This window comes from Gobius niger (assembly GCF_951799975.1).
Source record: "Gobius niger genome assembly, chromosome: 10".
Classification (NCBI taxonomy): domain Eukaryota; kingdom Metazoa; phylum Chordata; class Actinopteri; order Gobiiformes; family Gobiidae; genus Gobius; species Gobius niger.
Genome location: NC_136861.1, coordinates 18795026 through 18866178, shown reverse-complemented (window position 1 = coordinate 18866178; position 71153 = coordinate 18795026). Strand labels below are relative to the sequence as shown.

The window sequence follows — 71153 nt, the reverse complement described above, 5'->3', positions numbered from 1 at the left end:
AGCCAACGTCAAGTACGTTTACGCATGGAAGTGGAGCAGTGGTCCATTTACGCACGGATTCGGTGTGCCATAGCTGGATAAACACACAGACAGGATGCGCGTGGCTGAGCTCCTGCTCTTGTACTTTTTGGTCAAAGTCATGGTGTGCGATGCAGAGGGCGAACAGGGTCACATCGAAGATGACTTTATGGTCGGGTATAACGACTCCGCGGAGATCGAGGTGTCGGAGAGCCCACACACTGAGGACAAATGCCGCGGGTACTACGATGTGATGGGTCAATGGGACCCACCGTTTGTCTGCAGGACGGGAAACTACTTGTACTGCTGCGGCACCTGTGGATTCCGCTTCTGCTGCGCGTTCAAAAGCTCAAGACTGGACCAAACCACTTGCAAAAACTACGACACTCCGCCGTGGATGATGACAGGACGGCCACCGCCGAAGATAGATGTGGCCCTGGACGCTTCCAAGGATAAAACTAACCTGATCGTGTATGTGATCTGCGGAGTGGTAGCCATCATGGCACTCATTGGGATCTTTACCAAACTCGGTCTGGAGAAGACGCACCGGCCGAACCGAGACAACATGTCCAGGTATGTGCGCACGTTTGACATTTTTACGCACACAGACTTCATGCGTAAAGTTAAATAGCCTTACTTATACACATAGCTGGAATTATAAAGCCTATTTTATTTTCAGTATGGCTTAATACAATGTGGATAGGCTATGTTAATAAGAGTTTTATTGCCATCCATCCATCCATTCATAAGAATTTTATTGCATTCAACCAAATCACTGATTCAATAGCCTATACTGACAGCAATTGGTCAGCACTGAGGCCTTGGGAATAGTGGCAGTTATCAGTATCAAGGATTGAAAGTGCCATTGATTGAAAGGGAGCTGTTTGTCGCTTACAAAATGTTTCAAATTCAAATTTGGTTGAATTAAGATTAAAGTTTATATCTGTTTCCCTCTTTGACCCAGCAGCTGCATGAGTGGTCAGCATAGTGCCTTTACTTTCCATCATGGTGGTCTCTACAACGCTCCAGGATCAATTATTTTGTAGGTTTTCTCGTCCACAGTGAAAACCTTCCCAACAGTTGATCCTGGAGCATCCTGTGATGGAAAGTATAGGCGCCATACTGACCAGTCATACAGCCTCTGGGTCACTACAAGGTCAAAGCGCACAAATGTCAACTTTTTTTTCCACATAAAAAGTTGCGTAGTGCACCTTTAAGTTCACAACAAATACATAAAAGACACTAAAGTATGACAGAAAGTCCTGCGACATCATGCAGGTTTTCTGTCACTTCACGAGCTGGCCAATTTAGTGTATGCACATAGCCTATGTGTCGGTCACTTTCTGCTTAATGTTTCTAGGGCACTGGCAAATGTGATCCACAACTCTGAAAACGATGGTGCAGCTGGGCAGCACTATGAGAATCTTCAAAGCAGAGTAAACAGCCTTCGTAAGTCTGAATGTATCTAATTGTGTTTACATACTTGTAATATTCACTCAGTTTGGGGCTTAAAACATGAATGAGCCATAGTTTTGGAGCTCCTTAGCCCACATTGGCCATAGCTATATGTTGTTTTTATCTTTTGTATATCTCCCTTGTAAAAATAACCTCTTGTATTCAGCATCTGGGTATCTATTATGACCACACTTATGAATCTTCTTCTGCTTATCCGGAGCTTGGGGAACAGTGACAGTCCCAGGCTACACCCCTGGCATTTTCTACACCTTAACTGGAACCATCAGAGAGACATTGTCCCTCAAGTGTGTCCTCGGGGCCTCCTCCTGGTGGGACATGCCCTGAAACATCTCCCCAGGGAGGCGAACAGGCACCGTCCGTAACAGATACCTAAGCCATCTCAGCTGGTTCCTCTTGACTTGGAGGGGCAGCAGCTCTACTCCAAGCTCTTCCTGAATGACTTGAGCTCCTTACGAGTTACTCAGCAGCAGAAACTCACAAACCGCTTGTATCTGGAATCTTTATCGGTCATTACAGAATTACAGATTACAGAGTATACACATTCATTATGATCACGTGGAGGTCTAAATAGAATGAGAAACTCGCTCTTCTTCCTGCGACAACCGCAGCGTACTATGAACTCCTCTAATGGCCCACACGGCTCTTTGTTTAGATGACATAACAGCCCTATACAAGCCACACACCACACCACAGCAGCTTCTATTGAACCAGTCAAAGCATGACAGTTTGTCAGAGAAGACGTCCCTGTAGCATCTCTCTGATAAGCAGATGGCGATAAGCAGATAACAAGCCTCTCAGAAAAACAATACCATATTTGTGGTAATTATTCATGGATAAAAAAACTGATGGATGACAGGGACCTTTGCGTAATTCACTGCATTCAACAAGTCTGATTGTTTCTTCCATCGACAATCAAAATCAGAGAAATGCTTTAATCCATGAAACTTGTGAAGATGATGATTGCACTGATTGTATCTTAAAGCATAATTCACCTGCAGATTACATTGGTTCACTCTTCCAATACAAAACGAGCAGGAGCACCATAATGTTTCTCTTCTTTACTTTACCTTGCTTTACTTAACATTTTATTACCAAACATAGTTTACCCTGTTAGTTAATCGGTGATGGTGACTGTTGTCATGGTAACACAGGTGTAATGAAGCCTTGATTCACAGACTCCTCAGGTGGTCCGAGTTTCTGAGTAAGCAAGCTGTTTTTTCTGACTTCTGTAATTAAGTGACTTTAACTCTTGTAAAGAAATAAGATGCCAAAATCTAAGGCTATAATTAATATTCAGAGGTACTGCAGGCTAAGTTCTAACACAACTTGTATTTTCTGTTTCGGCAAGTATAAATTAATTGGCGAATGTTGTCCATGTTATAATATTCAACCCTGCTCTAATGTGCAAAGTGTGTAAAAATTAGTTAAAAAAAACATGTGGACTGCCATAGCTGTAACCAGGGCCGATGTTTGCAGATAAAGAGATGGTGTTATTTTTATTCTGAAGTAGCCAAGCTCTCAGTAAAGTCTGCTGACCTGAAGTACAATGGGTGACTGGGCGTATCATGTTTTTTTGTTTGTTGTAAATCCTTTACTCTAACACATGTGGATATCACACACCATCTTATACGTTACACTGGTTAGCTACATGAATTGTGATAAGCAACAGGTGAAACTCCTGGACCATAGCTTCCTGGAAGGGGTCGTGAGGTGAGCTGGTGGCGGCTGCAACAGAATTTCAAGAAAAATTAAGTGTTATGAGACTTAATCCAATAATTTAACTTTCACTTAAAATGTGGTGTTATTCAAAACTGTGGTAAACTGAAATATACCTGTTCAAAAAGTTATTTTTAACTTTAAAACAGTAACTTGTTTACCTTAATAAATCCTTTTCGTACTCCCTCTGGGTGTAATACAAGTGTTAATGGGATGATTGGGGGGTCTCGGGTGTCCCCTGGTGTCTCTGGCCAGAAAACCACACTTGCAGCTTTCCTTGCTCCGACCAGGAGCCCCCAATACACACTAATGGAATCACGAAGAAGCTAACAGGCTAACGGGCAAATCAAACTGCGGGCTAGCGCCACTTAAACAGTATTTACGTAGTATTTACTCTCATGGACAATTAATGAGTAAAAAAACGCTACATGCTACGACACCTGCAGTGGCGCTTATGGCCTCTAGGGGCATGAGTTACTTAGTACTGCTTTAAGAGGATGTAGCTTATCTTGATATTTTGTGGGACCCAGGCTGAAAAATGAGGGAATCTCAGCACTAGTCCTGCACTGGCTTTGTTCTGCAGCAAATAACTGTTGCATTCGAACTACCCGATAATTGCTTTGTTCGAATCTAAACCAAGATTTATACTGGAGGCACTTGACAGTACGACTCTCAATTTAAAAGAGTGGAATGCACCCTTACTGTGGACTTTTGAATACTGAATTGGACAGCAAAACCTCTCCTCCATTCATTTCAGGCAGAAAGTCCTCACGATCCAATCCTCAGCAGTGAAGCACATGCATTTCAGCTGAATACAGTCTGACAGCTCACCAGCTCAGCGCAGACAAACTAGACTTCTACCTGTCACAAACACAGCTACACTTCATTAATAGCTCATTACAGTTTAGACAAATATACCGCAAACTCATTCATACTGGCCGAAAAACAAATTATCTGCTTTTTAGCTGGTTTAATTGCCTAATTGGATTGTTAATTTGTTTAAAACTTGTAAAAAAAAAGTGTTGAGATTTGAAAGGAAACATATTCTGTTGGGTATCCATGGACAAAAAAAATCAGAAGAAATCTCAAACTGAGTAATAATGCCTCAATGTCAGCCATAACAGCCCAATATCCTGAGAGTGCTTTAACAGCTTTAACAATTTTTAGCCTGCAAAATGACCTAATTCTACAAACTAGGTATTCTTCAAAACAATCTATACTGCCCTAAAAGTGGCATGAAAACCAAAGCACTGCTATTATTTCAGATCTTTACAACATCTGACGTCTGACAGGAGAACAATTGTTTTTGACAGGTGGAATATTAATAGCTTAAAAGTAGGCTGTCTGTAAATAATATTAGCTTTATCTTTGTACCTTTTTCGGAGCAAACTAATCCCAAAATACACTTTAAAATCTTTTATGAGTGTCTGGAGCATTGACTCGCTGAAGTCTTTAACCTTACCAGTGTGCAGACATGGCCTAGTTTTTCTTTCCCCGACTTTGACAACAATAAAGAACAAGTGAAATGTATCTCCATAGAGGTCGGTGACAGATGACTTCAGAGGCACAGCGTTCAGCGCGGTGTAAAGGCGCTGACAATAAATGTGACCTTTTAAACAGATCACATGCGTCAAAGTGGATGTCCTTGTGCCCTACTTATCAATCTTCAAACTGGAGCAGAGGACTGTACCAACTAGCCACAGTTGGGTTGGGGCTTGTTTTAGAAAATACAACCCAGCGCTTGAGCCCCAAAAGCGCCCCACTCGCACCAACTGTTAACCTAATATCTGATACAGTGAAATCATCTTGATCGGACATACAGTAATGGATTCTCATATCATATATCTTTGCAAAAAAAACCTGTTAAAATCGGACAAAGAGACAGAAACGTGATTGCTGTGACTGCCCTCCTCCGCATTGTTTCATCGTTGACAGTTTGAGACTTTCCAAACTAATTAGCAGTGGGATAAAGTTTGCAACTGACCAGTGGGGAATAAGTCCTTAATTAACCTAGTTTCTCACTAAACTGTGCTATGTTTTTTACCAGAAACAGTTTAGAGCAAATACTTATTATAGACCTAATGCATCTCTTGAAACTGTGTTATCCTTTCCATACAGCAGCTCGCTCGGTGTAGCGCCTGCAGACTGGTGCTGCTCTCCATGGACACAGCGAACAGTGAACATCTGTGTGCTCTGTCATGCCAGTGCGGTAGGCAGGGGGCCAGTCTTCTCCATACAAACCCTTTAATTTAGCAGATGTCTCCTGTAGGATTACCACTCTCTCACAAAGAACAGCCCTGGCCTCCCATCTGGGATCCAAGCAAGGTCCACTTTAGTGAGAGTGGCACTGGAGGCAGATTATCCCTCACCCATCATTGTGTTTACCAGCGAAATGTGTCTTGTGTTAAAACATTTTGAAGCTTTTTCGACACAACTGTTGTGGTGGTGGTGGTCATGTTAAAACAACCAGTGCGATCTTTAAAACACAACAGCCAAACCAGCCCGATGAAGTGCTTTTCCTGTTCTTTACAAAGATGTAGGAACTCAACCTTTTACCCAAAGTTAGGATGGATTAGCCAATATGAAAAACAGGTGGGAAAAAACCTATGGGTACCTAAACAAACATGAAAATTAAAATGCAAAGACATCTGCTGAATCAACTGGCCAAGCACTAAACGATCTTAAAGCAGTACTAAGTAACTCATGCCCCTAGAGGCCATAAGCGCCACAGCAGGTGTTGTAGCAAGCTGCAGTTTTTTACTCATTAATTGTATGTGACAGTAAGAACTAAGCTGACAGAAAAGACAAAGGGGGATATTGCACATCCAATTACACAATGGTGATACATTTTTTCACTCAAATTTGGCTGTAAATACTGTTTAAGTGGCGCTAGCCCGCAGTTAGCTTTGCCAATTAGCCTGTTAGCTTCTTCTTCGTGATTCCATTAGTGTGTATTGGGGCTGCAAGGAAAGCTTGCAGGGAAAGCTGCAAGTGTGGTTTTCTGGCCAGATACACCAGGGCGAGATGAAAGACACCCCCAATCATCCCATTAACACTTACCTCCAGAGGGACTACGGAAAGCATTTTTTAAGGTAAACAAGTTACTTAGTACTGCTTTAATCAAAAATGAGAGAAGCTACAAGCTTATTCTAAATTAGCCATTCACAATCTCTATATTGTCAAAGCCCCCAAATAATAAGCATAATTACCTAAATCAATGATTCTCAACTGGTGGGCCGTTTTCAGTGGGTTGCAAGCCTTTCCCAGAAAACACTTCTTTTAATATTTATGTAAAGCAGGGGAAAGCAACGTCAGGCGCGGGGACCAAAACTATTTTTAGGAATATTATCACACAAATCATGTATTAAATGCCCGTTAAAGGGACAAGACAGAGTTCAAAAATGTTAATATTATGTATTTTCCTCCCCCTACATGTTACAGCAGTGTCCTAATGTGTAGAATGAGTTCAGACCTTTTCACCACAACGGCCTCTAAAATCCTGCGCTGTCACTCAAAAAGGTGTTAATTCGGGTCCAAAAGCTTAATATAGAATCTGCAGTTACGCACAAGACCTGAGGTGGCAGTAGTGAGTATAAAAATGACCAACTAGCATCTAGTCCCTTTAAAGTACTCTAGAAATGTGAAAAATCAGTAAATTCTATTATAATTTCTCAGCAGAACACCCATTTAGGCCATATATGATGAACAACACTGGCATTTGAAGAAAGTGATGCTTTACTTCTGCCTAAAATTGGAGTGTCCAGAGGCAGCCCTTAGTCTTTTGACGATGAAGAAAATTGTCCCTCCACCAATCAAACTTGCCTACCCCTAATGTATAGGAATAACAATTATAAATGATAAATAATTGTTCATGTCCTGAGACCTTCATCGGGCAAATACAGAAAAAGTCGAGAATCCCTACTTGAGTCTGTTAAAATGACTGTTATCGGGTTTTCAGCCTTTCAGTTCTCTTTGGGTCAATCAGATGGATACATTCTGTCAAAACCAGTATAAAGCTTTCAGCAATTTAAAATCTGAAGCCTTTACGCCTCCCATGCATGACCTGTGTCGCTGATTCACCACTAACTGCCACTAACTGCATCATGTTTTAATACAGGCCACTGCAGAGCTGCTTTGTCAAACCTGCTCAGCACATTTTCTTATTACGCATTATTCCTTTTTTTTTTTTTTTTTTTTTACAGACAATGATCAATTGAACAACTCAAGCCAAGCCTCCTCAATAATCACCCAGCCTTACCCAGTTCCAGACCTCACCAGCCCCTATGACCACCATCTGCAGCTCAAAGACATCAACACGTACGCCACGCTCAAAGCTGTAGGTAAGAAGTCGATGGGAGTCCAAACGTTAATAAACACAGACAGATGGATGAAATCTTCCAAAATCTGCACGAGTTAATCCTGCTACTATTGTGACACGAGGAGAATATTTATAGAAGTAAGTTTTTCCTCATAATGATTTAAAAAAGCTTTGGCAGAGGCTTGTGATGTGAGTAATAATAGCGGTGATGAAAGAAAATCAGTGCTGAGAGGCTTTGCAGTGAGAAGAAAAGTGAGAGTAAAAATATTTTGTCAGAAGCTATCTTTGGAGCGTGGAAGTTTAGTGTTTAGCGGTGCATGTAACACCTTGTGTGGGGGAAAAAACAATCAAGAAAGTTACAGAATAAACTATTTTGAAGGCGAAAGTACAGTATCTGTGGAAATTCTTAGTCATCCATGTGAATGTAAAATGTATCAGATATACTTTTAATGATAAGAAAATAAACGGAAGTAATTTTGTCTATTTAATGTATCACTAAAATACATGAAACTATGATTGAGTCACATCATTCAAACATCTGAACAAAAGATGTGAAGCAGAAGGTGTAAATTAAAGAGCACCAAAGGTCATCAGGAAGAAGTGTCACGTTATATAATGCACAGTCACTGAAGCTGAAGCCATCATTAGTGTTTTGTACAGACCACTGTAGCTGTGCTCATTATGATCAGATGACCTGACATGGATTCAGCAGGCTCTCAATGTATTGTACTCTGCAGAGGTGACAAAAAGTTTTCTTTGATTTTGTTGATTTTGTTTTTTAAAGATCTTTTAAATATATTTTATTATAATTACACACTTTCATATATCGTGGACAAAAAGTGTCAAATGGAGAGGAACCTAATCATGCTTTTCAGTCATGTGACTTTTGTTGTTATGGCGGCCATTTTGAATACCGAAGTAGAATTATGCAGTACAACAACATGTAACAATATCTCTACTCTACTGGATGAAAACTGATTGACAGTGGCATTTTTATTTACTCGTAATCATTGCTCATGAAGAAAACAGTAAAAACACGGCCCCGTGACCACGTTTATGTGAAGAAGCCAGTAAGTCAGTGTTTAAGCTGCTCGAGATGTTAGCATGCTACCGGTTAACATATAGTGTACATATAGTGAACAGCTCAGCTCTGACATCTCCAAGAGAAAGCCCTGAACCAAAGCAACCAACCAGCATGCTAACGTCTTGAGCAGCTTAAAGACTGACTCAGACTGAGACTCTGTAGACATGACAAACTGCAATCAGTTGTCTATCATTATTATCTTGAGTAGAGATATTGTTACATGTTGTAGTACTGCATAATGCTACTTCGGTATTCAAAATGGCCGCCGGAACTATGTGTGATGTCGCTGGAAACACATGTATACAAGACAAATGACGGCTGGTGGTGAAATGGTGAAAATCATGATATAAAAGCTGTTGATGAAAAATTCCAATCACTAAAAAATCATAAGAAAAAATGCAATAAACAATCTAGGAAGCTAAAGTAATGCTCTAAAGCGTTTGAATTATTGCATGTTTTCAGCGGAGAAAGTGAACTTCTACAACTGCAGGCAGCAGTCGATGGAGATCTCCCCTAAAGGCGGCCTGCCCATGGAGCCTCTGGAAGAGCTCAGTAACCCGTACAGCCCGCCCCGACACCCCTCACTGAAGCAAAGCCGACACAAGCACCGTCCGCCTCGCAGTCACAGCTCACAGTCCCTCTACTACAGCAGCAACAGCCCTGCCCTGCTGCGCTCCTGGGACAGCCGAGAAACACTGGGGCTGAGACCGGTCTACACTCCACAGAAACTCTGTATGATAGAGAAGGAGCTGCACACCACGCGCTACATGCCCCCGCAGCCGTACTTTGTCACTAACAGTAAGACAGAGGTGACTGTGTGAGGGGCTGGAGTGGACAGCAGAGCCCTACTGAGGCCGCAGACAGCACAGGCAGACAGCGGACCCTTCGCCTCCACCAAGCAGGACAGAAGAGTTTGGGACCAACATTAGAGGAGTGTTGTTTGTGCACTTTATATTGTCCTCTGAACATGAAGCAGGCACATGTTTCATTTTTGCATTGAACTTGGTCTCTTGTTTTGGTAAATTGTTGTTGACATAAGATCAGTGCAGTAGAATGTGATGTTTTTGTATTAAGCTCCAGTCAAGTGAGAAACAAAGTGAACTGCTGTAGCGTTATGTGCTGGAGCGGGGAAGGATCCTGTTAATAGTCAATACAACAACTATTATCAGCCAAGAGACAAGACATATTCTATACTTTACTATATCACCACTCACTGGTAACAATACTGTACTATAGCAACAGAACATACTACATGCACTTCATATTATTACTTGAGTAAAGGTATAGAACCGGGGGGAAATGCTACTTGAGTGCTATGAGTACTGAGTCTGATTTACAATTCAGTAGTGAAACAAAACATGAAATGATGTAAAAATCCTAGTATTTCCAAGGAATATGCCAGAAAGATTTTTGTACATTACAATAGGCTGAAGAATAAAGTACATGCAACAAAAACGACATCTATTTTATGTGTCTACATGACGCTTTTGCCACTTAAAGGTTTACTCACTTCCGAATGAGTAACTTTTTTTTTTTACTCATGTAAGAACACAGATACTTTGTTTTATAGCATTACTCAAGTTGAGGTAAAAAGTACCATGTTTTAAACTACGCTAAGAGAATGCCAGACATGGCTAGATGGCTCTAAACATCATTTGAATGAAGATTTTTACAAGTTGTTATCATATTATTTTCATTATGTATCCAGGTGAATTGTACAGTAAGTGTCTGTAAGTATTAAAATTAATAGTTACAGCACTGTTGTCAGGGATGCAGAAATGAAGGATAAGTTCTGAAGTACAGATTTTATGGGGGTGGAGGGTTTAAGGCAGAGGGCATCGGGGCAGTTGTAGCTAGTAGCTTATCACAACCAAGTATGATGTGAATGGCGAGTGGCCATTTGAGAAACTTGGTAACACAAGCTTGCAAAGTGCAATACATGTATAAGCCATTAATATAATCATTATTATTATTATTATTATTATTATTATTATTATTATTATTATTATTATTATTATTATTATTATTATTATTATTATCATTATTATTATCATTATTATTATTATTAATCTAGGAATCACATCAATTACATGTTTGTAGCAGGTTTTATACGGTAGACTCAATAGAGCGGGAACATTGTGGTTGTGAAGGTTTTACAATAAGCTCAAACAAAACAATAATGTCCGAGAGGATAGATTAGAGATAGATTAGGCACAAGTCTGGCAATTTATTTACCATCAGTGCGGGACCCAAAGACCTCAGTGCTATGCTTCCACATGAAGAGGGATACATAACCTCTGTTGTGCATCACACTGATAAGCAAGCCAAAACATACAGAGTCTGAGGGCAGGGGCCTGAAAGCCAAAGCTTTGGCAATACGACAGAGATTGTACGACTGTAGAGCAAGACCCAATATGATAATAACGATTGAATCTTATTCTCTAACAGTTTTGACTGCAATTAACCTTGGGGCTCTGGAAAGCTGCTGCACATGGCTGGGAATGAACCATATATCTGACTGAACAAAGTCATCTTACTGTTTACAGAGCTTTCCATTGGAAGTACAGATTTCGATGAACCTCTGGGAGTGCTGTCATTCTGCTGCAGACACCAGGAGACTTTCTTGTTAATTAGCCAGTGATGTTGTTCCTCATACCGGGATGGCTCCCTCTGGAATTTAAATCAGCACAATAACCTATTTCCGTCACATACAGAGTCATTACTGTCAAGTCCAAAACACTCAGAGGACACTAACTATAGAAAAAGGAATTTGTGACAAAGGCATTTAAGTAAAGCAAGTTCTCAAAAGACACATTTCATTAAAGGGATATTTCAGGATTTTTGACATAGGGCCTCATTTCCTAGTTATCCAGAGTGTTGCTGATTTCTGGAGATATTTTTTTTTGTAATTCATGCAGTTCTTATATATAAAGAGTTTCGTGGCGCTAGGCTAGTGCATTTTTACGGTGTCAGCGAGCCTGCATCAAAAAACAGTCTGACCCGCTCCACCGTGCACCTGAGGCAAATCACTTATAACGCCAGACTAACGATACAAATGTTTGTGTCGATAGGATAATTTTTGGAATATAATTGACATTGCATCACATGAATGATCGCATTTTGAGAGACTATTTTCCAGTCGATCACTCCGCCGCCGCGTAGCTTATACAACCACGAAGCGGGTGATCTGCCTCAGGTGCACTGTGGAGCGGGTCAGACTGTTTTTAATGCAGGCTAGCTGATATCGTAGAAATGCGCAAGCCTTGCACTAGCCTAGCGCCACGAAACTCTTCAAACATAAGAACTGCATGAATTACAAAAAAAATATCCCAAGAAATTAGCAACACTCTGGATAACTAGGAAATGAGGCCCTATGTCAAAAATCCTGAACTATCCCTTTAAAACCTGAGAGCAACATTAGCAGTAGCACAATTCATCCAAATGTATTTTATTTGCAAATGTAGTATTGTAATTTATTTCTCATTTTATTTGAGTTTGCAGCGCTGTATGTGCTGTAGTAGTCTCTACAATATTTCTTGCAACATGTATTCACTGTTAAATGTTATTAAAATAGTGTTTCTCAAGCGCAAAATTGTGTTTTTCAATCGCAAGATTTAGATGATACAGGAAAAGTCAAAACAGTAAAAACTTAATTTTGTCCCATTTGCAAAACACCCAAAAACACAGAACAAAGTTTAACTTATTTATATATCAGTAAAGCACTTATGTAGAAAGGTTTCATAGCATAATATTTCAGTCATGATACACCTGAGGTAAACTGGTGTGTTCAATTTTGCATCAGCATGGACAAGACTAGACATAGCTTTCAGAGACACTATGACAGCCATAAAAATGAAAAATAATTGGTTGTACTTGGTTGAGATGATAGAAGATGGTCCAAGGGGCTGTTGGTGATGGCTATTGGCAACAATTAGCAGCTCACCAGCACCAGAGGGAGTGTGTACAGAGGGAATGAACACCGCAATGCAAAGCAACTCCTGGGAAAATGACAAGTGATGTCCAGAGTAGAGAGAAGTTAAACAATAATACACTGGTCACTCTTCAATCAAACACATACAGGCTGAGAATGCAAAAGCAGACATAACATGTATGATATTTAACGGGCTTAACGCCTACAAATTATTAAGACAAACATTTTAACAGCACACCAGCATATTGTGGATCCTTCGTCCACACTCCAGTTACATCGAGGCAGACTGATCCACAAAAACAGTGTTACTAATCCAGCCTCTTCAGTGCGCTCTAACACGTCCCTCATCACAGCGGACCACAAAGACATGAGACACAGCCCAGATCTGAGTCTGGAGCTGCCGAAAGGACAGATTAGGAGAGTCAGAGCCTACAGAGATGAACCACTCACACACCAAAGGGTTAGCACAGAGCAAATCAGACTGTTGAAACCCTTGCAGCCTCAAACACACTCTGTGGTGATACTTGCATATTTTTGTTCTGATCTGCTCTTTGAAAACAGTGTTTTACTGCATTTAGGCAAGGCTAGTTTATTTAATGAGTAGAGTAAAAACTTTAGAAATCATTATTATATAAAATGAATGGTATTTGGAGATGTAATTTACCAAGCGTTTGCTCACGTGCAAAACGAGTAGCGCGTGCAAAAGTGGATCAGCAGCCGAGTCATTTGAGGATTTTTCACTCCGACCACTATAAGCTGCATAAAACTGAAACACAACCTCACAAGCTTTCTGGATGTACTGCAGCTGTCTTTCAGCTTGTTTAGGCCTGTGACCAAGCTGTTCCAGTAGGATGCTGGAGACAAACAAACAAGTCTCTCTAAATCTGGTCTAGACACTGTACCTTTGATTCTGGCTCTGCCTTTTTGATGGTGAAATAGTGAATTATTCATACAGGTAATTCTGAAGAACAATCAATATTCCATGCAGTCATTAGTACTTTTCCCATTCTGGTATGGATCTGCTGCTGTTGATTACATTTACATATGTCTCAGTGGTGACACGAGCCTCTGTCGGTATAAGGACCTCAGGGACCACCTGCTGCATGTGGGAACAATAGGTCTAACACAATCACATAAATGGTGCCTGATTGTGGTATAGTTAAAAAAAAAAAAAAAAAAAAAGACTACAAACAAAACAAAAATAATAGTAATAATTCAGATCCTTTAGCCCAAGTCAAAATATTCATTGTTATTATTAATCACATTTCTTTCTTGTCATTCAGCTTTACATGATTTCATATGTGTTCATCTAGTCTTTTTTCTAGTCTATTTTTCTGTGGAGCTACAGAGTTTGTGCTGAAAATCAACTTTTGTCTCGTAGTTTTTGAATCACAGGCACTGAAGACAGGCACCAGCTGTTATGTTAATCGCAAGCAAAACAACTAACAAATATCAACAAGTCCAGATATTTGGAGATGCATTCAAAGCCTTTGAAGTCTTGATGCCGTCTGTAGCCATAAACATTTCCAAATTCTACACTTAGAAACACAAATCTTGCTAAATTATAGCAGACTTTTGCATCATCATGTAATAAAGTTGTATCAGTTGTGGCAAAACTATGGTACTCAACTGGTGGGTCGGGGCCTAAAAGTGGGTAGCGGAACCCTTCTCACCCTTAGGGAATATTTCTTCAATAACAGAAAAGTACAAAAACTGTTACATTGATCACTGGGAATGTGTGTTGGAATAAATTTGGGTCAGGGCTTGTCTTCCTATGGTGATGTCCCTAAGCCATGTCTGTTAAAAAAAAAACAACATTATTTTGCCTGTACAAGTAGACCTAGTTTTAATCCTATAGAGCAGCCGTTTTTGGAACATGTTAGAGTAATGAACTGCTCTATGAACAGAAGCAGGGTGGAAAATGAAAGCTTATCATTATCATTATTAATACCATACAAAAGAAGCAGAATTCAATCTCTCTTGAAACACAACAATAGGTCTATTCAGCATTCAGCGAGAGCCAGAATGAAGCTGCCACTGGACTAATGGACACTGGAATACTAATACATTCGTCTTCTGTTATTACTTCACCAGAATAAAAAGTGGTAATCATTTCTAAGCAGATACTCTAGTCATATTCGGGAAAGCTTTGAAATGTTGCTCTGCTCTGAAACATGACTTGGAGCTTTGTGTACATGAGATGCTTCCAGTCTCAGCATGGGACATTTGTGAATAAATTCCACCTTTCCTTCCAGAATTGGTAAAAAAGCAAAAACAGAACCTTCACTAGTTGTTCTCCAATATCTGAGAGAAGAAGCAAAAAAAGGGTAGAAGGTAGTTTCTTGTCAACAATATGATGACCGGTCCATTTTCAAATCGTAAAATGATTTACTTTTAGGCATTCTTTGCCCCTAAAGCCCCATTTTGACAGGACCAGACCCGAATGGACCGGAGCAGTTCAGCCAAAAGTGAACCGCTCCAGTCCTAGACCACTTCAGCCATGGGGTCTGGAGTGGTTTGCAAACTAGACCGGTTTGGGGGAAAGGGGAGGGGGGCTTGTCACCACTCTGATTGGTCAGGCCAATAGTCAGCTTGCATATTCAAAGTTTTTTTTCTCTTCACAAGGCTTTATTATGACTGGTTCACAGAAAATATAGGCATTTTTTCCCTCTCTACTCACAGCCTATGCATGATTTTGATGTGAAATCATTCAATTCAATTTTATATTTTCCCTCATATTTATGTCAGTAATCTACTGCTCAAGTTTTCAAGTTTGATTTGCACAGTTTTCCCATACATTCTTTCTTATTGCCCAAATGAGAGGAGCGAGGCCTCATACATCCCTCTTTTATTTTAGAATTCACTGTCAAACTAAAAATAATAGGTGTAATCGTTTTGGGCATTGTTGTGGTTTCTTTTCTTTTTTCTCAATAACTGTTCCTCTGGCGCTTGAAAACTGTTCAAACACTAGAGCGCTCTGCCCCTCCTAATGGCCACATGTAGCATATACTAAGGTGTTGTGATGCAGGACAAAAGTTCAGTGATATCAAGCTGTGGTTGTTGCCTATCACCTACATATGAATTACCTTGGCCACTCCCATAATGACCAAGGCCACTTTACTCTTGCGGGCGCTGCCCCTCCCTAAATGAACTGGTGTCAAGTGAACCGAACCGGTCTAGTGCTGTCAAAATGGGCCTTAATTGTCATCATCATACATTTCAGCAGCACAGTACAGACTACCAACTGTCACACTGAAATGATTTGGAATGACGCCCTCAGCTGCCATATTTTACTTTGGACACAACTGTCACATTGAATTCTGAAACAATTTCTGAGATCCAACAGCTTTCAGACGTCCACACAGAGACAATCATGTCCTGCATCACACGTCCCACAAGTCACTGTCTGAAGCCATTATTAGAGTCAATCACTGCTTCGTGTTGCCAAAGACATCAGTGAGTTTAACTGTCCAAAGTGAACAAATCCATTAGAAAAAATAACTGAGCTTTCAGTGAGCACGCAGCAGTAGCATCTGTGGGATTCTGTCGGAACTATGGGCCTTGGGTACTTGTTTTTTTTTTTTTTTTTAAGTCGCACCAGCCAAAAAATGTATAATGAAGAATAAACATCTGTAAGTCGCTGCGGAGTATAAGTCGCATCAGCCTTGGCAACTGCCTGGGCACGGAGGCGTAACCGTTGACAAGCCTCTCCCGGCAGCACGTAGCTCCCATTTGCGAACTCTTTCCTCTGACTGTGGCCATTGAGCTTTTAGCCCGTGTTAATTTTTTTTGTTTTCTTCATTGCAGTAAGAGTAACCTACACTTTTTCCCAGTCCCTCACAAGTTTCTCTCTCACTCCACAATTTGTTCTGGTGCTGGATGACATTTTCAGTGGTTCAAGAGCAGCAGATACTGGTCCGCAAACCTAAAGCACCCTCTAGCGGCTGCCAGTGTGCAAATAACAAACATGTGAAATTATATATTTTGATATAAATCGCACCTAAGTATAAAACGCACCCCCAGCCAAACTATGAAAAAAGTGTGAAAATATGGTTCTTTTAATTTTTTGCAATACATCATTTCTCTTTATGAGAGTCTTGGTACCAAAAGGAATCCAAATATACCTATTTTTTGTGGTACGGGGAATTTAACCCAGGACCTTCTTGCTATGAGGCAGGAGGGCTAACTCTCAGATACTGACCAAGGGCAATTTTGAGCCATCAAAAGCATAATACATACTGTAGGCTCTAATATATTTGCTGGATTGTCTTGACCCAGTGTTATTTTTTTAGAACCATCTCTGAATTTAAGATTTGTATTTATTTTTTTTACTAATTGTCCAAATCATGACAATCATTTTGAAGACTTTTGGAAACTAATTAAAAAATGTACCAGTATCAGAGCTCTGGAACTTTAAACTATTAGTTTTATTTACTTTGGCATTTTCTGTGCAGGTCAACACGCCAACGCGTTTGTGTTGTCTGATAAATAAACCTGTTTCTTCATCTTTTAGAGCTCACCACTGTGTTGACTTATTATGAGTCCCACGGGTTTAAGAAATGTAAAAAAAATGTTTTTTAAATGTGGGAAAATAGAAAGGTCAAAGAGTTACTCACTCGGTGTTCTTCATACAGCAGAGACAACACATTTTTACCTGTAAAAGAGGATTAAAAGAGCCAATTAAGCCCTGTCTAAATAATAAAAACAACAGTCATCGTTGTAGTAGTAGTAGTAGTAGTAGTAGTAGTAGTAGTAGTAGTAGTAGTAGTAGTAGGCGTAGTAGTAAGCGTACAAAAACAGGCACTTCAATATAAATACAAAGACACAAATAAATAATCATAGTATACTTTTTGTGTTTTCATAACAACAGTGCCATCTAGTGGCAAAGGTTGTAGATGCCGTTTTGGGACAGACAAATGAAAACAGTAATATAGTGTGAACTTGGTGTGGTATGATTTCACAATGTAAGTTCAGAAGTGTCTGATCTATAAATCTAACATATGTGTTGTCTTTAATGGAGTTTAATGCTGGCCTGATGTTATCTGAATGTGCTTGCACTTTAGAGCTTGGCAGGTTCACGGTTGGCTTAAAAGAACCCAGATACCAAGTACAGAGTAAACATTAAGTTAGTCATTACAGTCATACATGTGATTAGGAACAGACCTCTAGCACTGACCATATCCTCCACAGTGTCACTGATCAATAAAACACAAATTATGCATGAAATGTGCACTGCACAACCTGTCTATTCTATACACACAAAACTTGTGAAAATGTTTGAGAGCTAGCGTGTGCAAAAAAAAAAGTTTAATAGTGTAGCTATGTGTTGAATTAAACCAAATATAAGCAATATAGTAGGGTTTCCTTATCTCCATGCTACTGTATCGGTTCAGAACTACAGTAAGTGCACTCAATGACTGAGCTTCGGTAAACAGCAAAGGGCATGCACATTTAACATAAGATGAATACATTATAATTTATTTTATTGGATTTGCAGGAGAATATTAAATCATGTGATAAAAATGTAATTTTACTCATTCTAAAACTAATTAAAACCAATAAAAATAATATTGTGAAAACTTTGTTTGCAATTATCATACTGCCATCAGTGCACCAGCTATTGGGATATCAGATCAGCAGAAATAAAGATAATATTGTTTGAAGCAATGGTTGAATGAGGGAAATGAAAGGGTTAATAGTTTCCGTTCATTGACTCACCAGAAGCATTGAACAGGGTTGTGGAGGTGGCAGGCTTCTGCATACAAACACACGCACAAGGGTCAGTCATCAGTGTTTGAGTCTGTCAACACAGAATCAAGATCAGGAGCTTTGAGGTAAGGCACAAAACTCAAAATGTAATGTATAATGAGTTAGTTGGGAATTAACTGCAAATTGTTTTATGATGTTTTTAGTATGAAAGCTATCGTCCTGCTGGTGTTGTTGGCTCAGGGGGTGCTATTTGTACAGTCCACTCCGGAGACTTCTACAGAGAGTGGCACAGAGGAACCCATCCCCTGTTCAAAGTCATGCACCTGTCTTTATGATGACTACAGCCTGGAGCTCAATGTCTACTGCAGCTCTAGAAACTTGACCCAGGTTCCGAACGACATGCCAACGTCCACGCATTCACTGTGGCTAGATGGAAACCTATTCACTTCACTCCCAGCTAACTCTTTCAAGGACCTCTCCAATTTGGATTTTCTAAACCTGCAAAGTGGACAGCTGGGAACCATTGACCCTCAGGCCTTTCGGGGATTGCGATCATTAGCTCATGTTCATCTTGAGAGAAACCGACTGAGAACATTACCAGGTACAGTTTTCCAGAGTACCCCAAATCTCGCCTCACTAAGTCTACACAATAACCAGCTTCGCATCGAGGAGAGACTATTTGCTGGACTGTCCAACATGTGGCTCCTAAATCTGGGGTGGAACTCAATATCGTTGCTTCCCGAGATGGCCTTCCAGGACCTCCATGGCCTTCGAGAGCTGATACTGGCAGGGAACAGGCTGGCTTACTTGCAACCCCAGCTTTTCCAAAACCTGGTGGAGCTAAAAGAGCTAGATCTGACGGGAAACTTTATAAAGGTGATCAAAGCAAATGTGTTTGTCAAACTCACCAAACTGCAAAAGCTGTACCTGGCCCAGAACCAGATTGCATCAGTGGTGCCCAGAGCTTTTATGGGCATGAAGTCTCTCAGATGGCTTGACCTTACTAATAACAAATTAACCACTATGCATGATGACACATTCTTGGGTCTCCCTAGTCTACATGTGTTACGGCTGTCTAATAACACCATCACTGGAATACGGCCACGAACTTTCCGTGATCTGCAGTATCTGGAAGAGCTGCGCCTCAGCTACAACAGAATCCGTTCTTTGGGAGACAGGATCTTTGAGGGACTTGGCCACCTGGAGGTCCTTGAACTAGACCACAACCAAGTCCAGGAGGCACAAATTAATAGTTTTGCAGGCCTGTCCCACGTAGCGGTCATTAATCTTTCTGGCAGTTGTTTTATCACACTTCCAGACCACGTTTTCAGAGGCTTACCAAAGCTCCATAGCCTCCATTTGGACAATGGCTGTCTAACCAAGATCACAAGTCAAGCATTCAGTGGACTTTCTGGTCTGTGCCGGATATTTTTACAACATAACAACATCTCAGAGGTGGAGAGCGATAGCTTTGCAGACATGGCTGGCTTATCAGGTCTAGATTTGCGTTCAAACAAGTTGGAGACATTGAGCATCCAAGCATTCTCCGGTCTGAAAAGTTTAGAGTACTTGCTTCTGTCTAACAATAAATGCCAACAGTTTTTGCTCAATGGCACAATGCAGATTCTCCCCAAGCTCCACTATATTGACCTAAGAGACAATGCCCTGTCTTACTTGATACCAGATTTCCCAGTGACCATGGAAAAACTCCTTCTGTCCGGAAACCCCTGGAAATGTGACTGCAATTCTGTCCCACTGAAAGAATATAGCCAGAGAAATCCACTGATTGTTCCAAGACAACTTGAGACCCATGCAGAGGGTGAAGAGCCAGACACCACCATTACAATATACAACAATATCACATGTACTAGCCCACCTCGCTTGGCTGGACAAGATCTACGGGACACAGACAGTGAACATTTTCAGAGCTGCCAGCCTTTGTAATGTCAAAACAGCAAAATAATGAATATAGTAGCCTAGAGACTTACATTTCACCCAAAGGAGTTTAAAATGGGTTGGAACACTGCACTTTTATAGATCAAAACCAATGCCGAAATAAATGAACTTGATTTGTACAGATCTACTGGTCATTCATTTGCTATTTGTTTACTCAATAAAAAACATTTTAAGGATTAGCAATAATATGTAGATTTCATATTCAGGTGATTTTGTAATTTTATGTTTGCTTCTGGCATTAGTTTGCACTGTTGTTCAATGATGTTGAGCAATAAACATAAAAATGTACAAAGAAGTTCAAAGACGAAAAATATGTCTATTATAAGAGAAAAGCCAGCATGCAGATGAACGATTCTCACATGAACTACAGCTATAACACAGAGAAATCAGCTGACTTTAAACATGAACAGAGCATAATCCACAACAAGCTAACACGCTGGCTAACTTCACAACAAGATACTTGTAAATAAACTTCAGGTATGGGGTTTTATTTAAATAACTACTTACTTAGTTGTTAAGTTTTCTTATTAGCACTGTTGATGCGCACTCCACATTCATATGTTTGGCAAACATGATCTTCAGAAACGCTACGTTCTGGCAGCGTAAATAAGGTTTAAAAACGTCGGGGGAAATGGTCACAGCGGTAAGTCTTTGAACGCCAGGCGGTGACACGCGGTTTAAAACCCCGCCACCACAAAGTGACGTTGTCAAACGCAGAACACGTGCAGAGGTGGAGCTTCCGTTGTCATGGTACCCCTATGAGTTTTGCCTTTTACAGCATGTTAGTTGCTAAAGTTACCACAACAGCTGAACGTTAGCATTGTAACAGATATTTGCTTTTTTGTGATTAAAAACAATGGACAAGAGCATTTGGAGGTCAATTGTGGACCAAGTAAAGCCGCTGATACCCTCGATTGATGCAACTTCTTCGGTATGTACGCAACTTTCTTTGGTTACTTAGCAACAACCGAGCTAGCGCGTAACACTTTCTTGTAGCTATGATTATTTTAACGTTTGCATGTCGAGCCTTTGTGGAAATATTACATTAATGCAGTATTATTATTATTATTATTATTATTATTATTATTATTGTCATTATTATTATTATTATTATTATTATTATTATTATTATTAGTAGTAGTATTAGTATTATTGTCATTATTATTATTATTATTATTATTATTATTATTATTATTATTATTATTGTCAGTATTATTATTATTATTATTATTATTATTGTCATTATTATTGTCATTATTATTTTTATTATTGTTATTATTATTATTATTATTATTATTATTATTATTATTATTATTATTGTCATTATTATTATTATTATTATTATTATTATTATTATTATTATTATTATTATTATTACGATTAATACTTACTGCAGTCTGAGGATGAAGCCAATATTGAAATATTTCAAAGACCACCCGGACTTTCTCTCAAACTTCCTGATGATGGGAGCATAACAGCAGAAAACACTGACATGCCGGTATTTAATCAATCTAACATAATTATTTGTTTAATAAAGCGAAATCAGTCTTTCACTGGCAATCTGGTTATAATTTAGGGTCCACTGAAATGTACTGAACCTGAAAAGAGTTTACATAAACAGAAACCAGCCACCTCAGATGAGAGGAGCAGTAAATCCAGCCACAGCAATGGTGTTGTCCTCTCATTCGCTGTAAGTACAGTCTATTACAGTGTTTAGATGTGTTTTTATTGTTTATATATTAAACTAGATAGTATTATCTAATTGCTTGTGACAGAGACTTGAACATGTGGATTTAGATGCCCTTCAATGCACCATACAGGATGAGAATATCAAGCCACAGTATGTGCTGCCTGAAATAAGAGATATTACATATGGAGGCAAGTCCTAGAGTCTGTCCAAGTCACAAACATTGACACTACCTGTGTTCACATTGTCTACATTGTCATTTTCTTTTTCTATAGCTGGAGACGAAGAAGATTACTACAAAAGTATTTTGGAAAAAATAACATATTTCTGTGAGAAGCAGTCGACAAACTGCCCCAAAAATGTCAAGTAGGTGAATTTACTTTAGAGGATGATTATTTTTATTGCAGTATTTTATCATTGTACTACACAGGGAAAGCTACATGGGAAACGCACTAGAGGAAAATATGTTGGAAGAGAAACATATTTCTCCAACTGTATTTATTGATTTGAGATGTCAAAATCAAACATGTTCAACCCCAATAAGGTCCCTGGATCTTTGCTCATTTCATAAAGAAGCAAAAGAAGTTAACAAACCCTATGAGATCAATACTGGAAGTCAGACAAACTGCTGGTAAGTTTGCTACAATCTGGTATTTTTATGCTTATTTTGTGATGAGTGTTTTTTTTTTGTAGGAAAGAAACTGGCAAAAGCATGTTACTTCGTAAAATAAGAGAGAACAATGAAATAAATAAATGTATAAATAAAGAAGCAGTCGGTGTGGCGACAAATAAATGTAACTTGGAAAACCAACCAAAGGGTAGACACCTCTCATGTAGCGAGTCTGAGCACATCAAGCCTAAAACAGGAGGTCAGAAAAGTAATCAAGACATAGTATCTGAGAAACCAAGGTATGTTGCTGCTTTAACCTTTCATAATAAATGAAGTAAAAACATTGCATTCTGCTCCTAATTACTCATTCATCAGAGATCACTTCAACCATTATCAAACCATTGTAAAAGAACTGGAGAAATGTCGACCAACAAAGTCTGTTGGACAGAAGCAGCCAGCTGCTGAAAAGACTGATCTTCTTTATGATATAGTAAGTGCATATGCAATTAAGGGAAACTAATTTATAGTCGACTAAAGGTAATCAGCTTTGGCAACTTCTTTCAGGAAGCCTCTTCTCTTGAACCAGTTCGAACATTGCCCACAGATATTGGGAATGCTGCACACATGCTACTGATAGTCAATCTCTCAAGTCCTGGGATGGTTACTGAGAGAGGACAAAGAAAAAGACAAAAACTAGATTCAACCTTAACTAAGTCACACATTTATAACATATTAGTGGCTTGGTTTCTTTCTTTGGTCAGTATTTATCAGTTATATTATGCATTTACAATCAAGTCCTCATTTTGTTTTTTCTTTGTTGCAAATTAGGTGGGCTCTAATCCAAACTGCATCGATGAAGCTAATGCTACAGCACCATTCTGGGTCGCTGGCCTTCAACAGCTTTGGTCAGAGAATGGTCTGGCTTTGCATGTCTTTGTTGTTGCCAAACACACCTATACACAGAGGGTAGAAGTGAAAAATGTGTAACTGTTTCATATATTGTATACAAACTTAAAAACTCTTAATTTCTTTTAGAAAAAGGACTCTGACATCTATGCTCCTTTCTTCAATCACATCAATACATTTCTGTCTGAGACTTCGCTTTCCACCATTGCTTATTGGCTTCCTCAGTTTAATGTCTTCATGGGCGAAGACACCAACAACCCAACCGTTTGTCTTCCATCTTACCATTTAAGCTCATTCATTACTGCTACATCGAACAAAAAAGTGAGTATTACATTTATTTTATTGAAAGTATCCTCAAGATATGTGCCTAGTATTGCCTGGGTGTCATTTTAGGTGATAAGCAGGATATTTAGTGTCAGCCCAGGGTTTTACTGGCACACTTTGGAAACCTCAGGCCATGAATGTAAAGGAAGAGAAACCACACAAGAGCTGCACACTGAGGTGAGTTTCTTAATCCAAGAAAAATATGCAAAACACATGTGTATGGACATGTAAGATTTTAACTTTATGTTCTCAATAGGTATCTGTCGCTTTGGGATGTAAAAACTTCTTTCAACTCCCGCTGGTCATGCACTACACAGTTCAGACCCTACTAGATTCAGGATTAGATATTTGTGGCTTAAGGCTTCTTTATCCATCACCTGACCATTTGGCTCATAGCATTGGTAAAATGGCAATTTGTACAATTTTATTTTATTGTAGTTTATGTTTATTTAAAATACTTTCTTTTCAGGATGTAAGTCCATCCTTGATAAAGGTGGCGACACTCAGTGTGTTCTTGCTGTTGCAGTCCGTGGCCCCAATGCACACTTGTTATTGCAGGGAATAAACAACTCAGTAGAGGGCATGCTTAGACAGAAGGCCATTGCTGCTGAAAATGGTGAAGATGTTTTGCCGTTGTGCACACCTCAACAACATAATCATGTGCACCAAGAGCTATGTCTGTGGTTTTCTGGAAGACTGGTCAGTGGAAAGTACCAAGATCCTTCCTTAAAAAGGTTTGTCAGATGCATTTAACTTCCATCTGATGTTTTTGAAAATTATCTCAATATCAGACTATTGAAACATTTGACTCTACCTGTTGTCAGAATGTGCACGTATATATTTTTGAGTTTAGGTGCGCCTTCTTTGCAAATACATTTTTAGTTCTTAGCGTTCCAAAGATTCTTTGCCATTACAATTATTGGGTTTTCTCCAAAATGTGTTCTATTGTTGTGCGGCTGAACTGCTGAATTGAGGTGCTGTAATTTTGAATGTTGTTAAAAGTAAACTCAACTGAAGCAAATCATGTTTTTTCCTTAGTGAAGTTCTGGTGACTTCAGATTACACATTTTTCCTATGTGCTACGACTAAAGGTAATCTCTGAGTCACTTAACTTTATTTGTGATACATTGGTGTAGTTTGCTGACTGTTTCCAATGCAATGTACAGCTGATATACTCCTGGTGGTGTCACCTCTCATTCCTCCATCTTGCTATGCCAAAGTGCTGTCCACATGTAAGCATCGAGGTTTTATTCTCAGAGGCCTACAGAGAATAGAAATCCACAATGACAGAGCGTCACTGCTAGGATTCACCAGTCAACAAGTAAGAGTCAGACCTGAGTTAACATAAATTGTAATGTCTAATCTGGGTGTTAACTTTACAACCAACTTAGTTCTAGATCCTTTTAAAACCAGTTTAGTCTTGATCTGATCTTAATTAGGCCAGGTGGATGGTGTGAGAAGTTTCTGATCCACAGAACTATATCATTCATCTACATCAGAAACAGTTGTATTTCTGTAGGCCAAGACCTTCTGCACATCAGCTTCTCAAAACTGTTACTGTCTGGTGTTGATACTTAAGAAGGAAAACGCTCAACTCCACAGCATGACTCTCCCAGCAGGTTTGAAGTGTTTTATTTCTGTTAGTAAAAGATTTGTTATTGAAACAGTTTCACTTTATTGGTATTTTCTTGAATATTCGCCAGCACTTATGAAAGAATTCAAGACACACAACCTTCTGACCTGCCTGCTTGCCACACGTGATGTTGTTCAAACAGTAGACCCAAGTTTGTGTTTCCACACAGCCTCCTATAGCAACAATCTGTACCATACTTTTGGTAAGAAATGTTTGTCAAGTGTCAGTGTAGTTGAAGTTCATTGTCACCTAATATTTAGTTTTGCAATTACAATATATTTTTAGCCAGGTTGGCTTGGGCATTCCCAGATCCCTCCACTGTGGTCCTGTCCAATCTAAAGTGTCCCCTGGACTTGGAAATGGATGAATTAGTAGTTTTGACTTTATGTGGACAGGACATGAGCCAAGGTCTAGACCTCCTACACAGAGCTATCACACAACATGGTGAGTGAAGGTCAAACGCAAATTCACTACAAAACTAAAAAGATCCATTGCATTTTCTATCTTTTGTCAAAGCTAGCCTTAACTACTTCAATGTAGTAAGCAGCAGTTCTGTTTGAGCTTTCCTTGATTTTTACTATTACTATAGCTCCATTCACTATCTAAAAATGTTTTAACTTCTAAATCTCTACTTGATGCCTAGCGAACAAACAGGTGCCACATTCAAGAAGTAATTTGTGTTACTTATACTGATCATATTTTAATGTTCAGTGTGAACATGCCAGTTGCTAAAATGTTTTATAAATGGCTAAATTTACACTGTACATATTTCTCCTCAGGGTTTAAGCTGCTTGGTCTCAAGTGGCTGCCTGTGTTGACTCGACTTCAGGCCCAGGAAGTCAGCCCTTATGAAGTTGGAGAGAAGTGTAGCCACAGTGCTCTGGTCACTCTGATGTCAGCCCCAGCTTTAGTGTGCCCTCTGAGGCAGAACGATGCTTTGACCACTTTGAGGAAACTTGTACCGAACTATTCCACTAAGGTGGGTGTTTGGATGTCACCCACACCTCAAGTGGCAACCAGACAAATGGCCCTTTTCTTTTTTGAGCAGGAGCTCTTTGCTTGTAAGTACTGTTTCTCTGTGTTACGTGACTTGATTTTGCTTTGTGATGAATGAAATAGTTTTGTTTTTTTTACTAGGTGCAGAGCAAAGAGACAATAAATCACAGGGAAATTCTGAGGGCTAGTCTGTCGCCTACATAACTGAAGCCAACAATCAGCTTTTGTTGAACAGTGAAAAATAAAAAATAATAAAAACAATGCTTGTAATTTTCTTGTAGTTTGACTCTTTAAAATATGAGCTGAACTATGGTCTAGATATACTTTTCATATTCATTTATAACTGTACACAGGTCACTGATTGCATGAACTGATGAATTTCTTTTGCACACTTTGTTCAGGAATGAAAACTGTGCACTAGTCTTAAGCAGATATCACGCAGCCAGGCTCCTAACAAGTGAAATGTTTTAAGAACTGGTTTCATAAAATAGATAATCAATGTTTTGTGCTGAAGGTCATTATTGTGGACAGTGCAGTGTATCTAAGGGCAGTGTTGTACAATGAGACCGGTCCCTGAGCAGGTACATTATGGATATAAATATTCATCGGTGAGGGCTCACTATTTTTAAATTAGATTGAATATTTACATGTCCGTATAGAGGTGTGTTTCCACTTTTCATTCATTTAACACTTGAGGATTACTGTTAATTAGAGTCATTTGGTGAAGAATTTGATGTCATGATGTTGAAATGTGAACTTTGTAAAAGTACACTTAAAATGTTGTGCTTATTTACTGGTTTCAGAGTCCCTGATACCCAGTGCACCCTGGCAAACAAACTATTTGCAACTCCTGCATATGCCCTGCTGAGCCAAGGGACCTCTCGACCTGTGTTAGACCTGCTGAGTCCAGGCTGCCATCTAGTGGAAGCAAAACCATGATGCATAGTAAGAATTATTTAGCATTTTATATTGCAGATAGTGCCACAATATTAGTGTTTATTATATCCGTTCAGATGGTTACGTGACGTGTCCCATTGTCCAACTGCTGCACAGGGTTAGAAACTTACTTAAATCAGTTTAAAAGAAATTATATTTTTTTCAAAACGGAGACAATGTTTTATGGGTCTTCTGCCCTCAGTTGAGCGTGAGGTTACTCAACCTATGCAGCGAGCTTAAACATAGCCTAGGAGAAGATGGCTCCAGGAACAACAGGACACAGTGTTTCTTCTGAGGTTCTTTACTGAAGACCAGTTTTCCTCTCATTTTGGCTTTGTAAAACTGTAAATACAGCAACAAAAATACAGTTACAATTATTGTGTAACATAAGAAAGAAAGCTAGCAACAAAGCTTGTCTCATACAAAAACGTGTTTTCTTGTTAGTTGAAATAACCTTATAAGTAATCAAAAACGTAACACAACATAAGAAAAACGAAGTTACACATTGCTACTTACAGATTATGGCATGTATAGCTTCCCAAAGATGTAGGAGACTGTAGGACGTCAACAGCTTCGGACATTTTTCTCAGACTACTTTATGCCTGCTGCTTACAATAAAAGACCACCGGGGGCAGTGTAGCGCACACACAATAAACGAAGAAGACCCCCGAAAACTAAGGGATAATACCGACACCTTGTGGGCAAACGCAGAAATGCACAAGAAATAAAAACTAATAGAATATCAAAAAACCAGAGGGACGGAATACTCCCCGCCTGACATTGGTAGAATGTCACCCATATCAAACATGTAAATACAGATAAAGGCAACGAAACAAAGTACTGGATTTCAAGTAGTGTCCTTAGATACCAACAACACAACCTCACTAATAGGTCTGGTGTAGACTCTGAGTTCACCCTTGCGGAAAATCTTCACCTCTATTTTCCTGACAAGTCCGTCCGCACTTGGGAAGGTTTTGGTGATTAGTCCAAGTGGCCAGTTGTTTCTATGTTCAAGTGTCTCCTTTAGCAGAACAACATCTCCTGTTTGTAGATTTGGTTTTACTGTTTTCCATTTGCGTCGGTTCTGAAGTCCTGAGATGTATTCTTTTTTCCATCGGCTCCAGAAGACTTCGGAGAGGTATTGTACACGCTTCCATTGAGCTCTGAAAAGATCACTGCTTTCAAACTGGCCCGGTGGGACTGGCGGGGTCGCAACTTTTTGTGTGAGCAACATGGCAGGGGTAAGAATGACAGGATTTTCCGGATCTGTAGAAACTGCTGTCAGTGGTCGAGCATTTACTATTGCAGTGACTTCAGCCATTAATGTCACTAATATCTCATGAGTAAGTTTTGCATTTCTATGTTCTAGAAGCATTGCGTCAAGGATTTTGCGTGTGACCCCAATCATGCGCTCCCAGGAGCCAGCCATATGTGACGCATGTGGGGGGTTAAAAAGCCATTTGCAGCCAGAGTCTTTGAGAAAGCTGTGTAGTTTGCTGTTGTTACAGCCTTGTTTGTCTATTTGCAGTTCTTTGCAGGCACTCACAAAATTTGTCCCACAATCAGATCGAAGAAGTTTGACTGCACCCCTAATGGCGAAGAAACGACGCAGTGCGTTGATGAACGACGACGTGTCCATTGATTCTATAATTTCAATGTGAATGGCGCGTGTGCTCATACATGTAAATATGACTGCCCATCGTTTTGCATCTGATTGCCCACCACGTGTTTTTCTGACTGTGACAGGCCAGGGACCGAACACATCAAGGCCTACATGTGTGAAAGGAGGGTCTGTGGACAGCCTATCTTCTGGTAGCTCAGCCATGATCTGCTCCTGTTGTCTGCCCCTTAGCTTGCGGCATGTGACACAGTTGAATATCACTCTGCTTATTGTTCTTTTACCTCCCACAATCCAAAAACCTGCAGCTCTGACTGCCCCTTCAGTAAAATGTCTTCCCTGGTGGCATACTTTCATGTGGAAGTGCCTTATGATGAGTTGGGCAATGTGGTGCTTTCCCGGGATGAGTATGGGATTTGTTTCATCTGATGTCAACTGTGCTCGTTTTAGTCTCCCACCCACTCTGAGGATTCCATTAGTATCGATAAATGGGTTCAGTTTGCTAAGTGGGCATGAGTTTTTTAGAGGTGCACCTTTTTCAACTTGTCTTATGTCCTCTGCATAGACTTCTCTTTGAACGGTGTGAATGATAGTGGTCTGAGCTTGATTGAGTTGCTTTTCAGTTAAATGTTCATTACAGTTGTGCCAGCCATGACAGGAGCTCTCTGTGTTCTGCTTAAATGACTGAGCAATGTGTTGGAGTTTGGTCATAGCTTTAAGTAGTACATTCCAACTTGAAAACTTTTCAAATCTGGCACTATTGAGTTTATCCTTTGAGAGAATGGTGGCACAAGTAGTGACTTCAGGTCGCAGTTCATTGTCAGTGTCTGGGTCTACAAGATCAAACGACTCTGCCTGTGCTTGCCCTTTTTCTGATTTGGTAAGGAACGTGGGTCCACTGAGCCATGTGGAGTTAGAGAGCTGCTCAGCAGGTAATGCCCGTGTGGCATGATCGGCAGGATTTAAGTGAGTAGGCACGTAATGCCACTGGTGAGCTTGTGTTGAGCGCCTAATACGCTCCACTCTGTTGTGCACATAAACATGAAAGCGTCTCTTTTTGTTAAAGATGTAACCGAGCACTACTTTAGAGTCTGTGTAGCTCACCTGTTCAACTGAGATGTCTAGCTCCTCCAGGACTAACTCGGCCACCTCAACAGCCAAGACTGCTCCGCAGAGTTCAAGTCTGGGTATGGTGATGTCTGGTTTAGGGGCGAGCCGTGCTTTGCCGAGAATGAATCCTACTTCACTGTGTCCATCCCCATCTGTGAGTTTGAGGTAAGCAACAGCGCCCACTGCCTTAGTGGAGGCATCACAAAAGACATGGATCCCCTTAATTGGTGCTGCAGACAGTGGTATTGATGTGTACATTCTGGGGATTTCAAGTTGTTGTAGATGTTTGAGGGAGCCTTTCCATTGTTGCCACTGTTGTAATTTGTCTTTAGGCAGTTCGGTGTCCCATTCACAAATGTTAGTGGAAATGTCTCTCAGTATGGCCCTGCCTTCTACAATGACTGGGACAGCAAAGCCAAGCGGGTCGTACACACTATTAATGACTGACAGTACTCCCCGTTTAGTGAAGGGCTTATCATTGACTGTTACCTGAAACTTGAACAGGTCTGTGGACAGGTCCCAGCCCAGGCCTAAGCTGCGCTGCATGGGTGGGGAAGTCTGCCCGAGGTCAAGGCCCTGCATGTCCGTTGCAAGGTCCTCACTTGGAAAGGCACTTGTGATGATAGGACAGTTGGATGAGATTTTATGCAAGCGTATGTTGCACTGAGCCAGCATCTTCTGAGCCCTACAGAGAACATTAATGGCCTCATCTGTGGAAGAGAATGATTTTAGTCCATCATCTACATAAAAGTGACGTTCAATGAACTCTCTTGCATCACAGCCGTATTCCCTTTCTCCCTCCATTGCAGACCGTTTCAGTCCATAGATAGCCACTGATGGGGAGGGGCAGTTCCCAAATACGTGTACTCTCATCCTGAATTCCTGCACTTCTCCGTCCAGATCATGGTTTTTGAACCACAAAAAGCGAAGATAATTGCGGTGGTCCTCTCTGACCAGAAAGTTGTGAAACATTTGCTCCACGTCTGCCATGGCTGCATATGGGTCAGACCTGAAACGCATCAGAACTCCCACAAGAGTGTTATTGAGATCTGGCCCTTTTAGTAGCACATCATTGAGAGAAACATTGTTGCATTGTGCACTCGAATCAAAGACTACCCTTATTTTTCCTGGCTTTTGAGGGTGGTAAACTCCAAAACTAGGGAGATACCAACATTCTTGGTCTGGAGTGAGAGCAGGAGCTGGTTCAGCATGGCCCTTTTGAAAGATTTTATCCAAAAACTCAACATAATGCTCCCTCATTTCAGGTTTCCTTTTTAGCGTTTTGCGGAGCGACATTAAACGACTGAGGGCCTGGTCCCTGTTGTTGGGCAAACGCTGTCTGGGGGTGCGGAATGGGAGCGGAGCTATCCAATTATTCTCATCATCTTTTGCAAAGTCTTTGTGCATAATGTCCAAGAACAAAGCATCTTCTGCTGAGAGTGCCACTTTGTCATCATCTGCTGTTTGCTGGAAAATGTGTCTGCCCAATTCAACTTGTGTCTTTTCAAGTGTAGGGCAGTTTTCTGTGTATTTGTCTTTGATATAGATGTTGTTTTCACAGGGGGTGAGGAAGGTAGGGCGCCCGTTGGTAAGAATGTTTGTCTTAAAAGAGTTCACAGTGGATTTGTGAGCACCTGAGAGGCAGACATCCCCTATAACTACCCATCCCAAATCAAGGTGTTGAGCATAAGGCGCACTGTTTGGACCATTCACCTGACTGCGGACCTTGTGAGCCTGGATGATGTCTCTGCCCAAGAGGAGAAGAATGTCTGCTGATGGGTCCAGAGGAGGAATCTCCGAAGCAATTGCCTGTAGATGAGGGTGAGCCGACGCAGCCTCAGGGGTGGGAATCTCATCCCTGTTATCTGGAATCTGATCACATTCTGTTAGTATGGGCAGCAACATGGACACTTTTCCATTTACATCCTCAATAACAAAGTCGCTAGCTCTGCGTCCTCCAGTCTCTGATAAACCAGCGCATGTTTTCATGGTGTATGCGAATACGGTACCTTTCACATTAAACATGTCAAAGAAGGCAGACCTGGCTAAGGATGAATTGCTTTGATCGTCTAACATGGCGTACATCCTCCTTTTCTCTTCAGGGGATGTGCGGGGATACACGTTGACTAAGCAAATCTTAGAGCAGGATTTACCTTTTAGGCCTTGGCCACACACTTTTGTACAACTGCTTGTGGTTACAGGGCTTGGGGAATCGGACTCCCCGCCGTGACTCTGAGGCAGAGGGGTAGTATCTTTAGGTGTCCATGGAGGTGGACCAGCGTGCATGGCAGACACGTGCGCATCACTATTACATTCTGAGCATTGTACAATGGCTTTGCAGTCTTTGGCTCTGTGACTTGTGGAAGAACAACACTTATAACAAATAGCGTGTTCTCTGAGAATACCTTTTCTTTCGTCCAGTGTTTTTGACCTAAATCCCCTGCATTTAGCGAGTGAATGGGGCTTGTGGTGAATAGGACATTGCTTGTCCGGATTGAGAACAGATGTTTGAGATGTGCCGTTTGTTTGACTGATTTCGGTTTTGTTCACTTCAACCGGAATTCTGTATTTGGTTGGTTTTACCAGTGGCTTGTCGACTCTTGGAGCTACTATGTTTGAACTTTGTAACATAAAGCTAGGATCTGTTTTCATTTCAGCATAGTCATTTACAAACTGAACAAAATATGAGAAAGGTGGGTAAACTGCACCATTGTCTCTTTTGTATTTTGTCCCTTGTTTCACCCATGACTCCTGGAGTCCGTAAGGGAGCTTTTCAACTATCGGGTTTATCCCCCTTGGGGTGTCAAGAAAGCTAAGGCCTGGCAGATAACTTTCGCTTTGTGCATACTGTAACTCTAGCAGAAGATCTGCAAGCTCCTGTAGTAGGCGAGCGTCTTTATTGGATATCTTTGGAAAAGTCTGTAAACGTTGGAAAAGTGACGCTTCGACTACCTCTGGAGAGCCATAACTCTTGTCTAGACGCTGCCACAAACGTTGGAGGCCTGCTTGTGGGTTGTTCACATGGACTGCCCTGATCCTCAGAGCGTGTTGAAGTGACTCCCCGCCGAGCCACTTGGTGAGGAGGTCGAGCTCTTCGTCGGGCCTGAGGTTGAGGCCTTCTATGGCGTTGCAGAAGATGGACTTCCAGGACAAGTAAGACTCAGGACGGTTGTCGAAAACCTTGAATCCTGCCGTCAGCAGATCGCGGCGTGCTAGGTAGGTTGCTAGGTCTGACAGTTCAGTCTGTGGAGTCACTGAACGTCTGGGCTGGGGTGACATGTCCAATTTTATGTGTGTAGGAGGGGACTTTGACTGCTTCCTGTCTACACAATCAGTGGGATTCTCACCCGCAAAGGAAGCAACTGGAGTTTTGCTCTGTTGTTGATGGTGAGAGTCGTAATGACAGACCAGTTGTTCTGCGTCAGGCTTTTCTTCTTCGTTAACTCGCAAACTGTGGTTGAAGTGAGCATTCACATAGTCTTGAGCACGTCTGACGGAAGGAGGCGTCTTGGGGGAGATGCCGTGCTTAGTGAGGTCGATGGCGTGGTGCTCCTCGTCAGCTGCCGCTTCCAGGACATTAGCTGCAGCAAGCGCTGCTTCAGCCTCACCCTCCTTCTTCAGAGCGTTTAGTGTTGCCTCGATGCGTGCCTTCTCAATCTCCATATCGATCTGGCGTTTGGCGTACTGTGCTCTTGTGCGGGCGGCTTCTGCGTCTGCTCGGGCTCGTGCCGCAGCTTGACTGCAGCACGACGAATGGCGTGAAGAACGTGAGTGGCACTCCGGCTGGACCACCTGGGAGATGGGTGGTGTAGCTTCATGCTGAGACATCTTGGTTGCTTGATAGGTAGATAATCTTTTTACTCTTCTGCCCTCAGTTGAGCGTGAGGTTACTCAACCTATGCAGCGAGCTTAAACATAGCCTAGGAGAAGATGGCTCCAGGAACAACAGGACACAGTGTTTCTTCTGAGGTTCTTTACTGAAGACCAGTTTTCCTCTCATTTTGGCTTTGTAAAACTGTAAATACAGCAACAAAAATACAGTTACAATTATTGTGTAACATAAGAAAGAAAGCTAGCAACAAAGCTTGTCTCATACAAAAACGTGTTTTCTTGTTAGTTGAAATAACCTTATAAGTAATCAAAAACGTAACACAACATAAGAAAAACGAAGTTACACATTGCTACTTACAGATTATGGCATGTATAGCTTCCCAAAGATGTAGGAGACTGTAGGACGTCAACAGCTTCGGACATTTTTCTCAGACTACTTTATGCCTGCTGCTTACAATAAAAGACCACCGGGGGCAGTGTAGCGCACACACAATAAACGAAGAAGACCCCCGAAAACTAAGGGATAATACCGACACCTTGTGGGCAAACGCAGAAATGCACAAGAAATAAAAACTAATAGAATATCAAAAAACCAGAGGGACGGAATAATGGGTGTAAAGGTAAAAAGGATGCACAAACCTTCCAGATGAAAAATCTTTTTATTGTCAATATGATAGTTCTGTGAATTCTGTAAACCATTGCATAACTGTAGTGTAACAAATAACAAGTGTTAACATACACAACCCTTGATGTAGAAAAGCAATATCTAATATCCTAAAACCTGCACCTATTTTGTGTTCACAACACAAAACATAGCATCATACCAACAGTAATTTCTACAATAATCAGTAGAGTATTTCCTACATATTCATACTTTGTTACAAAACAATGCGGTTTTAATCACTGGCATCAAGTTAAAATTATTGAAATGCTAATTTTTCAGACAATACAATATTCTGCATCATCGTTGCTGTGTGGTAAAATACATCTCATACTAAACTGACAAATAGAAACTTGAAAAGTTTATTTCTAATAAATTTTATTTAATCATCATTATTTCACAACTAAATGCTACATCATAATGAATTAACTGCGCTCCATAATATTCCAGTGACCTATTCTTTAAATATCTAATTTAGAACAATACATTCAATATTTCAGGGCTTCAATGCAAAAATGTCTAAACAATGCGGAACAACTGGTTCCATTATAAAAGTATTACATTTGACAACACCTGCAATATCTTTACTTAATTTGAACAGCTTTATACATTATACTCATTTACATGTACAAGATTGCATAAATGTTTAGGCTCCATTTTATAATATTAAAAACAAAAAGACAACACAACATCTAACAATAATGCAAAATAGAATCAACTATTCAGATGCAGATCATAATGATACATCTATTACAGTTCATTTACAAAATTCTTCCCATTTGGTGCTTTTCTTCGTTAAAAATGTTTGGGTTTTTTTGGCGCCAAATGACAAATTGAGATAAAATAGTGTATTTATTACTTTTGTATTGCTGTATTTTATGGCATGGTAAATACAGACAGTGCTAGGTGTTTCTTTGTCATTGTTTCCCGCTTGTTTAAGCTTCATGGTAAAAGCTTCAACAAATATGTAAACCTCAGGTGGTCATAATGCAAAGGGGGCATTGTCACGGTTTTAGAATATTAGAAGAATATTTTAAGGCACTGAAAATTTTGATTCGGATTTTTTTTTTTAGCAGACACCAAGCATAATATTATTTCACTGTTTATAGAAAATCAATTGAAAACAAGGCACAATCTAAGAGTGGTGGGTAATTGGTCCGTTGAATAGATCTACCAAAAGAATTATTTATTTTTTGCAGTAATTGCCACATTCGACTTAGAGCACTAGACAAAAGTGCCGTTTTCCATTTTATTGGTCTATCGGTCAATGATGTTTGTCACAATCATATGTCCCCTTTGACTTTATTAAAAAAAGAAAAGAAAGACAAACAAACCCAATTTGAGCTGTGGCTTGAGAAAATAGAAACCCCGTCAGACAGAAGAGCACCGTACAGTCACTGTAGACCAATTAAAACAGCAAAAACTGCAGAACTATCATTTTCCAAAACAATTAAGATTAGGTTATGCAAAGCCAACAAAAGGTTACTTCAAGACAGCGCTATATTGAAGTTTATATGGCCACTTAAATGAATGCCATTCATATTCCTTCACTGTGGACAATCTCTCTCTAACAATTCGCATATGGTCAGCATGTGTGGGCCATAAACATCACTGTATACGAACAGAAATCAAAATGCAGAATACACATTTGTGAGAATCTGACATGCTTTTTATCAACCTATAGCATCACAGATATTACTATTAACAAGTCGATTTAAGGTACTAGGTGACTTACGTTTTCAAATTAGACTTGCCACAAATAAAACTGATGAAATGCAAAACAAAGAAGTGAATTTGACGGGTCTTTGGTAAAACTGCAAAAAACCTTGAGTCCATAACTGTAAGCAAAAGCCATTGGCAAAACTCTCCTGTTTACAAAGACTGTAAGATGTTCCATTGCATTATGGGAGAAAAACACAACACCAAACCGAACTTTCCTGGACTAATACAAAACTGAGCTGCCCCCAACCTCTGACCTGCTGTTAATAGCTTTGAGCTTAATTCACAGATGCATACACTGCCTTCAGCAATACTAGATTTATATGTAAAGATGAATCGTGGTAAAGGGTAACTTTTCCCTTGACAACAGAGTTTCAGAGCTACTTGAACACCACTTTGGTTTGTTGTTAGAAATTCACAGACATCAATAATTTTGTTGGCTTCAAGGGCAAAAATGTCAACCAAAAGACCCTGTGAAACAGCATTAGACTGTGGCTATGTGTTTGCAGAAAACAATGCAACAAATACACACTACCTCGAGTTACTTGAAAAGGGACGATCAAAAGCAGAACAGTTCTATGACATCATTCTAAGCCATTTAAAAACTACTCAAACATACAGATTACACAGAATAACAATCTTATATTTTTATAGTTTGTGGACTTTGATCTGTGGATGCACATAACATTCAAACATCTAAATGTGTTACAAGAAACTACTATAATACCTTTTTCCAGTAGCAGCAAAGCTTGCTGAAAGTTTAAGCCTTTACTACTCTGACAATAACTCAATACAAATATTCTGGCAGTGTGACACAGTGCGTTTTTTTTTCTTCTTTTTGTCTTTATTACATAGCTGGTTATTATATCGCATAACATGCAATACCAGAAGTGCTTAGCTTGACTTTTAATGATGTATAATCAGTAATATGCTAATCTTTAGATATTTTTTCCTCTGAGTTGTGTAATTGCCATTTGAGTGAATGTAAACAATACATCTTCCTATAGATAAGAAGCAGAAGGTATACCTGGAGATAAATGTTCTATTGAATTTAAAGCAAGAATAAACACAGTAGAAGGTCATTTCAATTAGACTATGCACAAAGTCTATGCAAAATATTACAGTTAACGATACATTTCTTCATTCAATGCTGATTTATGTTAATTACAGCTGTCAACTGTTTAAAAGCATTTGAGATGTTGCTATACTCTATTTGCATACTCCCGATTTTTAATAGTAAAACTAACTTGACTGAAGCTGCACCGAAAGAGCACCACGACCAAGGAATGGGTTCCGGTGGAGGGAGGGCTAAAGTTGTGCTGAAGTTGGAACACGGGCTGACAAATGTCTGTTTACAATTATCTTAAGCTCAGAGCGAATGGGTGAAATTCACTGGCTTTTGTGTATATAAACATACCTTGTTTGCAGGAACCTGTGCACAAGCTACAACTATTTTTGTTTCCTTGACAAATTTACATTTATTTTATGTAGAACTAAGGCAAGGCACTTTAGAAATAGAGGCCGATATGTTCTAGTCAAGGTCAGGAGGGTACATTTTTACAAAAACTCGCCACTGTAGATGGCTAATACATGCTGTCTAATAGATAGGCTATAGAAATCTCTACACAACAGAACATTGATTGAATAACAGCCTTAAAAAGTAGCATGTGCCTTACTGATATTATAGCTGCTGGTTATACCTAAAATGCATTGTAAATTTGCACTTATTTGATTGAAATTTAAAAAACAAAAACTACTAAAAGCATTATAAACTATACTGTACTCTATGAATTCTTAACGTAACCATGCCATGATTTATGATACAAAAAAAAAATACTTTTCACAGTACACACAAAAGCTTCAAACATTAGCTTATAGAAAAAGTATAAATCTACAAAAGACACAAAAGAATACCTATAAAGCAGCTTAAAGCGAATGTCTATTTACCCTTAACATAGTCCCACATTAACAAAGTGCTTTAATAAGAAAACAAAATTCTTCAGAAAGTTGGTCAATAATATGATGGCTGACTGAATGGCTTTTTAAAATGTGTTTAAAAGATTTACAATTTTAAATCAAACAGGATGATCAAAATTAACTCGTAATGTCTTATTTTAAATAACTGTGTTGACTGGAAACTTACATTTACATTACATTCAAATAAATAGAATTCTACTTGATTTGCTGAAAGGTGACTTAAAAACCTTTTGCCCATTTTATGTTTATCACCAATTATGCTGGTACACATTATTATATATTTTTTTTCACCTTGGTATTTAAATCCACGCTCCTGTATTTACACAAAATACAGAACGATAAGTACAAGTTTAATTTTAGTGACTGTTAATATCCATGTCTTAATAGCTACACATTCATAGCTACTGTATAGTGCGATTTGCTATCATTTCTGTAGTTTTAAGACATTGGCAAGGCAATACAGACGTGAATTGTCATATTCTGTCTTTACATACGTCATCGTAATGGTCATAAATATATGATAATTTACCAGTTTAGCATTTAATGTTCTATTGCATTGTGAGGAAACTGTTCTATGGCTTTTTATGTGAGATGACTGAAGTAATATACACATAAAATAGGCAAAAGCTAAATCTCTTTGAAAATTTACCACCAGTCAAACATCCTTTATTATCTATTAAAATTATTCATGGTAGAAAACTGACATTACTATACAGTATAGAAAATGTAAATATACATTAGTAGTTTTCAAAGAGCTAGGTTTTTGTTTTTAAATAGTACCTTGAATAATTGTACATCACCATTTTAGTATTTTTGTTCTACAGTAGGGGCATTCTGCTTTACTAGATGCACAGTTCTCGCATAGTACATAATGTTGGCAAGGCTGCAGAACAACGCAACGATCATGCTTTTGGCAAACTATACATTTCTTTGACTGAAGCTGATAAATTACCTGTTGGAGAGAAGAAGAACGAGTATCAGCTGCAATCTTGAAAATGACAGTTCATGCAGTTGTTGCTTTCAATACGCATGCTTCATCAAAGACAGTGATCGGAAACCACAATCCGATGAGTGGGATGCTACAAGTGCAATGCTGTGTGTGATCGCGCCTTTCTTACCCCGTCTATTAGGTCTAGGTCATTGCGCAGCTGACTCTGGATGGAGTGAAGCTTTGACAAAGGAAGTTTCTCAAGCTCTCCGTAGCTGCGCAGAAGCGGCGTTCCAGGGGTGCGACAGAGAACGTCAAAGTCCCCTTGGAGCTCCTTCAGCTTGCGCTCAGTCTCCTCCCACTTCTGTTCAGCCAGCTGCCGCTCAGTCTCAGCTGTTTTTGCTTGTTCTTTAGCTTCATGAGCATCTTTCCGACAGGCTTCGCAGGCCTAAAACATCCAATAAGTTGTGTTCATGTAACACCATCATAGATTAAAGCTGAGGAGGACAGGCCAGAATACTATGGTACAAACATTCTTTACCTATCCACATGAAACACACTTGCACAAACACTATAAAATGTCTCTGTCAGCACATTAATTAAGTCAATCTTATTTGCACATGGGTGAGATTGTTGTCGTTTGAAGAACTTCATCTTTAGGATAAATATGACCTTTGTGAACTCTTTCACTACAAAAAATGATAAGGATCAAGTTACATTTGTCAATTTCCTATCTGGAGTTGTCTTTCAAAACAACAAATTGTCTAAATAATATTAGGAACTGCCCTCCACCTGATATTTAGACATTACATTCTAGAATGTGATGAAGAAATGTGCATTTCTGACCTGTTTGACCTGGTGCCATGCTTCTTCCCATTGTTTGATCTTCCTCTTTGCTTCCTCCAACTCTCTGAAGAGGCGGTTCACGTCTGCACTACTGGCTCCGGATGTCAGGCAGCTGTATACTGGGGATGGACTGGGAGAGAAGTTGCCACTTACAAAATCCCAAATGCTGCTCGATCCTCCATTCAAGCCTGTTAATAAAAGCAACTCATCTTTAAAGCAATGCATTTCCTTCTTTGCACTTTCAGCAACTGTGCTATTAACTAAAACGTCTGGGATCAAATGTTATGCATTAAACGCAGTGGTTAGCAAGAATGTAGCTAATCATTACTGTGTAAAAGAATGAAAAATCCCCATGAGTGTCCCTGTTTACATTTCATATCTTCAGTTAATATAGTCAGAAATGCCAAAAAATCGAACAGTTTTGCTGACACAATAATAAGTTCAATTAGCTTAAACCGCTTTGTTCTAATACAGGTAACATACCCAGATTCTGAGAGGAGGAATTTGGTGTCCCCAGAAGGCCGTGTTCTTGTTTGCCCAACATGGCCCCAGGCTGATTTTGCTGGTTAAGTGCCGCAGAGAGGAGAGACTGGGACAGAGACTGGGAGAGGGAGCTGAGAGGGGAAGTGGACAGCGATGAGGAGGAGTTAAATGACGAAGACCGTGCGAGTGAACCGGGAATGTTAACAGGAGCAGATCCACTTAGCACACGATGACCTGCAGGGGCAAACACATTTACATTCACACTGCTATAATATGTTTAAAGTGTCAATCACAGGTTAGGAACACTTACTCGTCAACCCCAAATTGTTGTCTTGCTCTTCTAACTCCTTATCAAGAGACGCAACATTGATGTCACTAAAATTAAGGTCTAAGGCAGATCCTAGAGAAAATATAAATGTCAATACAATGAAGTAATGTTGAGATGAGATGAGCGCTTTGCCTCCACATACCTATAACAGACTCCACCGTGTTGCTCCCTGGGTAGAATGGTGTGGCTTTTGCATTCATTGTTGATAAGGTGGTGGGTGAAGAGCTATCTGAGCCAATACTCGAAGCTAAGCTGGATGTGATACTGGAGGTAAAGCTGGATGCCAAAGGATTTACAGCAGAGAATACAGTATTTTGTGTCTAGATACACAGACAAAAGTAAACTGTTAGAGACTCATTTTTAGAAGTCGATTAATTTATTTAGCAATGTAAGTAATACCCTTTCTTGGTCCATAAACTTTGCATCCACTTGCCCCCTGTTCTTAATCTTAAAAAGAGGCAAAATGTTTGATTAGTATACAAAGGGGAAATTGGAAAATAATATAAACTTAGATGAACATAAATATGATGAGAATTTAATGGGGAAAAGTGTAAAATAAGGTATGTGTAGCATGTGACAGGTCCAAAGCTATGAGCTGTAACTTGTTCAAAAGTTACTAAGAGGCAGTCTGTGTACCTGATCCTCGCGTTCAAAGCCTGGTGCTTTGGGATAGTTAGACATCAGAGACGAGACACTGGATGTGGTGGACTCTGAGCATAAACTATTGTTAGTTAAGGATTTGGGACGGCTGATGGAGCCAACGGGGGATAACAAACAGCTGCTTTCTGAGCTGGTAGTTATAGTTGAGCTATTTGAACATGAAACCTGGGGGAAAAACAGTGAACAAAAAAAATGGATATAAGGATCCAAAGAAAAACAAAACAATGATGTTTACATAAAAAACAAAAAAGGGTAACAACAGTGGACATATGATTATGTTAAAATTAAATAAAAAAACACAAGCAAATCACTGATATGATGAATGATTACTAAGTCACTGGAAAGCAAACAAACACTTCCTACTTGGCCATTGCTACTGGTGCTGGAGTTGCCTCCATTGTTCCATTCGCTGCTGGGGCACTCTGAATACTGCTGAGAGCCCAGCTGGGACTGGGAACTGGACTGTATCGCTGTCAGCAAAGAGCTCATGGTCTCTTCTGTAGAGGGAATTCCTGGTATAAAAACATCAGTCATTTATATGCAGCAAAAAAATGTTTCTGTTTTCTCTAAATAGAGTCTTACGTTCTACATGTGCAAATGCACAGAAGGGTCCCCTGGGGCAGTAGCCAGTTTGCCTCATGTCATTGCATTTGGTAGATTTGTAGATCTAATGAAAATTAAACAAACAAGTGTCAAAGTCTTATTTACATAAGCGTACGTTTGTATTGAACAGTGCCCTGCTTTGATGTGGGAACAGCAGAAGTCACTAACCTCAGGGTGAAACTGCTGCTCAGTGCGAGAGTGACAATACTGACAGCTGTCTCCACTGTCACACTTGGATGGCTCCCCCCACTCATCCCCATGTTTCACATTTGGACACGGAGTTGACCTGCACTCACAGAGCACATCTCAGTCATGTTCTGCTAGTTTACAAATCTTTCACATTAGCAAAAGGCTTTTCGTACCTGTATTTAAACTTTCGAGGATTTCGTCTTCGATCTCTACTGTTGTGGTAGTGGGGACAGGCATAACCTTGTCTGCATAGTCTCGGGGGCTTAGTACACTGGTCTGTTTTATAATTGGCTAACACAAAATTGGTATCTGAAACGGCAGAGTAGAAGTTTGTCTCGGCTTTTATTATGTAGAAAGGTAATTGACCTAATATCGTAAAGTGATTATTTAATGCACACCTTGCCAACGTGGGTCTTCTGTTAAGGTTTTCTCGATCATGGCTTGACTTGCTAAAACTCCAGGCTGCAGATCAGGAATACCTTCACCAGATCCCAGCTGTCCGTTCTGAAGCGCCTCTTGTGCTTGAATCTCTCTGCAGTGAAATTAAGACACATTTATGTATTTCAGCTGCAGCAGTTTCATTCCCCTTAATTTGCCAATTGCTAAAAGCTTATTAAATCTCACCTGATATCATAGACAGGAGGCCGCAGGTCGTGTGGCCCGTGAGCAAATGCACAGTGAAGTCCATTCTTTACACAATGCCCTCGGGCGTCGGTCTCATGGATACAAGTGCCAGTCTTGTAATAGCGGAGATGGTACTTGCGCTCGGTGTCACCAGTCGTCCGGTGTAGATAGGGACAGCTACAGAGACAAAGAAGATGCAATTAAAACGAATCAAATAAAAGCATAGACATTCACTAGGTTCGTAAATAGAATAAAACATAAAGGTCAACCATTAGAATAAGATATATTAGATAAATAGTAGTACTAGGGCTGGCCAATTATGATTAATGAATGACTAAAACGAAAACCATCAAAAGATTAAGACTTGGACAAGAAATATATATATATTTTTGCATGGTGGTTTGCCTTAATTCTGCATTAGATATGTAGTAGATTAACAACAGAATAAAGACAAAAGAAACAGGGATAATTCAAAACCTATTTACAATAATCTGTCTGGCCACTGCATCTTCAGAAAATATAAGGCTCTAATAAACCAGACATTTCCTTGTGGAGTAGCAACGGTTACTATAGCAACACATAAGGCCTTACGAAAATAACCACCATTGGCAAACGAGCTATTGTGTGAACTGCAGTCATTTACTTGGTTTTTCCAGTACTTTGATTTCAGCACGGAGCTCTAGTTTCATTTGCCGTCATTTTAAACACAATCAAGTAATTCACTAAAATGATAATTACAGTATTACCATTATCATCAATGCTCCAAATCAATCAGTTAAAGCCAGACCTATTTTGCAATCTGTGTTTGCAAAATGTGTATATTAACACACAACTATATAATACACAATTTAAAAAGTAGAAGACAATGTGCTACAATTCACCAAACTGCCACAATCATTTTTGATACCCAGTTATACTCACATCATTAATGTTTGCTGTATCAAAAAGTGCAAACACATCAAGCCACATATAACTTTAACACAAACTAATTCCCAAAGCTGGTGTCATGCATTTTTGACTCACAAAACACTGTGTACGACAACTCTACAAGTCCATGCATCAACTAATAATTGATGCATAACAGATTCTATATCCACACAAAAAAATAATAATAATAATACACCGTTAATAAAATGCAGGAAGTAGTAACGTGCTGCTACATTTTTTTTTGCATCCATTTCTGCAGTAATAGCAAACTCTTTATTGACTCTAAACACTGCAACAAAATGAAATAACTCACATATTTAAGTGAATGTTGCCAAATTCTATTAACTACGCGACATAACAAGCCAATCAAAATGTTAGTGCTGTCCACGTGTCCCTTTACAGCAGACATCAATCACAGAATGTAAACACGAGGGCATGAACGCACCTGACAGGGCACACAGTGAGGAGACACGGGGACTTACTCGTCTCCATCGGGGCAGATTCCTGTGGTCTCGTCGTATTTAGTGCAGTAAACGTCAGGGCTGTAGTTAAATGTTCCGTCTCTGCGCCTGATGGGTCGCCGTCTTCGCTGGTTGAGAAAATGCCAATGAAAGCACGTAAAGGGTCTGTGCTGTGTACACTTGTGTTGGAGGAACAAGGGGCACTGCTCGGTCCGAAACTCCTTCAAATATCTGCAACACCGAGGAAAACACATTAATAAATAAATCTACAGCTAGTGCTTGATGCAAGTTTTTTTTTTTTTTAAGGCTTTGTAGCTTTGAGCGTTTTCTTTTGAAGACGGTGAGTGGCGTGTTGTGCCAGTCTCTCAGTATTTTAGGTCACCAACGTTAGCTCGGGATTCACAATCAAAATACGCCAACAATCTGACGCACCGCCCCCCAACGTGCCTACGCGTACGTGAGTAAATGTGCGTAGCAAGAGGGAACTCAAAAATAAGGCCGAGCTATTTACAAGCAGTCAGTGTTAGCGAGTTCCTGGCTAATCATTTAGCTGCCTAAGTTTGACGGTCTAATGTTAACAGGTTTATTCGAAATACCCCGCGAAGAGTCTAAATTAGTCGTAAACCATCACAGATAGCCATTCAAGTAAATGAAGTGGCTTCTGATTCTTTCCATTTACGGACGTGAAGTCGTTGTTTGCAATGCAGTAGTCACAAAGCCAGGAAAAGCACCATGTTTTAACGCAGACTGCAGAGTTGAGGAATGTGGACTGCAACGCGCGTGCAAAACACAACTTATGCGCTAAGAATGAATAAGGTTTTAGTGCAGTTCCTTTACTCACGTATAGTGGGTAGGTTTCTCGGTTTGAGGAGACGCATTGGCCGCCGTTTTCGAAACCGACGGCATTTTCAGTCAAAACAATGAACTGCGCATGCGCTCAGATCTGTTGCTCTGTGCACGCACCGCACGGGTCGACTCGACACTGTTGTAGGGGGCGCTGCAACTGAGGGGCCAAACAAAACACAAGGGATTTATTTTGGACTGTTGGACATAAGAGTTAATTTTGTTGTATGACAGTCATGAGTTTTGACCATTGTACTGCAGTGTCAAAAATGCATATGGCTTTGATGCCTTTTGATGTCCTTTATTTTTAAACGGTTAATTTGATCTTCCTGGAATTGATGGAGATGTTAGTGTTGGCTATTGTGTAAGCTCACTGCTATCGCACTCTTGAACCGAGCGCATTTCCCCCAGTCTTGGCATCACCTAAATCTAAAAGCTTCTTGAAAAAAAGCGTCAAAATAGCGATAAACAGGAAACGAAAACAAGGATGGAAGCGTAATAAAAGAAAATCTACAAAAAGTGACGAAAATGTGAAGAAAATGTCATAAAAACACCATAAAAAAAAATCAAAAAAGCAATGAAAAAGATCATTAAAAAGTGACGACAACATGGCAAAAAGCGAGGAAAAAGATCCGTTTAGATGTGATTTGTAGGTCTTAGCTTTCAAATGAGGCGTCAATCTAGCCTATAGGCTGTAAACTCTCCAGTCGAGAAGCTTCTAGATTTGGGTAAAGCTGAACCGGAGAAAATGCACTTGGCTAAGTCGTGGGGTAAGAGGTTACAGACTGGACTGCCCAAACTTTGTGCTTAAACAAAATACATTTTCAACCTTTAACTCAACAATCTGCTATCCTAGATAAGATTAGCCTGCTTTGACACCGCTACATAGCAAGTTGCATTTACCTGTTTAATATAGTTTTCCAGTAGGTTATTCAAGGCATGTTTTCTGGGTAGCCGATCTGTTCCACTCAGTTAGCCCTTTGTTGCCTTGCTAGGTTTATAAATGTACAAATGCAATTATTTCTCTTATCCTTTATTCAGCACTAAGGTCCATGGACAACATGTAAGTATTCATGAAACGTTCCGTCTTAATTACTTTCACGGCCTTGTACTGCACTGAAATACATTCGTCCTTTAATACAATGACCTTTCACTTTATTCCTCAACATAAGTTAACGCAATTGTTTTTTTAAAATCACAAAACTGTTTTTACATGTTGATTTTTCAGAAACAATTTTCTGTAATCAAGAGTGAAAGTTAGACCCCGATGTCTTTATGTCTTTGTTATGAAGCTCAGGCCAACTTTATGGTATATTTCACACATACATTTGGTTTGATACTTTTATTTTTCCTTTTATAAACCTTAGTTGTGTGTCTCATATCTGACAACGGCTCCCACTGCTTCAAACTGGCCCCTTTAATGCTGAGTGATGTGTTTTCGTAACCCGGTCCCCACCTGCACCTGCCTCTTTGTTTAAATCATTCGAACGATAGACACATGGGCAATAAGACATCCGCGCTACACCCTTCACTTCAATATAAATCATTCAATTTCACAAAATGTTTTATATCTGATATGGTTAGACGGTTTTCCTGATCCCACAGACATGATATTTTTTGTCTGTAAAGGACCTTAATATTACAAAGCTAATGGATGTCTTTGTCATTTACTAATTGAGAAAACATTTGAAATTCAATTGCAATTAATCTACTGCCCTTGTAAGTAAACAATGTTATATATGGACATTCTGTAAAAATAATACCGGGAACGTCATTACAAGTTTTTATTTAGTTTCCTGTCATTGCCAGCAACAATAACAGAAATACATTAAGACATTACAATGGGCCGATTAAGAATAATCGAAAGTGTTACTGGTGCTTGTATTTTTGTTCATGATTCTGGAGAAGTTACACCTGGGTCATGTCACTCCGCACAGACAGGCTTAAGTTCAAACTATTTCTGCAGAAGCGGTTGACCACAGACCAACCGGCTTTCTTCTTGACAAAGAGCCTCAGTTTGTCTCTGAAGGTCTCCCCCAGGAAGCTGTAGATGATGGGGTTGAGGCAGCTGTTGGAAAAGGCGGCCAAGTTGACTATATGCCCTGTGAGGGGGTAGTCATGCCACAAGGGCACATCTGTCCTGTGGGCAGGGTCTGCCGTTCCCTGCAGGAGCTGGATACTGATGAAGACGTTCTCTGGGAGCCAGCAGATGAAGAACACCAGCACCACCACCACAATCATGCGCAGCGCCTTCTGACGCCTCGGCCACAGCCCACGGTGCTTCTGGGATTTCATGAGAATCCGACCAATCAGAGAGTAGCATAGGCCAATAATGAAGAAGGGCACCAAAAAGCCAATGGTGACCTCCAGCCATTGGATCTCAAACACATTTGCAAAGCAGAAGTGCAGCTCTCCTCGGTGCTGGGTTTGCACGATGGTGAAGGGCAGCAGAGTGGCTAAGATTGACACCATCCAGATGAGGCCACAGCTCAGTTTGGCATGCTGCATAGTCCTCAGAGGACTGCTGCTCACTGAGCTGGCCAAGGCCACGTAGCGGTCAAAGCTCATCCAGGTGAGGAAGAAGATACTGCTATACATGTTGACCTGCAGGAACAGAGACATGAAGGTGCATAGCACTGCGTAGTCGTAGTACTTTTCATTCAGGTTGAAAACCTCGATGAGTGAGTCCGCCACTAGGATAAGATCAGCTACTGCCAAGTTTACAAAGTACAGGTCTGGAATGGTCATCTTCTCCCTGTGGTTGAGATTGACCACTAGGATTAAGATGTTCCCAATAAATCCAATGGGAAACAACAGGACAGTGTAGAGACATGACAAGAAAAGGCCTATTACGTATGCCTGGTATTTGTCAGGGTCCTCAGTCACCTCCGTGGCGTTGTACTCTTCGGTGGTATTTACATATTGTGTACTGTTAGCATATATCCAGAGCAGAGCTGTGGTCTGCTCTTCCATACTGCAGACTGACCGGTGTCAGAAACCACATCTACATTCTTTAACCCTGTTAGTTCCCAGCCATGGCAGTGACACATCAGATTCATCGATGCTCTGTGGTCATGCTGACTGAAGTCAGATCAATAAACCTTAGGGTCATGGCCTCATGCTGTCGCTCTTCTTCTGCTTAGGTCCAAACCAAAACATGTCCATTGTTTTATAAACATTGGGCCCTCAAAATCCCAAGGTTAAATGGCCAAGTAAAGTCAGCGGAGACTCCTGTCTTTTGTGCCCTGAATTGACCACTACTTTGTCTTTCCAGTTCAGAGTGCATTTTTATTCGACAAGCCCCAAGTGGACATGCTATTAACATCAAGACATGAGCTGCAACACAGAAGACAGGAAATTAATTATACACAATAAAATGTTAACTAGTAAAAACAGCATACTTTTGTTAAACGTATATTTGCCAACATGATATAATGGAACTGCTTTTCATATGTCCTGTCTGCACATTAACATTCAAGGGTCACATTTAAGCAGATGCATTGAAATCCAGCTGAAATCCTCAGCCAATCCAAACTTACTTTACACTCTGCTCTAACCTTATGAATATAAACAGTAAAACCTTGTGTGTAGGTTCCCAGTTTATGCCTGCACTGAAAGTAAATAAACACTTTTATCTATGATGTATGCACAACTACAGTCTTCTAAATGCACAGTTCAAAAGAACGAGACACTGGATCACGAAGAAGGTCTGGCTGTATCATATGATAAATTGAACAAACTGTTTTAAACTCTATTCAAGCTTTTTGACACAGCCTTTCAATTCTTTACAGTGAGAAGGACTCCAATTTGTCTAATGTAGAGTAATAAATCACCTGTTTAAAAATAAAAACAAACTGGCCATGCAAGCGTTTGATTTAAAAAAAAAAAAAACTAGTAATACCAAGAATTCTTAATCACAAGAGTTTTTCTTTTTAGCCCTAAACCAAAGGTCATGACCTAAAAGTCTTACACTTTGACCTCAATAAATACAATTTAAATTGTGTATCCCTATTATAGTATAATAGCTGTCAAACAAAGTAAATCACCAACAACTGGCATTATAGACCTAACACAATAAACATAGGTTTACCTCTTAACTTTGCTTGTCAGGGCTCCTCTACGCTCACCCGCTGAACTCTCAAACATGTGTAAATCCCAAACCCTCTCCTTTGCTCTGCTCCACCTGCTGCTGTGTGGCCCACCCCGTCTGAAGAAAACACGGAGGTGGAGAGAGGAAGGCTGCGTTGGTGTGGTGACACTGGAGCGATCCGTCATGCTTTGTCTCAATAAACGCCCATGACCCCAGATCACCTTCTGAAATACAGTGTTTTTCCACAAGATGAGGGGAAATACATTTATCCCTAATTACAATGAAGACTAAATATGTAGTGTAAAATGCTTTAAAATCATTAATGTTTCATGACAGACTGTTTTGGCACAACAACGTGTTTAAGTTTTACTTAATCTTTACAGACATTTTGGATTGTTTTTTTCTCATTACTGAATTAACTTTAAGAAATTACAGAAATTGAATTGTATTAATGATGTTAATCCATCACTGACATTAATAGAGTCACTTTAGGGGGAAAAAACAACCTAATGTGATAATTTGTCAAATGCCTTTACTGTGTATCCAGCAAAAAAAAAATTAAACACTTGAGTTAATATTTAGAGTCTAGACAATCAATGCACTTTTGACTGAGGAAAAAAATAACTCAAGGTCTAACTAAGATCCTGACCTGACCGATGGCTTCATCATTAAAGCCAATGAGGAGGAAACAGAACAGACTCTGCAGAGCTCCGGGCAAACAGTCACATCTACATAACATAAACTAATATGTCTCGAGTGTGACTGAACACAGTCAGAACTACCTGTCTGTTTACATATCTGTTTTATATAGAGCTGTCTATCTGCCTATTACTCTTCTGTATTAGAGAGAATGAGCTGCATTTTAGTTCCTCTACCGGCTGTACTGCACAACCATTTAGTGGCCTAGCCCATTAATATGATGTTTCCCTTTTTTCTTGTTGCCCTAGTGACATTTGTGCATTTGTGCAAGACACGTGTCCCACATTGCCTTTGTGTGACTCAGTGTGGCGACAGTAGTAGAATATGGAGTGAATAAATGATGACATGTAGCGCTTTATAAAGTTGATAACTGTTCTAAAGTCACATCTGTGTTTGTTTGTGCAGGTCAAGAATCCAAGCTTTATCTGTATCAAAATCTGTTTAAGGTTTTATATAAAAGACTGGTTCAACTATTATGTGATCTACAATTAAAATCAAGCATGCAATACAGACTATATTTAGGCATGAGATAGCTTAATCTTTTTTAAATGGCTGAATGTGGCAGGTGGGTCATTCATTTGTGTCATCTTGAAAAATGACAGTAGTGCAGAGTTATCATATTGGGAAGAAATTGATTACGGTCATGAAAATACCCAGGGCAGTTTGTACGGTACTGGTTGCCAAGAGTCGCTCGACAACGCTCATTGCAAATGTCTCTCCTCAGACACAGACACAGACACAGACACAGACACAGACACAGACACAGACACAGACACAGACACAGACACAGACACAGACACAGACACAGACACAGACACAGACACAGACATCTCCATTTTTTATAGTTGCAAAGGAAATCATTAATAAAGCTAACTGAAGTCGTTTATTTGATTTATTTAGAAATCAGTCCCGCTTAATTTCTTTGCAACCCAAAAACTGAGATCATGTGATAAGATGAGTGAGCCTTATCTGGTCAGTGTTTCTGCTCAAAACATCCTGTTACAGTTCAGCAAGAACATATTTACAATGCCATTAGCTCGTACAATAAGGTAGTTTGTGACTCTCTATAAGACAAGTTCCAGTTCCAGAAAAATAAAAAGAGTGCAAAGAGGAGGCGCTTGACGTTAAATTAACATCATGATGCCACTGAGACAAACATGTTCAAATAATGAGGGTGAAGTGTAACCCTTTTGCAGCATGAGTTCAGACATGGAAGACACAGCCCTATTCATCAAACAATATTTGATATAATTATCAAAGTTTCATTTCTATCTTTAGGCTATACTGCATGTTAACAACAGCAAAATAGGTTTGATTGATGTAACGCAATTCCATTTTCATCCACTATATGGAGCACTAACACAAAGAGTGAAGCGAGGTCTGCAGCCAAAGATACATTTGCAACATTCTCTTTTCAATTCTTGAAGGCTGAAGCAGAAAAGAAAAGTTGAGACTTTGACAATTTACAGCACAGTTCGTTCCTTCTGTCTCTGATGTACACCGTGTACCTTGATAATAGAAGTTATACTGTTTCATTGACTTTTATACAGGGAACTTTCGATATGAGTAAACATTTTCACACGTTAATAATGATTCAAAACAGGACAGCTCTCTTTGCGCTCATATAGTGAGCATTGCTGATAATGCTAGTTGTTGAGCTGCCTTCATGAAGAAGTGTAATATCCACCACTCAAAAACACACCCATGTGCTGTTCTGTGTCCACAACTTAAATACATCACTAAAGCTTAAATAAACACAGAGTGTAGAGGATTCTGAGTTTGAGACTGGACTGGAGGTTTGAATATTGTTGTTCATTGTGTTGTGTTGAGGCAATATTTGGACATAGAAAGAATGTCTGTTTTTAACTTATTGTTTAAGTTAGACTGCAGTGTTGTGGAGTAACTAAATACATGTATTTAGAATACTCATTTTGAGTAACTGTATTCTGGTATAGTTACTCTTTCATTTGAGAGTATTTAGAATATAGTTACTTTCCAAAAATCAATGGAATACATCCCAGTATCAGTCATTACATTCTAGCTCCATATTGCACAACATTATTAAGAAAGAACTTTTAATGTTGACCTGTTTTTCCTCCTAAAATAAAATAAAGATTTCAAACGCCTCATGCAACAGTTCATACAAACACTGCACATGCGTCACACGATGCTGTATCTGCAGCTTCATCTGCCAAGAGAGTTAAAGAGTTCATTATTAATGGTTATTGAGTTTATCACAGGTTTTCCAACAATGTGTCTTCATTTTTGTAATAATACACCATATTCATGCATAAATATAATGACAATAAATGTGAAGTATTCCAAAAGTATCTAAAAGTAAATGCTACGGCTCGTATTCAGTATTCAGTAGCTAAATACAATTTCAAAGTATTCTCCCCAACTCTGGTTTATGTATGGTAGTACCACAAAAGTATTTGTGCTATTGTTGATAACAATAACCATGTTCTATGAGGTTTATACTTTGTCAATTCCAATGTGTTTTTCACCTTGGTGGCAACAGTAGTGTAATGTTCAATCATAGCAGTAATCACCACCGCAGTACATATATTTGCTTCTAAAATGTACACTTGACTTGATACGTTTGTCATATTTACACCTTTCAGTACTTCTGAACACTACACCTGGACATTGACAATGTTACTGTTCAATCATCAGTCACAAAATCTGGAAGCCCCCACACCCGCTACATAAAATTCATGTTATTCCAATTTGGTCAACCTGCCTTATAGTCCCTGCCAATAAATCCTATTTCCTTTACCTTCCTCTGTGATTCATTTCCTTTAGATTATCACTTTGGTTAGTGGAGCACCTCCCCTTGGCCCCGCACCGTGTAACTTAAACAATATTTAGTTCCACCTCTGCACTGTCTGGCTAACACACTTCAGAGTAACAAAGATTTTCCTGGTCCCTACTTCTTACAGGCTAATTTGACCCACATTAGGAAAAACACTGGTGGTCTTGGCCTTTGTGTGAAACTTGTGCAAGGGCCAAATCAAATATTAAAAACCACAATCCCAACGCCCTGCCAGCGCGCTTGTACTGTAGGTGGTCTGCTGTTCACGGGACGGGGCCAGACTCATAGTTTTGGTTTGCCGTGAAGCTCTCCTTAAGAAAAACATAGTTAGTGCAAATGTGGCACGCGAAGAGGAAGAAGAAGAAGAAGAAGAAGGAGAAAAAGAAGGAGAAGGAGAAGGAGGAGGAGGAGGAGGAGAAGAAGAAGAAGAAGTAGAAGAAGTAGAAGAAGAAAAAGAAGGAGAAGGAGGAGAAGAAGAAGGAGAAGGAGAAGAAGAGGAAGAAGAAGAAGAAGAAGAAGGAGGAGGAGGAGAAGAAGAAGGAGAAAAAGAAGAAGAAGAAGAAGAAGAAGAAGAAGAAGAAGAAGGAGAAGGAGGAGGAGGAGGAGGAGAAGAAGAAGAGGAAGGAGGAAGAGAAGAAGAAGAAGTGGAAGAAGGAGAAGAAGGAGAAGGAGAAGAGGAAGAAGCAGAAGCAGAAGCAGAAGAAGAAGAAGAAGAAGACGAAGACGAAGAAGAAGAAGAAGAAGAAGAAGAAGAAGAAGATTCTGCTGCAGTGGAACAGCCAAAGCAAATTTGGATTGTGTATGGGGGTACATAAAAACAAGTAAGAAATGTTTTGTTAATAATCTTTACAATGACTTCATCATTAGGCCTATATCATTATCAACTCCAGATGTGTGATATGGAAAACCCCACAAATCCATCCTTTCCATGCCAGTTTTTGATATTTTTAGCTCATAATTTGTTGTGCAATTAATTGTTAAGCAAGAAGCAGAATGTAATGTTGCACAAACAAAGGTGTACCACACTACCATTGTTGCCATTAGTAATGCTATACTTACTGCTCATGCACTATCAGTACGCCCATAATTGTATCAAGAAACAACATTGGTACTGATGATAGCTTTTACAACTACTGCCTGCAGCTGTTTTGAGTACAACCACTCTTCAGATGATATGCAGAGTCCTCAGAAAATTTAGATTTTATTCATTTTATTTAGAGGCAAGAAAAAGGTTGGGTGTTTTTTTTCTTGGTTAGATGTGGTTTACGCCCAGTTTAGACAATTAGGTCTATTTAAACCCCTTTTAGTTGCAATTTAGTCCTGATTTAATCTTGATAGGCTTGGTGGTACTTGGAAGGTCAAATAGTATTTTATGTTGTTTGGTGTGAAAGTTTTGAGAAACCCTGATCTAACATACTGTTTTCACTCACAAATCATACTAAATATGGCGTTATTATCTTCTTATAACATTTTAAATGTATGTTGTAACCCTATAGGTCAACAACTGAATACCGTATTTTCCGGACTACAGTATAAGTCACACTTTTTTCATAGTTTGGCTGGGGGTGCGACTTATACATAAAAGTGTATGATTTCACGTTTGTTATTTTCGCACTGACAGCCGCAAGAGGGCGCTCTAGGCTCGTGTACCAGTATCTGCTACTCCTGTATCACTAAAAATAAAAAGAAAGTTTGGCGAAAAGTGGAGGCTACTTTTATTGCAATGTACAAAACATAAACATAAGCTAAAAGCTAAAAGCTCGATGGCCACAGCTGGATGAACAAGTTCGCAAATGGGTGCTTGAACAACATGCTGCCGGGAGAGGCTTGTCAACGGTGCAGTTTCGCCTCCATGCCCAGGAAGTTTCCAAGGATGGTGCGACTTATACTCCGGAGCGACTTATATATCTTTTTTCTTCTTCATTATGCCTTTTCTGGCTGGTGCGACTTATAGTCCAGAAAACACAGTACTTGAACTAAATCAATACATCTGATAAACAAGACATTTCTGCCATTGCAAAATGCACTAGACCACAACACAATGTGGGGTGAATGTGATGTGAAAGAGCTGCAATTGCACCGTGTATAAATGACATAAATTATGGAAAGAGAGTTCAGGGCCCACTTTTGCTAAAGAGTATGTAGTTGATCTGAAACTCATGTGGTGAATTCCCTCTGCAGTGCCTCACCAAACTGTAAATAACCAGCTTTTCCAACAACTCAATCTCACTGTCGTACTGTACTCTCCATCCACTCCGTTTGTGCAAATTGACCTGACTGTTTGTCTCAGCGTAAAGCCTTATCATCAGATGTGGCCTACGCCGCATTGTTTTCTCTGGGAACTTCAACAATATCGGATTGTTAGACGCAGCGAAGACTAAACAATCCCCAGAATGTGAGGAATGCCGCTATTTTTTACCCAGTCTGAATGGCGTGGTTACAGGGCCTCGCCGCAAGCAATCTGCATTTACCACTATACAACATGGTGGCATCTATACAGCATGCATGTCAGCAGATTCACAAACAGCTCACAGGCAATGTCAAATGTGTGTAAGAAAATACTATGTGCGCACTTTTGAATCATCAAACCTTACTGTGGGTCAATTTCTCTATATGTAGACTTATAAAAGAACACTGGTGTTGCAAGTATACAGTGTGCGAGAGATTTTTCCTTTTCTACATTTGGCCTCTGTGCCTTCTCTTACGCACCTGTTTAAAACAAAGACATATGCGAAGTAAACCTTCTATATGTAGACTTGAAAAATGTTCCAATGGTTCAACAACATGGAAGATTTCTCCAAAAAAGGAAAACAAAAAAAATAAATAAAAGGAAGGCACAACTTGCAGAGATTTTTTACGTTAGTTTATTGTTTAATCAGTCTTTGACTCATTGACAGTCGATTACTTACAGAATCTAAATATATCTCTCATGAAATAATACTGTACTTTCGACAGAGCCATTATCCACATACAATATATACACATTACTTAGTATACACATACGCTCGCACCCAGTCGTCACATCTGAAAGTGGGTCTGATTCTTGAGGTTTTGCCGTTTTTTTGAACAATAGCTTGAGTCTGTGCTGCAGGAGGAGGTTTTACAGCATTTCGCTCTCATTATCACACCAATTTCTTTCCACTTACAAGAAATGGAGGCCCCCGTAAAAAAAGAAAGAAAAAGAAAAAAAAGAAAGCAAACTCTAGTCAAGGCCAGTAATGTGAGCTGTTATTTTGAACAAGTTTCACGACGAAGCTTCATTTGCAAGTCACGGATATCGTGCAGAAAGTTCATTTGTGGGAGCAGCCATTAATTAGTGCTGCCAAAAAGTGTTTCAGATCTGTGGCCTTGGAACATACTGTAAAGGCTTTGAGAGAAGTTGGCATTGCTTAAAAGGGAAGTTTCTACATACTTTGAACTTTGTTTTTTTTTTCACCCAGTAGTCGAGATATTAGCATAAAACTCTGCTCTTGCATGATTGTCCTAACTAACCAAAGCATTTCTTCGGGGTTTAGGTTGGTGACAGAATCTCCCACTAGATGTTGAAGTGGTAAAGAAACTGGACAGAGGTCTCGACTTTTCAGACTTGTTATTCAATCTACCTGGATGTTTGAAAGTTTGTGATTAGATTGAGCTGGAATTTGTGACAGCTAATAGTCGAGTGTTTAAAGCTGCTGCGCATCAGACTCTTTAGTCCGATTCACTGTGTAATAAGAGAGTATCAAAACTATACATTTTTGAAAACTTTATGAAATAAGCAATCTTTCCATTTGCTCTGGTATGTAAAACAAAAGGTGCGATAATAGCAATAATAACATTTATATGGGGAGAAAAAAACCTAGTTTGGCGGAAATTTACAAAATTTGGCAGAAAATTCCATTTGCTCGTTCCAGTCAAAAAATCCAATGAAACCCTTGTCATATGTTTCACAGACAATTGTCATATGTTGCCGTAGCGATGACCAGAACTCCCCATTTACTCTGATGGGAATATTGTATAATTGCACAATGACATGGGCAAATGGAAAAAAAATAAAAATTCTCATTGCTTATACCATAAGGTTTCCAAAAATATATAGTTTTCATGCTCTCCACGGAAATCCCACAGCAGTGGATTTCTAAATATAGTGAACCGGTCCAGTTCTTTCATCAGGGTTTGGGTCCGGACTCCGACAATTGCCAAATGTCTCTTCCTGCTCCTCACGGGTCAAAGAATAATTTGACAAAAGTGTGACTTCATCCACTTCAACATTTAGTAGTCACCAACCTCAGCGTGTTTGTTAATCATAAAATAGATGTGTTTTTTTTCATTAACATGTTCACTGATTTATGACATTTAACATAAACACTTGCCATAAAAGAGAAAAGTTATTCGTTAAGTGTTACTGAGGCAGATTCACCTTTACCGAATATAGGACCATAACTTTGGCGCGTGCCTGTAGTCAGATAAGAGACATATTTGAGGAGAGATTACGAGCTCACATGATCAAATGCCGTCATTGCCCTCATTTCACATTTGACCTGCAGCCACTGTGTGCATTCAAATCCTAAACAAACACCAGGACTTTGAGCTGGCTCCAAGTAATCATTAACTGCCACAAATGCAGTGATTTTATTTATTCAGCAGCGGCTACAGCAGGACATGGATGTATAACCCACATATGAATACAACTAAATAGAAAACCCTTTACAACAAGTGTCAATTTTATCATTTAATTATTTATTTGTTTCAGTTTTAATTCATTGTTCTTTTATATTAATTTATTTATCTCTATGCCAATGATACACATCCCGCACAATTGTAATAAATATTTGTCATAGTCTCGAATCTGCCTTTTACACAAGCGAGCAGCATTTATAACATTTTGGTGGGACCTTGAAAGGCAATCCAGTCATATTTAAGTGAAGGTCTGTGACAGTGTCTGGACCGGCTGACATATTTCCACAGGACAAAACCTTCTCAAACACTCATACAATGCGGGGAATGTAGAAAACACCTCCTCTTCTCGCAGCACAGACTTCACTGACCACTCCGTTTGTCACTATAGACTTTGTTAGCTGATTTGTAAAGCAATAACAGAACAATATAATATAAATGAAGTGCTTAAATGCATATAATGACAGCAGAGATCACAAGAGGTATACCAGCTATGGCATAAAACCTGATTTAAAGTATAGTTGAATGCTCTTGAATGATGCCAAGCTCCGATATTTTAATAATTACAAGCCTGTTATATAGAACTCCACCTTGAAACACAGGTTATTATTATGAACACATCAACATTTGTTCAAGTGATACAGGTGTCTGATTTGAGGGAAACTTCTCTCTAATTTTTTTTTTTTTTATAATCAAACAGGGCTAATTAATGAACTATGTTTTCAAGTATTTATAGTCCTGTAGTTGCAGTAATGCCTGGCAGCCATGCACTAGTAAACATGCAAACCTAAATGTTATAAATTAAACATGCCATGTTACCAATAACCTACTACACTGACTGGGGGTTTCTAAAAAAGCATGATTCCTTCATGGTAGTTAGCTGCTGTTTGTGCCAATGCTCACACTAGAGGCCTAAGTGTGTGGATAGCTTTAGTTGGTAACAAACATAAAAGCACTTAGTGGTTTAGCCTGTGTCCACTGCAGAGCTCCATTTATCAGATGGAGCTCTTAAAGGTGACAGGAAATTCCACAGTCCGCTGTCGCTGTAACACAGTCCAGAGCCCAGCTCCTGAGCCTGGCAGAAGTCCAGTGCACTGCGGTTCTGGAGCAGAGATAAGTGCTGGGGGTCAGGGGTCTCCTTTTGGGTAAGTTCACGTCACCACCTGCTGCACCGCTGAGCGTTCATGAGGACATGACTGGTCCGAGCAGTGCAGCCTGCGCAGCAGCCGCTGAAGCTTGTTGGAGAAGTTTTTATTCATTTGCCGATACATGAGAGGCATGGCAAAACTGCTGGAGAAGGCCAGCAGCTTGGCCACACATCGGAGGAAATAATAGGTGGGATAGTGGTGTCTATTGCTAAAGGAGCCTGGGCTCCCGGCTATAGTGTGCACTAACAGAGTCATGTAGTAAGGTGTCCACAGCACAAACTGAACACACACAGAGGCCAGCAGAAGTCTGTGGATTGAAGGGTCCAGTCGGGCAGAGTCCTGGTCCAGAGGGGTCGATTCTTTACGGATCCGTAAAATAAGCACAAAAGCATAAAGCACTGCCACTGCTGGGACCACATAGCCAATAAACATCATAATAGCGTCCGCTGCCTCCTTATTCTGCATTTTGGAGCACTCGATCATTTTGGTGGAGACATGATTACAGACATAGAAGAGCAGGGAGGAGAAACTAGTGAGCACAGCCCCGCCCCAAATGAAGCCACACACGTGCTTTGTATTGTACACACTGGACATGTAAGTCCGAGGCAGCGCACGCTCAATGTAGTAGTCCAGACTGAGCAGTGTGGTGGAGTACATGATGACCAGAGAGGAGATGTTGAACAGAATCAGCAGAGTGATGTACACCTCGTTATTGTAGTCCCAAATGAACCAGCGGCTGAAGCTGGAGCTCAACAGCTCGACTGGGGCCACCACATTGAGAACGAGCCCCGCGATGGCCATGTTGACGAAGTACACATCTGGCATGGTCATGGAAACCTTGTTGGACAGGTTGACCACCACCAGCAGCACATTGTAGCAGAGCCCCAGAGGGAAGCACACCAGGAGGTAGACGAGGGAGAGGATGGAGAGGATGAGGCCGAGGTCCTGGCACAGCTGCTGGTCCACGCTGGAGTCTGTCTCATTGTAAAGCAAGCACATCCACATCGCGGGCTCGACACAGCGCACCTCAGCACGCCAACTGCAACACAGACAGAGGGGGACAGCTTATTTATCAAAGTGGTTTGATTTATGCTACAAAAGTGATTTTCCTCATAGAAAAAATGTCGACCAAACAGAAAGTCATTTTTCCTGTAACAGCCAAACAAGCCCATATATCAGAGATGTAATGTGTAGTAATGGTGTTTACTGAAATAGCCCTTCTCTCAGTGCAGTCCGGAGAGGCAGTCACGTCAGACACGGCCTGGCCATTATCCCCGGGTAACTCTGTTAATTTCACTTCAGTGCTTCTCACTAGCTGAATACGAACACCTCACAATTCATTTCAGCTCCATTTGCCGGCTCAGGCCTCAACCCCAGGACCAGAGCCACACTGTCCCGAGCAAATGAGGCCCTTTAAAGAACAACAGTGCGTTTGTTATGATGCCTGAGCAAGCTCTTTCTTTACCTCGTCTCCTACTTTTGTAGTCACTGCGGTGGGAGACCATGGCTTGCATTGATTTCTCTGGTTAAGGACTTGTTTTGTTGACAGTCTTTAGTCTTGGTTCAGTCCTTGGTGGCACAATTTTGGAAAAATACAGTATGTGCCTTTTTTATCATTGAGAATTTACATTTTCATAACAAGTTCAGAAGCAATAACACAAGAGAAGAATGAAATATGAGCATCATCTGTATAGGTCTACGGGTTATACGTTTAATAAATCTCAATGGAGACTTATTATTTTGTTGCTTTCAGTGCACATTTGCTAAATATTTGTGGCCTTTGCAAGCCATTTGTGCTTATTTTAGCACTTTTCTTCCCTGTGGACCGGTTGGTCACTGATTGCAAAAGACAAAAAGCAGCATCGTGGGTTGTATCTTCCTCCATTAGCACCTCGTGTATGAAGGCAATGTTTAGGGCTTTTCACATGACTGACTAGCCCGATAAGAGCTGCACTCATCTGGACAGGCAGTTGACGCACTTCTTCCTCTCTGTTCCGGCTACAGACAAGAGGACCTTGGCACGGGAATGCGGTGATGGGAGAGATTTATAGAGGGTATGAGAAGGTGACACTGGTGAGAAGAGGCCAAAGTGAGGTCAAAGTGTAGGGTAAAGTCAGAGAAAAGAGCAGGAAAACACATGGAGAAGTGGCAGGCTGCTCAGACTCATGGAGGATCCTATTGCATAAATAAGGTGACTTTTTATAAGAACTTAAAGGTTGTTTAAAGGAACAAGCCACCGTTTTTCCAGACTGAGATATGTTAAAAAAGCAAATGCAAAAAGACGCAAGTATTTTTTTGTGTCACAAAACTTGGAAGAGCTTGGTCGCTTTTAACTAGAGGCTAAATGCTAGCAACATCTTTGGTCTATTTGCGTGACTGAGCGCACACGTGAAGACCAGACAGGTGCGCGTCATCTCGTCTAAGCTCAGGCAAGAACCAGTTTTCTCAGTATGTAAAACCGGTGGCCTGTGCCTTAGTCAAATGGGCAATATTGTTTGCATGCGTATCATAGATAGCAGACACGAACAGGACTTTGATGATGCCTTACTCACTACTACCATTAGGGCGACAGGAGTAATTTGAAGGGAAGCAATTCAGAAAGGCTGTAATTAATTTGGTTGAACAATATCCTGTATGAAACCTGCAAAAAACTTAGATCTTAAACATATTCTAAAATGTATGCGATTGTGATTCTTGAATCAGTTTAGCAGTTCGTAGATTGAAAACGATACAGACCATAAAATAATTTCTCAATATTTTGTCTTTTGAATATTCAAAAAGTTCTAAAAGTTTAAATACCAAGACGTGTGTGACCCAATTTGCAATGCTCTAATTTTGCTTTCATGAGGTGAGCAACAATGCAAGAAGAGCAGGGAAAACATTCTTCCATTCACTTATGTAACGCTCCACTACAGAGGGGCTGTTTTGGCCGTAAGCCCTCAGACACAGACGCGCACACAAGCCCTTTGCCTTAGCCCCGCCCCTGCTGCTCTCTGATTGGCTGTAATGGCACTATAGTAGAGGCACCGCACTGGAAAAGGATCAGGAGGAAGAGGAGTGTAGGGTTACTCTTTACAAAAAAACCTGTCTGGTCCAGGACTGGAACAGCGGTCAGGCCTTTTTGTAAACAGACCCTACAACAACAAGCAGCCGCTGACTCGCTTTGCTAAACCGGGGCTTAACCAACAGGACACAATTAGCTTATGGCCTCACTAAAGGCTTTTAAGGACTGTCAGACCCTGATTCTACTTTTGTCTGGGAGCAATATAGTGGTCAAGTCATGGCCCTGTCCTGTTAAGAGACTTTTCCCATGGTCTGGTCCTAATATGATCGTGCTCTGGTCCTGGTTAGTTATTTAGTTCACTTATTTATAACAATTTTCCCATATTGCTCATTTCATATGGTGCAGGTCTTTCTCGCTCACTCGTCGCTACCTTTTCATCACCTACAGACTCGAGGAGGGGTGGCTGATTATTAAAGGCAGAGAACCAATGGCATTGTGGGTACTTGTCCCCTTTCATTAGCACCTGCTTTATAAAGGCGTTTTCTCGCACCCTTTCATTTGCACATTGACACCCGAAGGCAGCTTCCTACAGTAATCACGGCTTTAGATAAAGAACTAAAGAAACTGAACTACAGGGCTCCCATCTGCAATCATTAAGCCCCATTTGAAAGCAGTCAAGTCGCGTTTTATAACTAGGGGCACCGAGGCAAGTTTTTTAATCAGCCAAACTATCATGTGATGAGGGAGGAAGGAAGAATGAGATGGAAGTGGGTGAGGTTTCGAGTTTCTGAGCCAACAGTCAGTGTGTGAAAGTCAAATGAGAACACTTTTGTCATTAATCAAGCTGCACGCACGATGTTGGATTGAATACTTTCAAGCACTTTTCAAAAACTTTCAGCACAGATTGTGACCAAACATCAAAAAATGTGGGAAAAAAAAAGAAAAGAACTTCCCTGCATCATCCATAGATTTAAATTAGACCCAACAAAAGAGTAAATAATAAAGAACAGCTCAGCTACACTATGTGTAAGTAACTGCATATAACACACATTAGAGTGATTCAGTGTAACTGGTACAAGTATTGTACATTTCAAAATAGATATTTAAATGCAGTTTGACAACACAATCATAATTTGAGACTTGATTTATCCTGGTTTAACCTAACAGCGTCGGCAGTAAGGACAGGGTGCAGAATAAAGTCGGCATACTTCACAAAAACGTACTTGTTACACATTTCAAGCACACAGTGTTATTGTCAGACAACATGCACCTCTATCTTTTTAGACAGTGGTTAAGCTACAATTATGTTGATTCACTAAACTGTATATTGCATTAGCTGAAATGAATTCTTGATCACAAAAACATTTCCCTGAAGGGTGCAGCCTGATTAATCTTACAGAATGTATTGTATCGAATTGTACTGTACCAAGAAAGTGATCAATTGCTTTACATCGAATCATTTGGCCTCACACCCCTAGTCTTTTCACTCCCTTTTAGGCAGAGTTGTTCATTATGCTACATGTGGACTGTTATTTGCTTTGCGCTCTTTGTGCTGCTGCCTAAAATAAATTAATACATGAAATGAAAAAAGTGAAATGAATCACTACAATTGTCGTGCTTGCTGTGATTATTTACGTAAAGCACATGTGTCAAACGCAAGGCCAGATGCGGCCCGCGAGATGATGATAATGTGGCTCTTTGTAGAGCATGAATCTCTGAGGGTGCAAAAAAAATAATAAAGCCCATTCCTGTGAGGAGTTATGGATTTTGAAATAGCAAGAATGCTCACTCCAGCCACTAGGGGGCAGCTTAAATTAAAAAAGGAAAGAATTCCACACGTGTCCAGCAGAGGGCACTGACATAATAAGAATCGGGATATAAACAGCACATTATAGCCATGTGGTAACTGCCCCAGGGCGGACTTCAGTGAATGAATAATGACCAAATGCAGCACGTTGAGAAACGTGTGACACAGGCTGATAAAGCACAATAATCGTAACCCGTTGTTATTTATTTGGCAACAGTCCTTTACAATATATGCGTCCCGCAACCCGCCGTGGCGGCTGAATTTCGGGCCACGACCCAAACGAGTTCGACAAACCTGACGTAAAAGAATAGTACAGCTTTAAATTGACTTATATGAAGACATAAATGGGGGATTTGATGCAAACAGAAAGAAAACAAATGTGCTTTTGTTGAAAGGCCCAATAAAACGTAATTCACAAACTGACAGTGATCAACAACAGAGAGACATGATCACAAATATTACACAACCTCGCATCCCCTAATACAGATGGAGAGGTGTTTTTTCAATGGGCGGCTCTGGGGTCCCATAACCACGTCACTGTTTTTGGCTGAGATGAGTCCAGCACGCAGCAGCCAAAGCTCAGACCTCCAGAGAAACAAAGAGTGATGGTTTTATATTCAGCTTTGGAGATGTTTGGGTAAGAACAAAATCTTCTCCTGTTTCTTCTCTGTTTTGCAACAAAGAAACGTGTCCTTCAGCACGTCAGTGTTTTGTTTCGCCAATGTTTTCATCTACCGGTTTAAAGGCATTCAGGTACAGATTACTATAATAATAAATGTTAGTAGAAGTATATACGGTGCAATATTGCACACTACCATCTTTGGTATTGATTTTTTTGCGGTAAATGCATAGCAAAAAGAGTAATCCTTGGAATAGTCGAGATAACAAATCACTATACATAATCGTTCTCATATTGTCTGGATGATTACTACTGCCCCTCTCTCTTTTCTTCTTTCTATCCACTATTGTGAGCACAATCAGCCTTGGTGTTGTTAAAAACACAGTTCCTGAGTTTCGCGCATTGTGCAAGCCAGCAGCTCGTGATAATGAAATCTTGATATTTTTTCCCCACTAAGCTGAAGGGAAAAACAAGCAAGGTAAAAGTAAAAGTCTACTCTTCATGACTAACATTGTGCCTTACGAGCTATTTCTGCTTCAACATGAAAGGAAATTACCTCCACTTTGCACTGGTGATGGAAAGATGAAAGTGATAATGGGCTAGCAAATATCCTGGACATATAATGGGTTAATTACAGTGAGGTAATACTGGCATACGACTGTCACATAATGGTGCTGGAGATGGGCTTAACACCGCCTCCATTTGGTCAACTAAAATACACCTCGACACTGTGCTGAGCTTTCATTTATCACACAATGAACGTCTTTTCCTCTGCTACTGAATAGAAACAAATCACCTACATCTTGCTGTATCTTCTTCTCACAACAAACTGTGTGTCATCTTTCCCTGTATTCAAATATCTCCTTAGCCTCAGCTTGTTCCATCGGACTCCAAAAACAAGGAACGCAGTGTGCTGACCTGTTGATAACCCCACCCATCCTCGGTACTCCCAAAGAGAGCCTCAACATCTTTATCTCTCTGTTGTCTCCAGCCCTGCCCCGCGTCTCACAAACTACAAAACACAATCACACTACCATCTTGAACACCTGTCCCCAGCTTTAAACTTGCTGAAGTAAATCAAATAGCATTAGCAAATAACCCATTGTTAAAGCAGTAGTAAGTAACTCATGCGCCTAAAGGCCATAAGCGCCACTGCAGGTGTCGTAGCATGTTTCGTTTTTTTACTCATTAATTGTCCGTGAGAGTAAATACTACGCTGACAGAAAAGACAAAGTAAGAGAGGGATATTGTACATCCAATTACACAATGGAGATCATTTTTTTTCACTCAAACTTGGCTGTAAATGCTGTTTAAGTGGCTCTAGCCCACAGTTAGCTTTGCCCGTTAGCCGTTAGCTTCTTTGTGATTCTATTAATGTGTATTGGGCCTCCGACCCATAGGCAGCAAAGTTGCAATTGTGGTTTTCGGGCCAGAGACACAGGGGGAGATGAAAGACCCCCCATCATCCCATTAACACTTATATTACTCCCAGAGGGACTACGGAAAGGATTCATTCCGGTAAACAAGTCATTAAGACTGCTTTACGTTTCAATAGATCCACATTTGACTTTCATGCTTCCTCTAATCTTCTTTTCTTGTTCTCTTTAATGTCTTTTAAGCATTGACATTTTGATCTGGCAAACTTTTTCCACCAAGCTACCCGTTCCTGATCTGTGGGGTGTAGCCTAAACACACTGTATGCTGGAGAGTATTTTGCAATAATACACAGTCAGACTGTAATAGTTATTGCAATAGTTCACAAATCGAAACCAATTTGTTTCATTGTCAATCAGGATGAAAACAATTGAGCTATTATGAATTTTTGTTCTGATTGAAGAGCCCCAGAGAGATATTGCAATATTTTTTGTTTTCTTGTTATTGTGTTACCAAACTTTACGATGGCAATAATTTAGTGATATATTGTGAAGCCTGAACATGATCAGAAATTCAACTAGACTCTTTTTCCGGATGTGTTTATCTTAATCTTTTTTAGTTTTTCTAACCAGTTTTTAGTCATACCCGGACAAAAGTGAGACATTGATGAGTTTGTTGCGGTTCCTGAACTTAATGTATGACCTTTAAAGTGACACCACAATTGAAATGTGCAGATTGTGCTGTCAGAGAGAGAGAAACAAAAACCCTGCTCCTCGCACATGTCCAGTTCTGCAGTTGTGTTAGATGTGATTAAGCCGCATGTGAACTTTCATGCACTACTCAATGTCAAACGTGGTTAAGTGAAATATTCCCAGAGGGAGGGAGGCCCTGTTACAGCACGCTCTAGCCCCACCAGAAAAACACGGAGCTCGTATTTTGAGTGACGCACACGTACTTGGCGTCCTCGAGTTGTGCATTCAGATCTGGCTGATGTATGCGCTGATGGGAGTAGAGTGACATAGCACTGCAGCCCACACCCCTCATGTATCCTTACTGGAATTTACTGCCTTTTCTGAGAATGTACCGAGTGATGTCACAAGACCCCCTCTCAGGTATTCAAGCAGAACTACTACGGCTGAAATGAAAACAACGCATGAGTCAGTCTTGTTATGATTCTGCAGAAGAGACAAGGGCTTCCCATAAATGTTAACCACTTCAAATGAAAGAATTACGAATTACAGGGGAATAGTTTTGACAAACATCCGTGTTGATAGTTAAGTTTAGCATCTTTGTATTCTGCCACAGTTTTTTGCCCATGACCAAAGCTGAAACTCATTGCAATATTCATCATAGCTATTGTATACCCACTAGGCTGGACAAATGAGAGCCTTCACAAACCCACAAGGCTAGTGTTTTATTTATCTAACAGCCCACATGTAAGTCTAAAATCTGGAAAAGCATTCTCTATCTGCAACCAGTTTAACCAGTTAATACTTTTTTTTATTGAAACAATGCATTTCTAAGGCCCCGTGACTTTGATGCAACTTCCTGCAGGTACACGGGGAATCCCCGGCTTTGGTTCTAGTAAAATGTCTTTTTATTATTATGTACAGGCAGCTGTAAAATCCACACCTGCGCCTATGTCTTCATCTTTATCGAGGAATTGAAGAGTCAAGTCAAGCAAGTTGTCTCGTATTTTCAACACTAAATGGCATTAACAATCCGAATAGGTCCTAAATTTAATTTGAAGAAGGAGTTTATGTAAGCGCCTCCCGAAAAGCAGCAGTGATTGTTCATAAGTGATGTGCTTTTTGGTGCATACTAATGTGGGATAACATTTATGAAATTAAAGGTTATTCAGCTTTCATCACTGATTACAATAACAGCAATTAATCTCTTACCTTAACCAAGCACATTTTCTCCAAAGCCACGTTGTCACCTTTTTCTCATGTTTTTGTTGCATTTGTAACTGTTCTAATGCATTTTTGTAACATCTTTGTTGCCTTTTTTGTCATGTTTTTGTCACATTTTTGCTGCTTTTTTGTCGCGTTTAGGACTCGTCTTCATCGCTATTTTGGCGCTTATTTTCATGAAACTTTAAGAAGAAGCCAAACTGGAGAAAATATGCTTGGTTCAGGTTAAGCAATTTCAACCCTCCCAAAATGCTGATGCCCTACAATCTAGCCTGCATTCAGCACAGAGAATGCTTTATCTGTGTGATGGTTAGTTTGAAATCACAACATTTCAGTGACTTGAGCAACTTCACCCTGCTCCAAAATGTAGCTTTACCCCAGCACTTTAAAATTCTGCTTAAATACACATTATTTCCAGTAATGAAGACTCTAGCCGCCTCTGCTTTTTGCAATCAGGCCTTTGCTTTGTAATTATCTTCCCACTTCAAAGTCTGGTCAGTGTGTGGCCATACCTAATAGCGTCTCCTGCACAAAGCCTTTAATGCACTTACACCTACAGAGGCTGGACCGTGCAATGTTTGCACTATTCCCTCTGGTCACGTTCAGGTCAAATCCCGCTAGTCTTTCTGCCTTACGCCGAACTGTCAAAGCTAGAACCGTAGTCCGAGTTCATTTTGTGGCCAGCACAAAGCCAGCTTACAGCCATTAAGCCCAGCCACACACGCCCATGTCCACACGGCTCACATGGACCAAGCCTGACAAGACCAAAGCCTAGATCTTCTCTTCATAAACAACTTTCGCTACTGAGACCCGACGACTGCCATCTCCAGTGACAGTTGTGACTCAAAAAACACACAACAACACATATGCTCAACATGTGAAACTGTTAATCACCACACACTGATGCTCTTGTCAAGCTGTGGTTTTAACAGCAATAGGTTTAGTGTGGCAAAAGATGCAGACTCTGAGATAATAGATTTATGTGTTTTATAAAGATCTAATGCACAAGAGACCAACAATTACACAAAAACAAGCCTGATATTACATGATGGTTGAATTATGAGCAATATACAGCAACTCATGGCAAGTTCATTGTGGTTGAGAATTGTGTGTGAGGCTTGTAAAGAGAATGTTAAGTCAGCAAAACTATGCATTTGCACAATAGGGTTGTCTCCTATAGGCTTTTAATGCAGACAGTGCACAAAGCATCCCATGACCTTCTGCTGTGTAGCCACATATTCGTCGCTGGTACAACTTTACCCTGTCAAACTGTGAGAAACTTTGTCATTTCCCCCTCATCACAATCCTGCTGTTTTTTGAATGAGACTGCAGCTGAGCACACAGGCTAAATGAACCCATATCGTGGTCCCTTTATTTTTGTGCAGACATTGTGTCTTTCCATCACACTTGACTGAGCAGATCAAAGCGTGGATAGCTGTCACGGTTTTGCCATTATACGTCCATTTCCACGGCTATTGTTGCCAAAAAACTAAAGCGGCTCACACTGGCTTATCAAGACTACTACGGCTATGAATCATTTATGTTGCGTATTTGGAGAGAGGAACTAGATCGTAAACCGAAACACATTAGGTTGAAAACTTACCAGAAACGTATAGCACTGGCTCTGTGACAATCCTACGGAGGCATTTGGTTTGGATGTAGCGTTTCCATTGGTGTCTCTCACTCGCTTCATCTCACAAACATGTCCAAAAATACGCGCTCGCACTCTCTCTCCGCCCTCGTAAAGCCTAAAAGCGGGCAAAAGAGTCGTTTCACTGCATTTTGGTCCCGTACAGTCCTGCCCTATCAACTTTTCAGACGAGACTTGTGTTCTGGAAAGGGGCAGTCCGTGCGATGCACACTTTACTACCTCTGGAGGAGTGCGGCTTCTCTGCCCTACGCTGTGTACACACGTGACCCTCCCCCACACCGTGGCTGCGCCGCTGCGCTCCGGCTGCGCTCTGGCTCCGGTGGCCTCGCCGCGCGCTCATTGGCCGGCCGCGGTGGAGGTGGGACACCGCGGGGAGGAACTGGAGGGGAGGCGCTCACACATACACACAAATATTGGATTTCAGTGTGTTTGGGAGGACGTGACACTTGCATTCATTTTACCTAACATAACCCTATTCCTCAAAAGCAAAAGGGGGAGCAACAGCTTGTTCTGTCCAGATGTGGATGTAGCCAAAATATATACTCAAGCAATAGTAAAGTTGCTTTAAAATTATTTTACTCAAGCAGACATAACAAGTAGTGCTCAACATGATGAAGTAGCCTCATGAGCTATTTGTCACACTTTTCTCTAGAATTCGCCGCTCATCAAGGGAAAATCCCACAAGAGTCAGACCTGCATTAAATGAAAGCTTGAACCCTTGACTTGAAGGAGATCTGACTTCCTTTTTTCTATCATACTGAGATAAATAGTTATTAACCGTAAAACCCAACATCGACTGTGACAATGTGCCCCGTGTGGGGGGCAGGTTGTCCTCGGAGTATTTGATGTTAACTTTAAATTTTATAAACCTTTGTAACTTTTTTCCTTTTTGAGATAAAAGGACAGTTTTTAAACAGTCGCAAAGCAGATGTGTTCATGACACTCATATGAACTGTTGAAATGCTCAATGAGGTGTAAAATGGTACAAATTCATAAAAAAAAATGCAGCCTCTATAAAAGCTAATGTTCAAAGTGATCAGAAAAACGTGCCACAAAAGAAAAACAAAAGTCCCTCCATTTATACCCCGTGTGACAAATAACTATTAAGTTAATAAGCTTATAAATATTGTATCTGTTTGAAGGATCTCATGTGCAGCACTTTGGAAACATTTTTGTTGGTTAAATGTGCTACACAAATCCCTTCAGTTTTTGTGACAAATAGCCCCAAGTGTCCACTTTACCAACAATGTAAGCTAGCATCTCTGTCTTTCAGATCAGTGTCTTTTGTTTAAGGCACTAACTAAAGTAAAGCTCTCACTACAGCAGAGGTCTCCAACCTTTTTTACCCAACAAGCTTTTACACAACATGAGCATCGGAGAGCTACTTACGTTCAAAAACACTTAACTTAACGTAACTTAGGTGGAGTTCACCCAGAAGAATCACTTGCCAAGATGGTATTTCAAAGAAAGTGACTTGAGTTTAGTCCTTATACTTTACTATATTGAACCAACTGTTCACAGATTGTGTTCAGCATGTTCAGAACAAACAGAAAATGCATCTAAAATTTGAGTTATCAAGCGTGTAGAGATGTAGAAAGTCTTTGTGGAGCTACCTGGAGAGGCTTGGCGAGCTACTGGTCGCTCCCAAGCTACTGGTTGGAGATAACTGCACTACAGAAATAACCCAAGCATTAAAGTTTGGGAAAGCCAAAAAAACAAATAAAATGTGTCCCGTCCTCATGTCTTCAGTCCAAATGAGAAAATGACTATTGGAAGAGAAGAAGTACACCAATACACATATTATATATCAGTACCAGCGTACAGCGCCCTCTAGTGTGGCTCTAAAAAGCAATGTGACAAATTATCTCGTATGACAAATAGCCCTGGTCTCCCCAAACTGTTTGGGCTTAAAAGTTTGATTTCTGCTTCAGTAGCGACATAAATTATGAGAAACAAAACATGAAACTATGTGAAAATCCATATAGTTTGAAAGGAAATGCCTTAAAATATATAGGCCTATAAAAGCAATCATGGTGAAAAAAAAAAAAAAGCACAGTGTAAAGAACATGAATGTCAAGCTTCTGCACTTTAAAGATTGACTCACAGGAATGAGTAACATTTGTTTTTAAAGTAAAAACTACAATATAAAACGACTCTAAAAAGTACAGTTATTAAATGTACTTGTGTAAATGTAACTGAGCACTATCCGGTTTAGTCTATCTCTAGACCTAGTTTGTCTGGTTTAGTCCTGGCAGAAGTTTGAACTTAG

General features: G+C 40.1%; 6 protein-coding genes and 1 long non-coding RNA gene across 9 annotated transcripts in view; 4 read left to right on the top strand and 3 right to left on the bottom strand.

Annotated features, from left to right (window-relative positions):
* shisa9b (shisa family member 9b) overlaps window positions 1-10035 on the top strand; it is a 10137-nt gene extending 102 nt beyond the window's left edge. The window contains exons 1-4 of the mRNA XM_079564554.1: window positions 1-591; window positions 1379-1467; window positions 7413-7550; window positions 9075-10035. The exon at window positions 1-591 is cut by the window's left edge and continues 102 nt beyond it. Coding sequence (XP_079420680.1) covers window positions 95-591; window positions 1379-1467; window positions 7413-7550; window positions 9075-9433 — 1083 coding nt within the window. The 5' untranslated portion in view covers window positions 1-94 and the 3' untranslated portion in view covers window positions 9434-10035. The remainder of the gene's footprint in view (window positions 592-1378; window positions 1468-7412; window positions 7551-9074) is intronic.
* Window positions 10036-18456: 8421 nt separating this feature from the next.
* On the top strand, window positions 18457-20285 carry igfals (insulin-like growth factor binding protein, acid labile subunit; the record flags this gene model as incomplete). Its single annotated transcript, XM_079564458.1, has 1 exon — window positions 18457-20285. The coding sequence occupies one exon, from the start codon at window positions 18457-18459 to the stop codon at window positions 20194-20196; it is 1740 nt and encodes a 579-aa protein (XP_079420584.1). The 3' UTR covers window positions 20197-20285.
* Window positions 20286-21017: 732 nt separating this feature from the next.
* On the top strand, window positions 21018-22086 carry LOC306969050. Its single transcript, XR_013793292.1, has 4 exons — window positions 21018-21139; window positions 21605-21706; window positions 21785-21898; window positions 21984-22086. It is a non-coding gene; the product is annotated as an uncharacterized lncRNA (long non-coding RNA).
* Window positions 22087-22174: 88 nt separating this feature from the next.
* Window positions 22175-26621, top strand: LOC306968864 (dynein axonemal assembly factor 8). The gene is made up of 17 exons (XM_079564423.1): window positions 22175-22261; window positions 22326-22526; window positions 22589-22804; window positions 22881-22995; window positions 23070-23261; window positions 23334-23471; window positions 23541-23732; window positions 23805-23912; window positions 23992-24136; window positions 24205-24241; window positions 24774-24826; window positions 24902-25056; window positions 25255-25354; window positions 25439-25570; window positions 25654-25812; window positions 26148-26429; window positions 26506-26621. The coding sequence occupies exons 2-17, from the start codon at window positions 22336-22338 to the stop codon at window positions 26550-26552; spliced, it is 2262 nt and encodes a 753-aa protein (XP_079420549.1). The 5' UTR covers window positions 22175-22261; window positions 22326-22335; the 3' UTR covers window positions 26553-26621.
* An 8915-nt stretch (window positions 26622-35536) lies between these two features.
* Window positions 35537-45236, bottom strand: unkl (unk like zinc finger). Of its 3 annotated transcripts, none has more exons than XM_079564396.1 (16): window positions 45107-45236; window positions 44287-44496; window positions 42878-43054; window positions 42652-42785; window positions 42427-42562; window positions 42233-42350; window positions 42044-42128; window positions 41825-41973; window positions 41438-41626; window positions 41201-41248; window positions 40944-41121; window positions 40784-40873; window positions 40474-40707; window positions 39991-40178; window positions 39335-39592; window positions 35537-39168 (listed from the first exon to the last, which is right to left on the bottom strand). In XM_079564396.1, exons 1-16 carry the CDS (start codon window positions 45169-45171, stop codon window positions 39013-39015), a joined length of 2415 nt encoding a protein of 804 aa, XP_079420522.1. In that variant the 5' UTR covers window positions 45172-45236; the 3' UTR covers window positions 35537-39012. The 3 variants fall into 3 exon arrangements, with proteins under 3 accessions (XP_079420522.1, XP_079420520.1, XP_079420521.1); XM_079564394.1 differs by having other exon boundaries at window positions 42652-42789; window positions 42879-43054; XM_079564395.1 differs by lacking the exon at window positions 41438-41626 and having other exon boundaries at window positions 42652-42789; window positions 42879-43054.
* A 1780-nt stretch (window positions 45237-47016) lies between these two features.
* gper1 (G protein-coupled estrogen receptor 1) lies at window positions 47017-48440 on the bottom strand (the record flags this gene model as incomplete). The annotated part of the gene is made up of 1 exon (XM_079564556.1): window positions 47017-48440. Exon 1 carries the CDS (start codon window positions 48079-48081, stop codon window positions 47017-47019), a length of 1065 nt encoding a protein of 354 aa, XP_079420682.1. The 5' UTR covers window positions 48082-48440.
* Window positions 48441-57112: 8672 nt separating this feature from the next.
* gpr146 (G protein-coupled receptor 146) lies at window positions 57113-69147 on the bottom strand. Its single transcript, XM_079564564.1, has 2 exons — window positions 68837-69147; window positions 57113-59555 (listed from the first exon to the last, which is right to left on the bottom strand). The coding sequence occupies exon 2, from the start codon at window positions 59519-59521 to the stop codon at window positions 58520-58522; it is 1002 nt and encodes a 333-aa protein (XP_079420690.1). The 5' UTR covers window positions 59522-59555; window positions 68837-69147; the 3' UTR covers window positions 57113-58519.
* Window positions 69148-71153: the final 2006 nt, after the last annotated feature.

Excerpts from the sequence above, each read along its gene's own strand:
- LOC306968864 (XM_079564423.1), top strand. The coding sequence starts at position 22,336 with ATGGGAAACGCACTAGAGGAAAATATGTTGGAAGAGAAACATATTTCT. Across the intron at positions 25,813-26,147 it reads CAGAGCTATCACACAACATG|GGTTTAAGCTGCTTGGTCTC; the intron begins GTGAGTGAAGGT and ends ATTTCTCCTCAG. Across the intron at positions 26,430-26,505 it reads TGAGCAGGAGCTCTTTGCTT|GTGCAGAGCAAAGAGACAAT; the intron begins GTAAGTACTGTT and ends TTTTTTTACTAG.
- unkl (XM_079564394.1), bottom strand. The coding sequence starts at position 45,171 with ATGCCGTCGGTTTCGAAAACGGCGGCCAATGCGTCTCCTCAAACCGAG. Across the intron at positions 44,497-45,106 it reads GAGAAACCTACCCACTATAC|ATATTTGAAGGAGTTTCGGA; the intron begins GTGAGTAAAGGA and ends TCGGTGTTGCAG. Across the intron at positions 40,874-40,943 it reads CACGGTGGAGTCTGTTATAG|GATCTGCCTTAGACCTTAAT; the intron begins GTATGTGGAGGC and ends TATTTTCTCTAG.
- gpr146 (XM_079564564.1), bottom strand. The coding sequence starts at position 59,521 with ATGTGGATGTGCTTGCTTTACAATGAGACAGACTCCAGCGTGGACCAG.